The following is a 71,761-nucleotide window of genomic DNA, read 5'->3' as shown; positions in this document are numbered from 1 at the left end:
GGCTGCAAGACACATGGCAGACATGCCCTATTGCCCTTCTACAACCCTAAAAGTCTGGCCTCTTGGCCAAAGGGTGGTCTTTGGCCCTGCTGGCAGGCCCTGTTGTCAGGCCAGGGGTTGGGGACCCCCAGTTCTAGATCTCCCTGCCAAGGGTCTCCGGCAGCTGAATGAAACTGTGTGGGCTGTCTCCCTGCTGCTGGAAGGTGAAGACGCCCATGCTGGGGAGGCTGCGAGGGGCCCCATTTCCCAGTGGGGTCAGTCTCTGTGACTGGTGGGAAGTGAGTTGGGATCCAGGAAGCTTGGATCAGAGCAGGCCTCTGAGCCAGTGTTTTTCTCAGACCCCCAAAGGCCCCCAGACCCCAGGAGACAGCTGCCCACGCCCCTGCAACCCTGCTCCCAGCTCTTTCACTAATGGGCTGGGAGGGCCTTGCTGATGGAAGAAAGAAAGTTCTGGAACATGTGAGCATAGGGGAAAGGATTTCAAGCCGAGAGGGGACATAGGAGCAGAGGCTTGGAGTCCCATTTTCCATGACAGCGTCCTGCTTTCCGGGGTGGAGAGCAGAAGCCTTTCCCGAGCCCCAATTCCCACGGGGTGGGGGGGCCCTGGGGAGGCAGGGTCCCGGAGCAGGCTGCAGCCGCCGGCACCCCCACGCCGTCCCGGGAGCTGGAGCCTGCCCACTGCAGCCCCGGGGTGGGGAGGGATTTCCATGGAGCTTATGGTGATTTATAATGGGAAACCTCCGCTTTCCCGGGACATTGTTCTCCCTGACAGAGGAGAGAAAGCGGACACTGAATCTCCTCTCATCAGAAGTAATGATGAAGCCGCGGCGCCCGGCCCGGCCCCAGCGCCCCGGCGACCGCAGCGCGCTCCATTGTGATCCCTCGCATTGTTCCCGCAAAACCGCGAGCCGCGCACAAGGCCCGCGGCCGCTCCCTCCCCGGCCGGCCCCATTGTCCGCGCCCGGGAAACGGGCTCTGTCAGCCTGAGTGATGCTCCCTCAATACTTTTCAGGAGCCCGTTTCAGGGCTTTGGCCCAGATAAAGCCGCCCTACGCTTTCTCAGGCCCCTCAGCCCGGATGAAAGCCGGCCCCACGCAGGCGGGCAGGAGGACGGATGGGAGGGTGGGTGGACGGGTGGACGGACGGGCGGACGGGCAGCCGCCGCCACCACCACCTGGCCCCCGGGGACAAGGCAGCCAGACTGGGCCAGGGACTTCACCACCTCCCCAAGCCAGCCCAGGTTTACAATGGGGGCGGAATCACTCTGGAACATTCCAGAATATGAAGGGGGACTGGGAAGGGGTGAGCTGGGGGGCCAGGGAGCCCCAAGCCGTGGTCAAGCAGCAGCAGCTCCTTTATTTGGCCTCACTCGAGAGGTTTGGCTGCAGGGGCCTGTCACCTGCCAGCCTCCAGCATGTCAAATCCAGAGCTATCAAGAGCAGATGAGGCTAGCAACCTGCTCCCTTCCACTCCCAAGCATTCATTCATTCATTTCCTCACGTGTTCATGCATTCCCACTTTGCCCACTGCTTTAAAGAGTATGGAAAAGGGGGTGTGGCTAACTGTGCCTCCCAAGGGGCCAATGTGATGGCAGGTGGGGGGGATGTCTGTCAGCAACTCGGGGCCCACCTGACACTTTGCCAACAGACAAGACCTGTGACACGGGGCCTCGTGCAAAGGACAATGCAGGGCCCCTGGTTCAAAAATGAGAATTTCTAGATGGCGACAGCAGAGCGTTCAACCAGGAGCGGGTCCCTCTGAGCGGGTCCTTTTGGGGAGCCCTTGCACCTGCACCTGCACCCTTCTTCACCCATGAAACCGGCTGCCCACAGTCCTCCATTCTCTCTGACGCCTGGGACCGGGAACCCCGTGCAAGTGCTGGGAAGTCGTGGGCTGCAGGAGAGCCCGATCTCCCTCTCACTCACCGGGTAAGGCTGGACTCCCACTTGACCCCTCTGGGAAATTGGGGGATCCCACCAGAGAGCCTCAAAGCTGCCCCCCACGCAGCCCGGGCATAACGTGCTTGCCTAGCCTGCCTCACAGATGGCAATATCTGTGCTTTATGACAGCTGACGGCTCTGCAGTCGCTCATCAGTCGCTGCATCCTCACTGACGGCTCACACAGGGAAGGGCCCAGCAATCGGCTCATCCAGCTGCTTTGTTGCACGAGTGGGGAAACCGAGGCCCGGAGAGGGCCAGCAGCTTCTCTGAGGCTGCACGGTAAGCCAGTTCCTTAACTCCCCCCCCAGTCGCCCTCCCTCGTTAGCAGGGCTGGGACAGGGCAGAGCTGGGCCAGCAACCCCAGGCCTGCCTCTCTCAGTGACTGAGACAGGAGCTAAACAGACCCTGGGGCAGTCGTGGTCCACGAAGCTGCGCAGGGCCCTGGGTCCCTGCGGCCCCCCAGCTGCGCACCCGGGGAGAAGCTGGTGGGGGAGTCAAGGTCAGTTTACTGATCGGCCAGGCCTGGTGGGGCCCGGTGAGAGGATGTTCGACTGTAGGGCCTGTCCCCGGGGACCTGGAGCTCCATGTCTGTGCATTATGGGGCCCACGCCTTGGCACCAGCCCCTCACAGCCTCGGGGGACTTGGCACCCTGTCCTGGTGGGTCTGCATTTGGACACGCAGCAGTAAGACGGGATCACTTGGGTGGGTGTGTGAGCTGAGAGAGGCAGAGGCAATAGGCCAGAGGCACCCGGGCAGGTGGGGAGCCCCCACCCCAAACTGGAACCTTCTCTGCCAGTTCCTTTTGTCCCTGGGGTGCACTGAGTGCAAATGCCCCACATAGCCGTGTCCTTTGTAATGGGGCTCTGCAGCTCCTCCCCTCAAGAAGGGGAGCCCATCTCCCCAGCTTTGAAGCCAGACATTCCCCTGACCCGCTGAGACCTATGGAATATGGTGGAAGTGGGTGGTCTCTTAGTTTCCTACTTAGTTTGGGCCATAACTAAGTGTTGACTCAAAACCACAGAAATTCATTGTCTCACAGCTCTAGAGGGCAGAGGCCAAGGGGCTGGCAGGGCCTGCTCCGTCTGACACCTGTAGGGGAGTCTCCTCCTCATAGGTTCGTCACTCCATCTCCCCTCTGTCTGTCCTGCCCCTCTCCCCTTCTTATGAGGACACCAGACATTTTGGATTAAAGGCCGACCCTGCTCCAGTCTGGTCTCATCTTAGCTAATTATATCTCTAACAGCCCTGTTTCCAAGTAAGGTCACATTTACCCATCTGAGGGTCAGGACTTGAACATCTTTTTGGGGGACACGATGCAACCCCTAAGAGATGAAGTGCCAATTCTGTGTCTGGGTCTCCAGGGGACTTGCAGGCTGCAAGTCCAGCACACCCTGGCACCCTGCGGGAATGGAAGTTTGCAGAGCAGAGCCGAGCCAGCCCACATGTCCCAGCTGGAGCCTGCAAAGGTGAGAGCTGCCACCTGAGCCCCTACGGATGGTGGGCCTGTGAGGGGGCCCAGCCCACCCCAGAGAAACCACCATGCTGAGCCCAGCCCCAACTGCCAAGCCACAGAGTCAGTCCTTGGTTTAAGCCCTGCATTCGGGGGTGATTTGTTACACAGCTGTTGATTACGGCTATAGGGCCAGACAGCGGAGGGTGCCACTGTTCACGGGGGCCGTCTTTCCCAAGTGTCCTGGTCCAGGAGCCTGTCCGACTTCACCAGCCTGCAAGGCAGAGGTGGTAAGATGCACCAGGAGGACAGATCCCTGTCTGACCGCACCATTCACTTATTCATTCATTCATTCTCCAAGATTTGTGCAGGGGAGAACCAGCCAGCAGAGCAGGGATCTTGCTTCATGTAGCTCCTAGGCTAATGGTGGAGAAAGACAAAGAAGCACACAAGAGCTACACGGCGTGCTCCCTGCTGGGACCAGGGAAACACATGGACACTGGGCAGGCAGAGAAAGCACCGCCAGGAAGAAATGGTGCAGAACCTGGGAGCATATCCCTGCCAGCCTCTCCCCGGACCAACTGCTCCCCAAGGAACCCGCTAATTACCTTTTCCCTGTTGTCTTCTGGCCCCACAGGATTGGAAGGGCCTGGAAGGCAGACTAGGGGTGCACTTCCCCTGCATCCCGCAGGGCAGACAGGGCACAGGGTAGCCCCTGGTGCAGGCTAGCCCACTGCCCCTCTGGTACTCAGAGAACACTTGTGGATTGGACTGGGTGAGACTGAAGAGGGTTGAACTGAATTGAAATCAACCAAGTTAACCAAATAACTAACCCTCAGCTATCTCACTTGGTGGGTCACCGCCTCAGCCCCAGCAAGGTTTCCAGGATGGAGACCTTGTTTTACTCCCTCTGCACCTCCGCCCCAGGGTGAGCACTGGGCTAGTAAAGTTCGACTGACATGAGTTATCCATCTTTGTAAAATTGCCTTTCTTCTCAGTTATGGAACACGAATTGCCCCCCCCCCACCATGTCCTTCATCCCTTTATTCCTCAAATTTGGGGGGAAACCTCCTATGGACCAGAAACTTTGCTGGATCCTGAGGGTAAGAAGCTAAATAGGATACAGTTTCAGATGTTCCAGAGCTCATCCTTTAGTAGAAAGGCCCGGCACATACATATTTAAGGTTGGTGTATACAGAGGAAAAAGCAGGAGTTACAGTAAAAGTACAAAGGTGCATTCAGGGCCCAAATGAGGGGCGTCCCAGGTGGGGCCATGGGGTCCAGGAGGGCTGCAGGGTGAGAGATTCTGGGGCAGGATGGATAAGCGGGACTTAGCCAGGGAAGGACAAGGCCGGGAAGTCGTGCTGGAGGGTGTGGGGCTGGGAAAGAGAGTGTGAGGACAGCACGGCCAGGGGCTGCCCATGGGAGTAGCGGGAGATGGGGTCTCCATCCCAGACCACCGGGGGCCTTCCTGCCCTGCTGAGGAGTTTGTTGAAGGCAAACAGGAAAACCTGAAGGATATTGTGGTGGATGGCACCGTGGTTTCCAATTCTTTCCCGCTCCTTATACCCACCCTTTGCCATGCAACTCTGCGGTCCCTCCTTGCCCTGCTGAGGTTAGGGTCTGCCATGTGATTGTCTTCAGAAGTGGAAGGAGCAGAGATTTGAGGTGTCCTTGTGCAGCACACTGTCGGCAGCATGGGAACATGCCCCAGTAACCCCTGGTCCAAGAAAGGTGAGGGACCTCAAACAGACCTGAACCCACCCACATCTTGGCACCAAGGCCAGCTAAGCCTAGTTTAGACTGGGCCCATCCACAGATGCATGAGTGAGAAATAAAGGCTTATTTGGTATGCTGCGGGTGACTGAGCTTGTACCTCGACTTACCAGGCCTGGGCCAGGGGACCTGATATCACCCCCTGGGGAGGGTAGTGGGTACGGGCGTTAGTGCCCTCTGCAGGCCCCCCCGAGCCTGGGGAGCGAGGTCAAGGCAGCTCCCTTTTCCTCACCCAAAATGTCACGGGCAGGGGAGGCTTGCCGGAGGGAACCGCCTTTCTCCCAACCGCCCTTTCCCCACTTCCTTATCTTACCCGCACACTCCCTTGTGCCAAGGCCACTCCTGCCACCACCAGCGCGCATGCACTGTGGCCAGAACAACTCCCGCCCGCTGCAACGGCTCCTGCGTCCTCTCAGAACCAATCCTAGCCCCTCTCCCTTCAGTATTGCCATTTAAGGCTGCTTCACCTCCTTTCCAGCCCTACCCTTCTTACCAGCCTATATAACCTGTAATCACCCCTGAATAAATCTCTTTGGCGCATACTCCTACTGCATGAAGAGTGTCTTGTCCTTATCGCCGCCCTCCACACCTTGCACGCCTCCCGCCGAGGACCTGGCCAAGTCCTCCGCCTCGCCCTCGCCTCCGGGAAAGAGCCCCCGCCGCCGGTACCCTTTAAGCAGCCCCGAGAGCTGAGGGCTCCGTTACCGGCCGCCACTCCCCCCAGAAGCAGTAACCGCGACCGCAGTATGCCACTGCTTTTGGGGTATTTTGTTATGCAGCATTGTTGTGGCAGCAGCTGACTGATACATGAGGGTCAAAGAGTATAGAGAAAAGAAAATAAATTTCAAAAGATATCTAAATGACAACTGGCAGGACCTAATGGCTGGGTGTGGAGGGGGAGAGAAAGGAGTCCTTGATTTGAGCTTGCAGGAGGAGGGTGGCACCTGCCACTCAGCCAAGGGTGCTGCAGGAACTCGGACAAATGGGCCAGGAGGAGGCAGCTTGGGCAGGTCGAGTCCCATCTCCTAGGGAATACTGGATGTGGAGGCCTGTCGATCAGAGGAGGGGGAGCCCTGGGTGAGGGGGAGCCCTGGGTAAGGGGGACAGTGGGTCCACCTGGTTGCCCGGTGCGGGTTCTGAAGGGTGATGGGGAGAGGGGAGGGGACTGAAGACTGAAGTCATCAGCTGATGGCAAGGCTGGTGGAAGTGACAGAGCCTGGAAGCTGTATCGGCAGAGCCTCTGGAGATTCAGGGGGGACAGGGGCACGACTCAGAGCAGGCAGAAAGACCACCGTGCCCCAACAGAGCCCCGAGACTGTCCATCATTTTTATTGAGGGGTAGCAGAAAGCTCTGGTGCTCTGTGCTGCGGCAGAGAATATCGGTACCTGCCGTGTGTCCCGGGGTCCGCTGCTCCTAGACCCGCTGAGGGTTCCCACAGACAGCGCCTGTCCCCCTGCCTGAGGCCTTCACTGGCTGCTTGCTCGATGGCCCAGAAGTCACAGGGATGTGACATCCACCGGGGCAGCCCTCAGCTGGTGGCAGGTGCTTTCTGATCGCCTGAGGCGTGCTCCACAGTCTCCCCGAGGTCCCCAGTGGAAATGAGCCCCGGTTGGCCTTAGCGCTAACAGCTCACAAACATTCTCTTCATCCTCCTCTTCTTTCCAGTTGCACGATCCCACTCTCATCCAGCTCTGGGATCACATCCAAATAAAGGACTTGGACTCAAACGCTTGCCCCAGGGTCTGCTGCTGGGGAAATCCACTGGGACACAGTAGCTGCAAGCAGCAAGCCCGGAAGAGAGCCGCAGCGGGCTCCGGGGTCGGCAAGGACAGAGCTTGAGGATCAGGAGCTGATTCCTGTGTCAACTCTTGAGCCTGACATTTGCCAGCCTTGTGAGCCGTACAAGTCTCCGGATCAGAGATCTGGGGATAGTGGCCCCTGCCTGTCAAGGAGGGGGCAAGGAATCATTGAGATGACAACTGTCCCCATGCCTGGCACGTCAGGTATTCAAATGGCCTGACTGTGACCGCCACAGCCCAAACCTGCAAACACGCTTCTCCAGGTGGTTTCAGACAAGAGTCGGCCAAAATGCCTCCCCCTGCCCTTCCCTGAGGACTGGGGTTTGGGTGGACTCTGCCGGCCCCTGTCCATCCCAGGGTGCCCACCCAGGCCCTGGCGCTGGCAGACAACGGACGCTTGCTGGTGGGTGGCCAGAAGCGTGTGCCCCGGAGGGAGCCCACCCCCACGGCCATCCCCAGATCTAATCAATTATCCTGCTCCCTCTGAGACCCCGATGGCGGCCCCCCGAGCGAGCAGGGGCTGCTGCAGCCCCGTCTGCACCCCACGCTTCCCCCGCCGCGGCCTCTCCCCCATCCCCCTCCCCCAGACCCCCAGGGTGGGCCTGTTGGGTTGAGGTCCATGTCTGATGCCGATTCTCCATGCGGAGGGTCATGGGCCTGTCAGATTGGGTCACCCAAATCAAGGGTGATGGTAAAACCTGTCCCTCCAAATTAGGCCAGAGCCGGGGACCCTGCTGACGGCCGTTCGGCTGCTCACAGCAGACAAAGGCTCCAAACAGGTCCCTCTGGGGTCATTAATATGGATTGAGGCCATTGTTTTCTCAAATTAGGCCACGGGCCTGCTCCCTGGGGACACGCAGCGCTGGCTCCAACAAGCCAGCGGGTCCTACGTTCCACCAGGAACCCGCGAGGCGAGGCCGTCGGGCCGATAATGAAGAGGTTGACCGTGCCCAAGCTTGAGGCACTGGTGAGGGGCACGGCCAGGGCTGGGTGGGCTTCCCAGCTCATCAGGAGAATGTGCCGGAGAAGTGAAAACATCCCACCGAGTTGCTGGGTGGACCAAGTAAGAATTCCTGACACAGTTGGAGGGTTTTGCTCTCTGCACAGCATCTTAGATTCACAGTGTCTTTTGCTCCTTTCACACACCAGAGGTGGGTCCAGTGGGCACACTCGTCCCAATTTATAGGGCAGGAAACCCAGGTTCCAGAAGCTTCCATGGACTCTTGCAAGGCCGTATACCGGTTTGTGAGCCCAGAATCCAGGAGCCACTTGCCAGGGTCAGAGCTCCCTTGGTTTGCACTGTGCCCACATCGCTGTGGGACCCACTGCCAATGTCAAAGAACAAACATGACTCCCGTTATGTCACACATGCACGTAACCATGGCAACAGTAACAGGATAAACATGTGTGGCTTTCGACTTTTACAAAACATGACACCAGCCCCAGAGCTTGGCGAGGAGCAGCTCAGAGATGGCTTCCCCAGTGGACCAGAGCTGCCCTGGGTCCAGAACCCTGCTCACATGGTCAAGGCACTTTACAGTTTACACTGCATCTTCCCCTCCATTATTTCACTGGAGCTTTGCAACAGGGGATTTTCATATTAAGTTTGTTGAGTTGTGCACAGTCCCACCATGTATTAGAGGTACCTTGCAGCCAGAGGCAGTGTCTGGGCACCCCTGCCCCCCACCCACATGCTGCTGTCTCTGTCCCAGGGGAGGGGAGGCTGAGACAGCCAGGAATGCCCCATCCTTGGAAACCCCTCCTAACGCAGCCGGCCCACCAGGCCCGAGACCCAGGCCACTTGAACTTCACATCCTGCCAGTGTGTAGCTAATGGTAGAAGTCAGGGTTGAAAGGAAGAAGACACCAACCTGCCCTCCTCTGACTCATGTGGCCAGGAGCCCCCAAAACCAGAGGAATGAAACAGGGGTCCAGACAGCCACCTCTGTCTGATGCCAAGAAATTTACGGGGCATGGTTTGGGGATGGCAGGGCCGGCTACGGGATTTGCAGGGCCCAGTGCAAAAAGAAAATGTGGAGCCCCTCATGCAAAAAATGATTAAGAACTTCAAGACTGCAGCCGCAGAGCCTTCAACCAATTGCTGGGTCCTTCCAAGCTTGGGGGCACGTCTGCGAAGCCAGCCCCAAGGGACGGGGCAAGTAAAGGGTCTCATGACACCATTTGACGAGCACCTGCTTCACGCCGGGGGCTTCCCGCGCACTGAGGGGACAACCCTGAACAAAACAGCGCGATTTCAACAGCGCGATTTCTTTCTTCTCTCATCCTACTGGGGGGCTGGGGCTGACCACAGATAAATAGCGACTGCCCTGAAGGAAATGGGGGTGCAGTGGGGAGAAGGAGCAGCGGGGCCAAGGCCCTGAGGCTGGGAAGTTGCAGCCGGTTTCAGGACAGTGCCTCAGGCACGTTTCTCCGGGACCCCTCCCTACACAGGCACCTTTCTGGGGGTGTCTCTGCATACCCACCCGAACTCCCAGGCCAAGCCCGGAGCCTCTGCAGCCCTGTGGGGGTCCCCCTCACTCTCCAAGTGCGACCTCCTCTCTCCTCTCACACATCCATCTGGTTTAGGCTGGGTTGGGATTTTCCCTTCCCAAATGGATACATTTTAACATTTCAAAATGAAATTTCAAAAGCAATCAGATGGAAATCATAGCTTTCCTATGAAATTTCCATATTCATACACTATGTAACAATATGAAGTTATGAAACAATACAGCGCTATGATTTGAAAAACCAAGTGGGGAGTGCAGGTTTGGGAAAGAGAAAGCAAGAGATTCTGCAGAAACCTTAACCTCAATATCCCCTGGGTAGGACTGTTGGCGATTATTACTCCCCTCTTAATATTTTTTAAATATTTCCTGGTTATTTTTGCCATACACGGGTATTACTTTTCTGGCCAGAGAGTGCCCCGCGTTCATTTGGATAAGTCTCCCCTGCCCAGTGTGGCCTCGTTTCCCCCCGTCCCAACCTGGCTGCCCTGTGCCCCATGGCTGAGCCCTTTGACCACCCAGCTTGCACACTCGGCCTCTGCTTGCACACTGCCCCCCTCCCACTCCCAGCGCACCCCCCAGCTCAGCCAGGCTCTGGCACCTCCAGGCCCTTGCTGCCCATCTCTGCAGGGCCCATCAGAAGCTGCCTCTTCCCTCAAGAGGCCTGGCTGGGAGCGACCCACCTCCCCCGGCCCCCACATGGCAGCCTCCTCTGGCCTCTGGCCTGAACTGTGTCCGAGCTCCAGGGGTACCTGTCTCGGCTTGGGGAGCACAGCCCACAGCGGATTCCTCTCTCTGACTGCTGGCCTGAAACACAGTGGGGCCTTCATCAATCCCACCAGGCTGGGCTGCAAAGAGCAGTTTGGAGGCCCATTTGCGTTTCAACCAATGGCTTTAGCTGGCAGCCGCGGGCCCCCAGACAAAAGGCGTCCCTCTGCCTCTCTCCCCCTCCTGCTTTCTCCCAGGAGTATGCAGGGAGGGGGTGTGTGGGCAAGGGCTGTCCCACCAGGCCAGTCAGGACACTGGGGGGCAGGGGGGACATGGCTGGTGTGTCCCAGGCCACACAGCGAGCCCAGGCCGGAGCCTGGCAGCAGGTTCCCACTGCAGCTCTGGGCCTTCTGCAGGCCTGACCCCACTCGTGTCCCAGAACCCCACCGTCTTCCCAGGGGAGTTCCCAGGAGTCTGTGCTGGCCTGGAGAGAGCCCAGGGCCCCTGAGTGTGCAGCCGCGGCTCCCAGGGGCACCCCAAGCCCTGGCTAGAGCCAAGATCATCCCCCTGGCACAACGGTAAAAACTTCTTTGGACAGATCTGCAGGGGTCATCTCTGACCCCCTGTTTCTTCTTCTCTGAATCTCGGAAAAATTGAGACATCCTCCCTCTGTGACATGTCCACCCTCAGGTGTCAAGATGAGGCTAGGTCCCTACTCTCGACCCCGCTTTGCTGCCAAACAGCTAAAAAGGAGCACATAACCAGCCGCTCCTGACTTGATTCCTTGTCCCTACCATGAACCATTTCCCAAAGTGTCTGGGTCACAGCAGTGATGGCTCCTGTTTGACCTGGGCCCTGAGCTGTATGACGTGGCACCTCAGAGGCACCCACAGGCAGGGGTCCCCTCGCTGCATTTGACAGGGAGGCTTAGAGCGGCCAGGGGTCGTCACCCCAGGCAGGTAGTCTGTAGGATCCAGCTGTCCACCCCATGCTGCAAAGCCTTGTGGGGTGAAACTTGTGAGGGGTCCCCCTCCATTTGGCTTGGGGGGCCCCCACTAGGAGCTCTGGGGTCACCTGGAACTCTTGCATGGGAGGTTGGGGAGCTGAAAGGTCCAAGTTCAGCCACAAGGATGAGCGGTGGGAACCCAGGATCCCCCAGCTCTCCTGCCCCAACCCTTGTTGACTGAGTAGTCACCCTGAGGGGGCTCCTCCAACAGTCCAGGCCAGTGCCACACACCCTGGCCAAGTGCCTGCTCTGAACCAGGCCCTGGTGGGCCACCGGGCCCACGGATGTAGGAGGCGCCTCGGGCCATCGGGGAGTGTGGAGCCTGGTGGCAGTGGCAGGATTTTGGGCTCCCAATCCTAGGAGGGCAGCAGAGTGCAGTGGATGTGCAGGGCGAGAGGGGAGAGAGCCCTGCACGGTGGGGGCGTGGCAGCCCTGAACACCTGACAGCAGGGGGTGGGGGACGGGACGGGACACAGATGGAGGCCAGGGGCCACCTGTGGGAGATCCCTGCAGTGGAAGGGGCTAGACCAGGCACCATCCACACCAGGTGAGGTCTCTACCAGCTCTGAGATGTCGAGATCTTTAGAAGGATGGAGGGAGGTTGGATGGATAGAGAGACAGACAGACAGACATGGAAGGATGGAGGAAGGAAGGGAGGGAGGGAGGGAGGGTATGGATGATCAGGTAGCTATATGGAAGGATGAATGGATATATGAATGGAAGCGTAGCTATATGGAAAGATGGATGGATGGATGATGGATGGAAGGATGGAAAGATGAAAGGAAGAATGAGGTGAAAGGAAAGGTGGATGTTTGGATGGATGCCTAGATGGATGGATAGATGGATAAAAGGTTTGGGTGGGTGGATAGAAATGTAGAAGAGAGAGTGTGGATGGATGGATGGATGGACAGATGGACAGATGGATGAACGGACGGACGGATGGAAATATGGATGGATGGACAGTCAGACACATTGATTGATTGATTGATATAGTTTAAGGTCTCAGCACTGTCAGAAGAGGCAAGCTGATTGGTGCCTGGTTCACAGTATATTCTCATAGACTTTTGTTGAATGAATAAATCCCTGTGTCTGCCAAATTGTATCTGCAACAACAAACACATGATCGAGCCCGTGCTCAGTGCTTTAGGCAGGACCCCCAGGTCATGTCTGGGGAAATATCGCCGGCCAAGGCCTTCCCCAGCTGCTGTCGGAAGGGACCTGAAGCAGCACCCTCCCAGGAACGCCACCAGCCTGGGCCTCTGCTTAACAAAGAATCCCCCTCTCCGTGGGAAGGTCCCGGCTCTCACTTTCCGGGAGCAACTGGGAGCTGAAGGCGAGAACGGCCGGGACTTCTGCACCTTGGCTCCAGGGGCACGCGGGTTCCGGGGCGGGAGGAGCGGGACCAAGGCGGCTTGGGCTGGTGCACAGCGGGCGGGCACCACCGCACCCCATTTTGTGCATATTAGAGAGAAATCCAAGCGTGAGGGTCTGCAATTGTTCCGTTTGTTTACAGCGTTTGTTCGAGCATATTTCTGGCAAGGAAGCTGACAATGAACGAAGGCCCAGCCCGGCCCGGCTGGCGGGGCAGCAGGTGAAGACAGCTGCTGCGGTGGGTGCCCCCGGGTGGGCCGGGCCGGAAACCGGGGTTCTGTCTGAGGCACTTCAAAGAGGGGCCTTTGTCCGGGTTGGCTGAGCAGGGGGCCCCATGGGGCAGGTGGGGCTGGGCCTGGGCATGCCCGACTCACTGGGTGACCCCACACCAGCGGCTCCCAATCTCTGGGCCTCAGTTTCCCAATTGCTCCATGAAGGGTCCCTAGAGATCCATGTGTGTACTACCACAGACCCTCCTTTTGGCTGTGGGGGAGCAGGACAGCCCCTGTAATGGGCTGAGTAGCGTTCCCCAAAAACACACATGTGACTCCTGACCCCGAGCCCCGTGAAGGGAACTTATTTGGACACAGAATCTTTGAAGATGAGTGGGTGGGTCCTGACCCTACGGGGTCCATAAGAAGAAGGAAATGTGGACGCAGAGACAGACAGACACAGAGGAGAATGACGACGGAGGCCGAGGCTGGAGCAGTACGGTCACAAGCCAAGGGACACCTGGACAACCAGCAGCCACCAGGAGCTGGAAGGGGCAGGAGGAGTTCTAGGGTTCAGAGGGAGCATGCCCTACAGGCACCTCAATTTCAGACTTCTGGCCTGCAGGATGTGAGATGTTAAATTTCTGTTGTTCCCAGCCCCCAGCGTGCGGGATTTTTATGGCAGCTAGGACACACAACAGTCCCCAAGGCCTCAAAACAAAGAGTCCCCGGTTGGCCCCTGCCCTGGACTGTGGCCCCCAGACTGGCCTCCCTGTTCCGGTGAGTCAGGGACACCTGGCCACAGGGACCCCAAGGCTCAGGGAAGCAGGGCATCGGGCCCCCCATCAATGCAGAATGATCCCAGGTGCCTGACAGCCCCAAGGGCCTCTTCTCCTCCCTTGGACCCAGACCCCCAAGTTCCTCCTTCCTGCTGAGTTCCAGCATGTTCTGCTCTCTGCACACACTGTGGAGTGAATGAATGAATGAACCAATTGATTGAATAATATATTAATGGATTGAGAGATCAAAGAATGATCTGTCCCCTTGTACAACTCAGGTATGAGCTGCTGTCACCTGCCCATTGTTGCCCTCTCTCCTAAGGCTCCTGACATTTTGATAAAGGCCTCAGAGACCTTCCCAGGACCTCTAACAGGGTGGCAGGTCCAGGCAGTGGGAAAGGCCTGGGATTTCTGTAAAGGGAAGGAGGCACCCTCGGATCCCCGCAGGTAGGCCAGCCTGAGTGGCCTGGGCCCGTGTGGCCCTCTGGGCAGAGCTGGGAAGGGTTTGGCCAGGAGTGGTGTCCCAGGGCTCCTGCAGGCTCCTCCATCTGTGCGTTACCTCATCTTCCACCTACAGGGTCAATCCCTCCTAGATCCAGGGTCCATCTCGAAGGTCACCTCTGCCATGAAGCTGTCTGCAGAGCCAGAAAGTTTGCTCCCTCCTTTGTTCTCTCAGAGTGTGAGAAGTTTCTATTGAGTGATCTGTAAGTGTCTGTACCTGAGCGGGAGCCCCTTGAGAAAAGGGGACTGTGCACCAATCCCTGATTTCCCTCCCTGAGCCTGGGCCGAGCGTGGGACCCAGGGTGCAGGAGGAAGCATGGAGGGGCAACGGAGCCTTCCTGGACAATCTTGGAGCCAGGGACTCGGCATCCTGGACCCCACTTTACCCCCAAGGAAGGAGGTGGTCTGGTGCCCAGTTAACTGATGAAGAGACAGAGGGTCAGAGAAGTGAAGGGCTTCTCCCAAGGACACAGAACACAATGGAGTCAGGAATCGGACCCAAATCCACAAGTTTCCCTCTGTTGAGGTCAGCCAGATGAAAGAATGAATGAGCCACGGGGTTTGTAAGTTCTTAGAGTTGCGGCTGGTGATGCCATGACCTGGCTGAACTTAAATAACATTCGTTCAACAAATATTTATTCCAGACACCAGAGTAGCCAGGGGGCACGGCCCCACCCCAGGTGCCCGATGGAAGCGGGCCAGGCCACAGCTGAGGTGGGACACCTTGGAGGGAACTGCGGGCTGGAAGGGCAGGGAGGGTGGGAGGCATTTGCCGCAGCCTCTGACCAGCTGCAGAACCCCCCCACCCAGGGAAGACGGGGACGGAGATGGGGGCTGGCCAGGCGGGCACCCAGCCCTGGGTGACACAGCAGCTATTTACCAGACTGACCGACGCCAACTGCTGGGCTGCCCCGCTGACCCCTCTGTGGCCGGGGCCAATGTTTGAGGTCAGAGGCAGCACGGCCTCTGAGAACAGCCTGCGGATGCCCTCCGAGAGCTGGCTGCTGCGCCCTGCCTGCCAGGGGAGGACGGGACAGTGGGCAGGGGCTGCCTTCTCTGGCCTCTGCTTGAGGCCTTCGTGGCAGGTGGGAGCTCCCCAGATGGGAGGGGGACCCTGCATTGGGAGGTGGGCTGAGGTCCTCGAGGTGTGGGAGCCACACAGGCAGGTGCACAGCGATGGGCCTCCCCATGACTGACGGGGAAACCAAGGCACAGAGAGCAGGGCACAGGCCACGCCTCCAGGGGCAAGGTCTTGCCCTTGCCCCTAGTGGACTGTCCCCAATGCCCACGAGCCAGGGGCCCGGAGAGCAGGTGATTTGGGTGACAGCACAGCTTTGGGAAGAAATTGGGGCCCATGCACTCCCCCCAATACACACATCCCGTCTCAGGCCAGGTGAGCCGAGAGCTGGGCACGGCCTGGCTGCGGAGCCTCATCCATGGCCTCCGAGGTTGCCAAGTGCAGCCACCATGCCCACCTGCCCACCAGTGCCCACGGTCTTGGCAGGCTCCACATCACCCACACCTCCTCCCATCCTGCTCAATCTTGTCGCGCCTGTTCTAGAACCAGGTGAGCCCAAGAGGAGGCTGCGCTTCAGCCTGGAGGGGCTCAAGGACCTGGGAGCCCAGTGCAGCACCTGGCCTTCCCTGGGGCAATCCAGGAAGGCTTCCTGGGGGAGGTGCACCCTGTACTGCGGTCACAGGGTGAGGAGGAGACAGCCAGTGGCCTGCAGGGGTGGGGCGCAGAGGGGCTGCCCACAGCCCCATCCAGGGCAGTCCGCAAGCCCCCTCTGTCCCGAGGGAACAGTTTCCCAACTCCCAGCCGGCTCGGGGACCCCTGCCTGTGTCACATCCCTGGCTCCCTGGCCCTGCCCTGTAGCCCCGGGCACCAGGCTGGCAGAAGAGCGTGTCAGCGCCAGCCGCCCCATTCCCGAGGTCCCCTCCCGGCCCTGGCGGTGGCCCGGGAAGCCGCGCTGGGGGGTCTGGCTCTGCCCCGCCGCCTCGGGCTCCCTGGCGCTTTCATCCCGGGTGACGTGCCCACAGGCGGCCTCCGGCTTGGCAGCGCTGGGGGCCCGGGCCGGCCAAGGCTTTCAAGTGCGCTCCCAGGGGGCCCTGGCCGCCGCCACCTCCTCCGCGAGCTGGATATTTTGGGGGACGTCCCCTAAATGAAAACAGGGCAGGAATGCAGGCGGCTGAGTGTGTATCCCTGAGGCTTGGGTGCGGCCCTTGCAGGGAGAGAAAGGGGTGGGGGGTGGGGGGAGAGGGGAGAGCCCTGCAGCCACCAGAGGCAACCAGGCCAGGGATGGGGGGCGGGGGGCTCCTTGGGGCTATCGTGGAGACCCAAATCCCACCTCCACCATCGTCCCTCCAGCGAAGCTTCCCACCCCCCGCGCCTCGGATTCTCATCTGCGAAATGGGGAGATGATGTTTCGATGGGGAGGACCAGAATGAGGACCGACTGCGCAGCCTGGGCCCGAGGGTAGGTGGGTTTCAGCCTTGCCCTGGTGGAGACCCCGTGGGTGCAACTGGGTTTCCAGCCCCCGGTGGTCGCCTCTTGCTGCCCCCCTGCTCCCCTCTCACGGCACTTGTGGGTCATGACATAGCCACAGCATCCTAAGGGGTCCCACATGGCTCAGGAGGGGCCGGGGAAGAAACCCAGGGTGCACAGGGAGTCTCTTCGGAAGCCCTCCCACCCCCAAGGAGCTCGGGGACCCGCACACCCCGCCCCCGCAGGGTCCACCTGGCCACCAGCCGTTCTTTGTGCCCTTCCCCCTCCCAGGTCCATCCCAGGGTCGAGAAGGAAGCCACCACCTTACAAGTCACCGTTCTGCAGATGGGGAAACTGAGGGTCGGATGGGGAGGGGCTCCCCCCATTGCCCCCCAGCCTCTCCGTCAGGGCTCAGCCTCTACCAGCCTCAGCATGGGGTCTCCTTGCTTCCTGGCTGCCCTGCCCTGTCCATGACGGCTAGCCTAGCCATGCCCCCTCCCCACTCACAACCTGTCCTGGACCCCCCTCGAGGGCAGGAGGCAGGGGCTTCCTTCCCGTGGACGGCCTCGCTGGGGCCGCGGCGCTGGCTGTGGTCCATGAGCCAATCAAGCATCACAGCGTGGCACAGCCCGGTGTCCGCCCGTCCGCAGAGGATGCGCCCGAGGGCCGGCCCAGCGCACTCACGTGTTCCTCCCAGCCCCCCACCCCCCGGCCTGGCTTGTGTCCACCCAGGAGTGTCCGGGGTGGGGTCACATCCCAGGGCCCTTCGCCGACTTGCCCAAGGTCGCTTGGCCAGGGGGCGATGGAGCTGTCTTGGCCCCACCTCCGTGCCCTTGGGGCCGCAGCAGCCCCGCCAGGGAGCTGACCCCAGCCCCTCCAGCCCCAGCTGGACATGGGAGGGTATGGAGAAGGGCCTTTGCCCAGCACCGCGGGGCTCAGGAGGCGTCACCAGGAGAGCGGCGTCCCCGCGTCCTGTACACCCCTGGGCTGCCAGGGCGGGCGCTCAGCAAGCCGGCCTGGAGGGGCCTGTCGGGAGCCAGCACCACAGTGACCCGTCGCGCCCGAGCTGGGAATGCGCGCTGAGGGCTGCGAGCACAGCAGGGAGCACAGTGGGCCAGTCCTGGGAGGGCGGCGGCCAGGTATGCGATCTGAGCGCATGACATCCGGCAGCTACAGCGGGGGAACACGAGAAGTGAGCAGGTGGGCAATGGGGGAGAGGGGGTGACCCTGCAAAACTGGGGCAGGGGCAGCAGGGTGGAGTTGGAGAGGGGGTCAGGGGCCTCGGTCTTCACCTCCCCACCATGGCTGACAATTCCAGCAGCTCGGGGGAGGGGATGCCATGACACGGCCTGAGCCAAGCTGCCCGCCTAGAGCTTGAGCCAGCAGTCTTCATCGCCAAGCACCCAGTGCAGTGTGGAGAGCAGGACAGGCAGCCCAGAGAGAGGGGCGCCCCCCAGGGCCTCCCCACCGCAGACCGGACCGAGGCCCTCGGGGGGCTCGCCTCCCCTCGTGGAGCCCCCTTCTTCCCCTGTGAAATGAAGAGCCCCCGGACATTGATGGCGCCGAGGTCAGGCCCTGCAGGCCCCCTGGAAGGATGGGCAGGTGCCAGGGCGGGTGCCCGGCTGGGCAGCACGGGCTCGAGGTGGCCGGCCCCCCGCAGGCAGCAGAGGGGCCTCGGCAGCGGCAGAGGAGGCCGCCTGGCGCCCTGCAGCATGCATTCAGCAGACCCGAAATAGCCCCGGGAGCTTTCCCACAGGCCTGGAGGGGGTATTTTTAGCCCTGGAGCCTGATGCATTAAGAATAGCCGGGGGCAGTGAGAAAGTGCTCGGGCCCTGGGGGGCTGTGGCTGCAGAGGCCCCCGTGAGCCCTGGCGGATGGGTGCTCTGGGGGGCCGACCACCACGAGGACATGCTGCAGTCACCCTGCAGGGCTGGGGAAAAGTTGGCCTGCACATCTTCAAAATCCGACTTTTCTGTGGGGAGTCTGCAGCCCCCTAGAGATGAGGAACGAAAGAGAGGGTGTCCTCGTCAAAAACCCGAGGCGCCCTGGGCCCCCCAATTTGGTGACCCAGCGGGTGGAAGGCTGGAGGTGGGCTTCCACTCCCACCCACGCTGAGCGGGTGCAGAGGGTGTTTCCAGGGGCAGAGCTGTCGCCACAAGCGGGTTACGTCACGATCCCCGGGGGCTCCAGCCCAGAGCGTGGCTGTGCCGTTCCCAAGGTCACCCGGCCGGGCCGATGGGCCTTCCCAGGACCTGCAGCCACACAGGCCAGCTCCCGCTCCCGCTCCCCGGGTGTGTTGGGTTACTTCTGCCCCTGAGAAGAGGCCCGGTCCCAGCCGGGGACAGAAAAGGGCCTGGAGTTGTCTGTGGATCCCCCTTCGCAGCTCATCGCAGGCTCCCAGAGATTCGGTCCGGCCCTCAGGGGTGGAGTCAAGCTGCCCTGCCCCCACCCCTCAGCCCCCTTCACACAAGGTTCTCACCGACAGCCCTACTGAGCGCTCTTTTGTCCCAGAAGTGAAACCTCTCTCGGGCTAAGGCATGGGGCATCGGGTGTTGAGAGCAGACAGTCGGCCATCCACAAAGACTGAGAAGCCGAGGGCATGTCTAGATGCACGGGTCAGCCTTTCACCTGGCTCCTCCTCAGCTCTAAAGCCTTCCATGGCTCCCCAGTACCAGGAGCAGCTGGAAATGCTTTTAGCTGATGGATTCTTAATTCCTCCTGGATGAAAGCTCACCTGGAAGCACAGAGAAACTGAGGCAGATCATAGAGAGATCCCAAGTGTGGGTGAGGCCCTGAGGCCAGCTCCAAAGCCACCTCCCACACAGGGCAGCACCTGGAGGTGCTTTGAGGTGCACATCCTGCAAAAGAATCCAGACACCTGGGCCAGACATTTGAGGCCTATAGTGGGTGAAAGGCTGAGCTCCGGAGCCAGGCCTCCCGCGTTGAAGCCAGAGTCTTCCTCAGTCCAGTGGGCTTCAATTGCTGCACCTGCAAAACGGGGACCACGGGGGCAGCTGCCAAGCAGGGTCTTGGGGAGGGCGGGATGCTGGAGGTCTGCTCGGGCCCGGGAGCACATCCAGCACTTGGTCAGGACAGTGATGGTTGCCTTGTACCCCAACCTTACCCTGTGGGGCTTGAGTACAGACCTCTCCCTGTGACCCCACACTCCCTTCTCCTCTCTTTCCCTGCAGCTTTGCCCGAGCCGGGGCTGCCCCTGGAATCCGTTCACGTTTCAATGCGTTATCTTCATCCCATGCCTTCCAAGCACCTGCTGGGAGCCAGCTGCTTGGGACAGGAAGACATTTAAGATCCCCAGCCTGACCCCAAGGAGGAGGAGCCTGAGAGAAGCCCCCTGCCCTCCCTCCTCCTGGAAGACAGTGGAGAAGAGCCGCTGGGCCCAGAAGGTTCGGGAATTGCTCAAGGAGCAGCAGGGGCCAGGGCGCCTCACCAAGGCAGGGGAGTACAAGAGGACATCGCAGGGCCCAGGTGGGTGCTCCAGGGAGGGGTGGCACACAACAGCCTCCGAGACAGTGAGACCAAGCAAGGAAGGGACAGCAAGAAGGGCGAGCTCATCCAGGCCCCGGCATGCATGTGTGCTCCTCCACACGCCGCTTCTTCCAGAAGGTTCCTGACGCCACCAGGAAGGCGGATGGGGCAGTAGGGGGTGTGGGACTCGCAGTGTAAGAAAAAACTTTGGAACTGTTTTCATTTTTTAGTTTTTCAACCAGATATTAACTTTTAAGAGCTATCATCAACAAGAAGGATAATAACAAGACTTGGCAGGGACAGGGGACATCGGGGCCCTCCCACATTGTGGCTGGAGATGCAGAACGGTGCCGCTGCTTTGAAAATCAGTCGAGAGTTTCTTCCACAGGTTAAACAGCTGGTTACTGTGTGGCCCCGCAAGTCCACTCCTACGTGCACCCCCAGGAGGCCCAAACACACAACTGTCCATGCGGCGTTATTCCTGAGAGCCCAAAGGAGCCACAGCCCAGCGTTCATCAGCTGAAGACGGGGCCTATCGTCACAGAGAATGTTATTCAAACGTTGGAAGGAATGAAGCACTGATCCATGCTATAGTGTAGGTGAGTCTTGAAAATGTCATGTAGGAGAAAGGAACCAGTGACAAAACATCACATATTTTGTGATTCCAGTTATACAAAATGTCCGGAATAGCCAAATTCATAGAGACAGAAAGTGGATAGGTGATTGGGGGTGGGGGCAGGGAGAGCAGGATGGGAAATTGACTGCTAAAAAGTACAGGGTTTCTTTTGGGGTGATGAAAACGTTCTAAAATTGTGGTAATGGTTGCACAACTCTTGTGAATAGCCTAAAATCCACTGAATCCTACCCTAGAAATGGGTGCCGTGTATGCTATGCAAATCACATCTCCAGAAAGATGCTAAAACTTGATTATCAAAACAGAGATCAATCAAATGATTTTAGTGCACCTAGGAAAGAAGAAAAGGAGGGAGGAAAGAAAAGATTTGCCTTCCCCATCCTCACCAGGCCCTGCCGCTAACAGGCTTTTGATTCTTGCCTTTAGCCCTGCTGAGGGGGAAACTGTCCCCAAATTTACTGATGGGTCACCAGAGGCAGAGGGTCAGGGGAGGTGGTGAGAGTGACCCAGCTGGGAAGTGATGGTGCAGGCTGCGAAGGGCAGGCCCTTGACCACTGCACTGCCCAGTCTTAGGGCCTTAGGATGCCCCCGTGGTCCAGGCGCTGACCTCCTACCCTTCGCCTCCTGTCCCTTCACTCTGGAAGGCTCTCACCACACTCGACTCCCATCACACATACACACTCAGTGCACTCACGTTGGACCCCAACTCCTCTGCCTCCCCAGGGGACCCTGGGCCACCACAGGCCCCTGCTCCTGAGTCCCCACACAACACCCAGTGACAATAAGAACCCAAGCACTCATCTGACAGGGCTGTTGGGGGATTAGATGGTCACCACTATGAAGTGCTGGGAACCCACGAGGCCGGTCAACACAGCCACCGAAGGCCACTCCCTCCTGAGGCTCTGCTTGACCTTGGACTCTTGAGAAGCATCTTACTTGTCCCAACTTCTGCACAGCGCAGTGAACACTTGCTGAATGGAAGGAAGGAAGGAAGGAAGACGGATGGATGGATGGATGGATGGAGAAAGGTAGATGGATGGACGGATAGACAGATGGGTGAATGGATGGATGGTGGATGGATGGATGGACAGATGGATGAATGGACAGATGGATGGATGGGTGGGTGGATGGATAAAAGGTAGGTGGATAGATGGGTAGGTAGATGGATGGATGGACAGAATGATGGATGGGTGGAAGATGGACGGATGGGTGGTGGATGGATGGATGGATGGATGGATGGATGGGTCAGTGGATGGATGTGTAGGTGGGTGGATGGATGGATGGAGAGACAGATGAGTGGGTGGATGGATGGGTGGGTGGATAGATGGATGAGTGGACAGACGGGTATGTGGATGGCTAAAAGGAAGGTGGATGGATGGATAAATGGATGGACAGATAAAAGCTGGAAGAGTGGATGAATGGATGAATGGCTCCAAAAGTTTCCTTATTAGTGGAGCTGGCCCAGGGAAAGTTGTGGGGCAAGAGGGAAAGAGGGGATTCTGAGCTCCTGTGATTTCCAGAGATGCCCCAGCTCCATATTCATCCCTTCCTCCTCCCTGTGCCCAGCTCTGCCTCACTCACTCACTTGCACACACTCTACACATCTTCACCAAGCACTCACTATTGATAGCCTGACTGGGGCCATGTCAGTAAACCAAACAGAGAAACTCCCTGCCCTTGTGGCACCCCTCTGGTTAGGGGGAGGAGGGGAGACAGAAAAGAAAATAAGAAATGAGTAAATGCTAGGGGAGGCTAGAAAGTGATGTGTTAAAGGGTCGAGGGTTCAGGCAGATGTCGGGAAAGGAGGCCCAGTCAGAGGGAGCAGCCCGTGCCAAGGCCTGAGGCAGGCGCGTGTCCAGCGTGTTTGAGGACCAGTGGGGAGCCCATGGGGCAAGAGCAGCCGGGGCTGGGGAGGACGGGGCAGGTCAGCTTGAGCCTCCCCGGCCAGTGGAAGGACCTTGGTTTTCTCCGGGTGAGCCAGAAGGACCTCAGAGCCTGGTCTCACATTGGCAAAGGCCGCCTGGCTGCTGGCTGAGAACAGACCGGAAAGGGCAAGGGTAGGAGCTGGGAGACCAAGGCAGAGATGCGTGTGGCCCCTCAGGTGAGACGGGTGACTGCGGGGTGGTGGGCTGTCCTTAAAGGGTGGGGCTGGCAGGATTTCCTGACAATGTGGGGTGTGTAAGAAAGCGGGGTGCTGCAGTTGGCAGAAGATGGCTCTCCCTGGACCCTAACCCTAACCCTAACCCTAACCCTAACCCTGGGCCCTAAACCCCAGAACTGTTGACTGTGAGATCTTCTGCAGCAAAACCCCTTGGCCTGTGAGAGGGAGCTCAGGTCTTGCCGTGGGAAGATGACCCTGGACTTTGCAGGTTTCACCCGATGCAATCCCAGAGGCCGTTAGAAGAGGGAGGCCGAGGGTCAGGGTCGGAGAAGGGGATGTGGTGATGGCAGCAGAGGCTGGAGGGATGCGCTTACTGGCTTTGAAGATGGAGGGAGAGGCCACGAGCCAAGAAATGCGGGCAACCTCCAGCAGCTGGAAAAGGCCCTGGAGCCTCCAGAGGGAACACAGCCCTACTGACACCTCGATTTTAGCCCAGGGAGACCCAAGTCAGAATTCTAACCTCCAGATCTGCAAGACAGGAAAGGTGTGTGGTTTTAAAGCCCTGAGCTCGTGGTCCCTTTTTGCAGCAGCCAAGGGAAACTGATGCAGGAGTAGAAGCTTGGCGATCATTTCTGCACCAGGATGGCCCCTTTCAGCCTCCGAATGCTGCATCCACGCCCAGGGAGGCTGGATGTTGACACAGAAGACCATGCAAGCACAGCACGCCCCTGCACCCCCGCTCGTTATAAAACAGAGAAAAATGGCCAAGTGGTAGCATGAAGAGACCTGGCTTCAAAGAACCCGCACCCCAAGCAATCAGCTCACCTTGCAAAAAGCAATTTGGTTCGGGCAAAATATCTCTCACCACACTGATGTCTCTCTTGTGAATTGCATTGCTTTCGAAGGCTCAGGGTGTGGTTTGTCGAGTTGTTCTACTTTCAGGGCTGTTAGCACGTTAAGATGGGAGCTTCTCCTAGTTTGGCAGTTGCACTATTTCTGTAGCATCAGAATAAAGGGCGTTTTAGCAAACTCTGGTTGCGCACGGGAACCTTTTCCCTTCAGCAGCTTGAGGAACACTGTTGTTAGTGATGGAATCCGTGGGCAAGTCCAAGCAGATGCTTGGCACATACTCAGGCTCACTTTTCAGACGCTGTCTTGGGGGCATGTGAGGATGTCCTTGAACCATCAGGGGTTCCCAGAGTCGAATAGGTAAGAGCTCCCGGCAGCGTGAGGCCCAGGGGATGGGGAGAGGTTTCTAAGAAGGCAGGGAGTGCAGCAGCAGGGGGACAGGGCCAGCTCGGGACAGCTCAAGGAGCCTTTCCTTGGCACCCTGTCCCCCTCCCCCCACCCCATGAGGCCCTTGCAGAATCCAGGGAAACCTGTAGGGGTGGGTGTCTGCTCTGGGGAGGTGGCAGAGACCCCTAGAGTCCTAGGATGCTGGAATGTAGCTGCTCTTCTTCTATCCATCACAGAGGCGGTCCCTTTTCCATCAAGACCTTGTCACCTGTCCCCGAGCTACCCTGGTGGGCAGAGTGAGACCCCGTCATCCCTGTGCCTGCCCCCACCCCCGGTGCCCACAGAGGCCTGGCTTGGAGCAGCTGTCTGAGGTCACCCCCAGCCCTGTCCTGCTTTGCCCTCTGACCCCTGCCCAGTGGGGTCAGAGACGGTGCAGCTCAGCATGGAGCCGAGGTCCCGCCGGGCCCCGCAGCCCCCTCGCCCCCGGAAGGCCCATCTCCTGCGCATTATCAGTGCCCATCTGAGTTAGCCGAGCATGAAAACAGGAAGCGCTGGGACAAGATCTTTCACCTTCCTTCGATTGTCATCGTCCGATTGTTCTCCGGGTGGCGACGCCATCCGGCAGCCTCACCGAGGTTCCTCTCCGGTCTGGGCTGGGACAGGCCCACCCCCCACAGAGGAGGCTAGGGGGCCGGGGGCCCGGGGACCCCACCTTTCTGCAGGGACAGGACCCAGCCCCGTCCACAGGCCGTGCGGCTGCCAGGGGCACAGAAAAGACCTTGGGGGCAGCCTCACGTTTCAGGGCAAACCCGAGGGACTTTCCAAGGCCGGCAGGGGCAGCTGGCCCTGCCGTGGAAACGGCCACTTGACCAGTCCCAACCTGCAGAGTGACAGAACCTATATGGGTGGTGGAGCAGCACCGAGCAGAGTCTGAAGTCCTGGGCTCAAGTCCCCACTCTCGGCAGCCAGGGGACCCTGCCTGGGGCCTCAGTTTCTTGCAGGCAAAACAGGGGTGAGACCACCCGGGTTCCAGGCGTCCGCGAGAGCCAGTGAGCAAAGCATCCCCTGCAGACCCACCTGCAGGAAATGACAAGGCAGCGCACAGGGCCAAAACCTCAGGTGGCTCGGTCGGGAAAGTTTGCCCAACCCCCTGTCATCTCTGTGAAGGTTTTGCAATGTATTACTGGACCCACAGATTCGCTGTGACCTCTGGGGCTGCAAGCAGCTGCACCTCGGACAGGAAGTTAGAAGGGAGGTGGGGCTGGGGCGCAGAGACGCCCCTAGGAGCCCCAGAAGGGGGAAGAAATGTCCCTCACCTCATGGGGCCTCAGTGGACAGGCACGCACGTGCATGCAGACAATGCACAAGTGCGGGCACACACACGGGCACGCGCACACACACACACAGGTGCACACACACGCCAACCCACACATGCACACAGCCTGCTCAGGACTATCTGTGGGGAATGGGGGTGTCCTTGCCTCCTGCAGAATCTGCTGGACCAGCTGCACCTGCACAGGCTGCCCTCCAAGGTCCTAATGACACCCAGATGCTTCCGAAGTTGGATATTGTGCCTCCACCTGAGCATCATCTCCTGGGGCCTCCACACCTGCACCTGCCCCAGGCCACCAGGGGCTCCGAGAACATCCAGAGTGAACACACAGCTGATCCTGGGACACGAATGTCCATGAAGGAAATAGGCTGCAGCCCCCTGTCCTCACCTTTCTTCACCTGCCACAGGGGCTAAGAGGCCCTGTCCTGGGGAAGATGTGGGCTCAGAGGAGGACAGAGGCTGGACAGAGCTTGGTGGCACGAACGCCTGAGGCTGACAGCTGTGTCTGGGTGACGATGCTCAGGGACAGTAAACCTCAGAGGGTGATGGGACCCCTTGCTGTCGCCTCTCAGGGCTCTGACACTGTGTAGCAAACTGATCGACTGTTAGTGCCCAGGACATCCCAAGCCCCCGCTGCACCAGTTGACTTTTTCTGGGAAGAAACAGCTGTGCTGCTGCTGGGTGGAGGTGGTGGGCTGGTCCAGGATCCTTCAGCTGCAAGTGACAGAAAGCTGAGGCCAAAAGGAGAGAGTTAATTGTCTCCCATAAACCAAAAATCAAGAGGATGAACAGCTTCAGGCATGGCTGGCTCCAGGAACCACCACTGGAAATTGGTGTGTCTCCCCCCACCACCCAGCCCCACTTTGCTCCATACTGGTGTCGTCTCAGGCAGACCTTGTGGGTCATTGCCACACATCATTCGCTGAAATAGTCACGAGCCTGCCCATATCGAACAGAGAGGATGTGGGCCTCCCCACTGGATACGTGGTGTCTCAAGAAGTAACAACCGTTTTAAAACCAGCCTGAGGTTCAAATAGGAGCCCTCCAGTGGTTCTCACCTGGGGCGATCTTTCCCCCGAGGAGCCATTTGGCCGTGTCTGGAGACGTGTTTGGTTGTCACAACCAGGGAGGGGAAGGTGCTCGTGGCATCTGCAGGACAAGACTGCAGAGGTAGCGAGACATCCCACAGTGTCCCACAAAGAGTGACCCAGCCCCAAATGTCAGCCATGGGGACGTCCTGGGATACCTGCCAGGTGTGCAGACCTGCCAGGTGTGCCGAGGGGTTTTGGGTTTTCTGCGCTCAGCCCTGACACCGGGATGCAGATGGACAGCTGAGGACAGAAGCTCTTCGGGAGTGGCTGTGGCCCGAGCCCTGGACGGGGAGGCTGGGACCCGGCTTCTGTCCCCACTCTGCTCTTGGCAAACAGTGTGACCTCAGCCAAGTCACTTGTCACTTGTGGCCCGTTTCCTTATCTGAGGCAGGAATGGGGAGCTGGGTGACATCTGAAGTGCCCCAGCTCTGCCAATCTGGGAGCCATGAAATCACTCAAAGCCCTCAGACAGTGCCCATGCCCACACCCCCTGACGCAGCATCCTCTCCACAGGACGGCCTGGGTGAAGGTGCACTGCCCACTTTACGGGGTGGCCTGGGCTGGCTTTATTTCCCTGCTGTCCTCTCCGCCCCCTGCCTGGCTCACCACTGAAATGCCAACCGAATGGACGGCTGCAGAGGCAGCCCCAACCCGCAGCCTTCCGGGGCCTGTGCTCCGAGCAGCCGCCTGGGAGTCACGGGCCAGGCGGACGTGGTCCCATTTTTGGAATTCTTTGGGAGTGAGAGCAGCTTCGCTTGTCAACAGAGCTCCGTTCACAGGGCCAGCCGAGCAGAGAGGACGAGCCATTGTCCGGGACCCGGCTGGGGGCCGTAGGAATGTGCCAGAATGCAGACCGGCTGGGCACAGAGCGGAGCCTTTGTGTGCAAACACTGGGCAGCCCAGCACCCCATAAATAATGACGACCTCACTTCTGGGGGCTGGACCCGGCTTCAGATCTCGGGATTCCGCCATGTGACGGGGTGGGGGCCCGGGACATGTCCCCGGAAGGGAGACCCCAGGCAGGCCCTCCACGTAGAGGCTGTGGCCTCACAGGGAATGTCCGTCAGTATGGGGCGTTTATTGGCAGGTCAGTTTGAGGATTTGGGGCCAACCGACAGCCCCTCTGTCCCAAAGTGTGTCCTCAGCTCGCTTCGCGGCACCTGAAATGCACCATCAGGGCGTGAGCCGGAAACACTAAAGGGCTGTGATGGAGACACAAATGTAGACTCTACTGGGGAGCAAAAGGCACTGGCCAGGACACCCCAGGGTCGTGATGCCTGCGCCGCCGGCTGCTCCAGATGGTTCCACAGTCCTGTCGCCTCTCTGACCTCATTCTCTCCACCCTCACAAGTGGGCCAGGAGACCCCCATGCCCCCTCGCCCCGCTCACCGCTGGTGGTCCGAGGTGCTTCCGCTGCTGAGGACAGGCTTCCCGCCCGCTGGAGGACACCTGCCTGTCCACCCGCCTCTGCTCTGGTCACTTCCTGTCCCCAGCCACCCAGACCTGGGCCATGGCCCTCCTCCGGGCTCACAGCACCGGGCACTTGTCCCCCCGCGTGGAAACCCTTGTCTCCCTGCCTGTCTCTCCAGCTGGACTGTGAGCGAGCAGAGGGCAAAGGAGAGTCCTGGGTCCTCCGTATCCCAGGATCTCACACGGAGCCTGGCGCTCAGTGTCTGCTCAGCGAGGGAGGGGAGGAGGGAGGAAAGAAGGAAAAAAGAAAGAAAGGAGGAAAAAGGAAGAACAGATGAATAGAAGAATGAGTAGATGAAAATGGATGAATGAATAGAAGAATGGATGGATGGATGGATGAATGGATGGATGGATGAACTAAAGGATAAATGGACAGATGGATGAATGGGTGGGCAGATGGATGGATAGAAGGAAGGAAAGGAGAAAGGATGGATGGATGTACTAAAGGATGAATGGATTGATGGTTGGGTGGGTGGATGGATAGATGGATGAATGGAAGGAGGGAAGCAAGGAAGGAAAAAAGGAAGGATAGATGGATGGACTGATGGATAGATGGAAGGAAGCAAGGGAGGAAAGAAGAAAGGATGGATGGATAGACTAAAGGATGGATGGATGGATGGAAGGAAGGAAGGAAGGAAAGGAGAAAGGATGGACAGATGGACTAAAGGATGGATGGATGATGGATGAAAGCAAGGAAGGAAAGAGGGAAATATGGAAGGAAGGAAGGGAGGGAGGGAGGGAGGAAGGAATCAAGGAAGGAAGGAAGGATGGATGGATGGATGGGCTAAAGTTTAGATGGAAGGAAGCAAGGAAGGAAAGAAGAAAGGATGGATGCATGGACTAAAGGATGAATGAATGGATGAGTGGATGGGTGGAAGGATGGAAGGAAGGAAGGAAGGAAGGAAGGACAGGCTAAAGGATAGCTGGAAGGAAGCAAAGAAGGAAAGAAGAAAGGATGGATAGATGGACTAAAGGATGGATGGATGAATGGATGGGTGGAAGGATGGATGGACTGACGGTTGCCTTTGTTGGGTTCATGGGGGTAGGGGGTGGAAGTTGTTCATACTCCACTCGGGTTGTCTTCTCTCCCATGAAAAACGAGGTGATCTCTGGGATTGGTCCCTGCCAAACTCAAGGCGCTGGTGTTCCCCTGAATCGAGTTACCCTGGGGAGGTGAGGGTCATTGTAAAGACCCAGCTTGCCCCCAGATGATGCCGTCAACACTGGCAACTGGCACTGCTTGACAAACAGGATGGGTCGTGTTCCTGCGTACCCTGAAATCCCCTCCGCAGTGCGGAAAGCACCAGAATCCTGGGGATTTTTCTAGACTGGATTTTATTTGGCCAGTGAGAAGGGATCATGATGATATACAAGTGATCAGAGGAGAATTTCCAACGTGGCAGGCACCTATCAAATTGAGAACTCCTTCCCAGCCTCTGCTCAGCCATCGACACGACCACTTGCCTTGGCTGCCTAGCCCCACGGGCCAGAGAGGCACGGCTCCCCCAAATAGGGCCCTGCTCTACTATCGAGGGCAGCACTTTCCATGAAACAACACCTGTGCCAAGAGGCGTCAACATCCAGCCATCCCTGGCCTGTCACTCTAGAGAACCACTTCAGAAACATTCATACTTTACTCAAAACAACACAACCCTTCGTAGGTCCCCAGGGCTGCCGGCCTGACCTCTCATCTCAGTGTACCCTGGCATCCTCACCCCAGCTCACGGGGCTTCTCCTGGCCCAGACTCCGGAGTCTGGGGGGAGATGGGGGCTTTGTGCCCCTCCTCTGCCACTATCAAAACACAATAAGCAGGAACAACGGATGCTATTTAGTGTCGATGTCAAGTCTACGAAACAGCATGAACAATAGAATCCTGGTTTTCTAGTTCCATAGCCAAGTGCACAGACCCAGAGAAGAGTGCATGGGGGGCAGGCCTCTTAGCCAACCCCACCGAGCTGCCCTGCCCTAAGCTGACCCTACACAGCCAGCTCGTGCATCCACCCACACGCTCTGCTCCCTCTACAAACATCCCGACAGATGCCCACCGCTGAACGCACACACATGGCAGGCGGCACGCCATGGTCACGTGCAAACCTGCCAGTGCCGCCACACTTACCCTGACGATCATGCAAGTCCATGGATTTCATTAACTCTTACATAAACTGGTGAAATCTAAGTGCAAAACTAGAGTTGTGCATTCCACAAAAACTAAGCTGGATTCTTTATAGGAAATCGCTGATACAGATCTAAGTCGCTTAGAAAGAAGCTTTTAACTTAGTAATGGGTGAGGCAGCTCTAAAAGAGGACAGTAAACATTCATAGAGTTCTAGAAAAATCCTGAACTCCAACTGTGTGTCACAAGCATCTTTAACTTTTTGACACCTTAAAGAAATGTGAATTGACAATTGTATGCTGTTATGAAAGTGGTTTATGCTTTGAAGAGAGGGTGGGTCACCACGCAGCAACTTATCTCAAAGAGAAGACCCCCACCCATGTCAAATGAGTGTGCATGTGTGCGATTTTACATTAGAATAAAACGGTGACAGTGGCCTGTGTCCCTTTATAATTACCCCTTCTTTAAATGGCGTTTGCCTCCCCCCAGCCTCTGCCAGGCCAGGCCGCCATGCTGGGAGAGGCAGCTTTTTCTCCCCAAAATCTTAACAAGAGGCACTTCCAGGTGACAAGATTGCAGGTGGTTTTTATTTGTATTTATTTATTTATTGTTATTATTAATTATTATTTGCATTTTCCAAATTTTCTCCAATAGACATGTACCCCTTTTACAGTCAGAAAGGAAAAACCTAACTATGATTTTAATTGGTACCCACTTGGGACAAGACCAGGGGTTCTCGACCTCAGAGCTATTGACATTTTGGGCCAGAACATTCCTTGTGCATTGTAGGATATTTGGCAGCATCGCAGCCTCCAGCCACTGGTTGCCAGTAGCACCTGCTCTCTCCTACTTGTGACAACCAAACTGCTCCCAGATACTGCCACATGTCCTCTGGGGGGCAAAATCACCCTGGTTGAGAACCATGAGTCCTGATAAATGATTTTCTAGAACCCCACAAGCCAGTCACAGGGGCAAAGGCTCAAGCTGGCAGAGTTCCCCGGAAGGTCTGCCCCACTTCCCTGGAGGTTTGCACCCCGCTTCTGCACCCCAGGCGGGGAGCCCCAGCCTCCTTGCTGCCTCCAGCCACGTCCTCACGCAAACATTAGGCAGGCAGAACTCAAAATGCGTCCAGTTGCTTGGACATCTTGGCTCCACGGAGCTAACCCCTGGATAATCAGAAGTGTACGTTCAAACTTGGTCTGTCGATGTCGTTCTGCTCTGGGCACTGCCCGGAGGTGGCCCGGGCTCATTCTCCCTGAGAAGGTGTCCCCAAGGCGGCTGGGGCTCAGGGCTGGCCACAGCAGGACCCGACAGGAGCTCGGCCTCTTGGATACAACTTTCTTCTTACGACTCCATTTTCTTCTCTCCATTCTTGGAAAGTCTGTGCCTTTTTCTGAGCCTGTGAGAATCCAGCAGAAGGTAGAAGCAGAGACAGGGACCCCCGCCCACCAGCCACCCCCGACCCCCGGGCGCTGACCATGACTGGGGTGGACACTGCGGCCTCCTCCCAGATCTTCAGATGAGCTCCGGTGGGGTCAGCACTAGTGCTGGATGCCCCTGGAGTCTCACTAGGGACTCGGACCCTTCCGTCTCCCAGAAAGGGGGCGGGCTTGGGCCACCCGGTTGGTTTGTCCACCAGGGGTCCCTTCCCTCCATAGCCCAGGGATCCAGGGTGGCTGACCCTGGAAATCTCTCCTATCGGGGTCCAGTCCTTCTGAACCCAGGGGAGGCCAGAGATGGAGGCGGGTGGGTGAGGCATCAAGGTGAGGCACAGGAGAGAAGGTTCTGGGACCTCTGGTGGTCCTTCCCCATAGGGTGTTTGCAGGGAGACGAGGAGAGCAGACCCCATTTCAAGGGCCTGATGCTCAGCCGAGTGTGGGCTTTCCCCGGGAGCAGCTCCCCCAGGAGCCACGAGGCACGGTGCACATTTATCCCCACTTCCTCCCACCTTTTGTAAAGATAGCAGTTTTACTGGGATGTAAGTCATGTGCCACTTAACTCAGCCACTTAAAGTGTACGACTCGGTGGTCACTAGTATGTTTACAGAGTTGTGCCACCATCACTACTAATTTTAGCACATTTTCATCACACCAAAAAAAAAAAAAGAAGCCCACATTCATTAGCAGTGGCTCCCACCCCTGCCCCAGCAGACGGCGGCCAGTCTACTTTCTGGGCGATTCTGAACACTTCATGCAAATGGCCACATACAATACCTGGTCTTTTCTGAGGGCCTCTTTCACTCAGCATAATGTTTTCAGGGTCCATCCACCTTGTAGAATGGATCAGAACTTCCTCCTTCTCAACTGCCAAGTGACGTCCCTTTATATGGAAATACCACATTTGTTTATCCCTTCCGCCTTGATAGAGATTTGGGTTGTTTCCACATTTGGGCCATTAAGAAAATGTTGCTATGAACAATCAGATACAAGTTCTTGCATGGACTGATGTTTTCGTTTCTCTTGGCTGTATTCACAGGAGTGGAATGGCTGGTCACGTGGTAACTCCGTGTTTAACTTTTTTTTTTTTTCCCAGCTAGAAATCATTTTTCCTTTTAATTGAGTACTTCGTTCACACCATCTTCTCTCTTGGCTCTTTGATTCCAATGGTCCCCACTTCTCGAGAACGTTGCATCTGAACTGGCTGAGACTTAACCAGGCGCCCCAAACCCGGGCTTTCGGAATAACTGGGAATGTGATAACCAACCTCTCCCTTCACTTAGAAAGAGACTGTGAACCAGAGAGTAGAAAGGTAGAAAACCTGGAGTTCAATGTTAAAGTGGAAACCCAAATGTATCAGGAATGATGTAGTATAATAACCTCAAAGTATCTCCTCCTACCCTCAAACTCAAGATGGGTTTTGGGAAATAAGAATCCGATAATCCAGCCTCTTCTATTAGGAACCGCCCCACTCTAGCATTTTTAAAGGAAGGATTTTTGTTTCTCGTTATTTCCCGAAGGGATATGAAATGTAAAAGGGGTATAATCGGTCAGAATAAATCAACCCATTCACAAGAAATACTCCTGTGTAAAGATTTTTGGTTGCTGAGAACATTCAGCACATTATTTCAAAGTGGCAAAATTCCGGGCAATCCGAGAAAAGAGAAATCAAAAGTGGCAGCTACATTTGCTGATAGGTTTAGATGGGACACACATGCATAAAACCCTCATCTTTTTCAGTGTGTTTGACAAGGGGCCAAGAGCTCGATCATCAAAATGCGTTATTTTGTACACTGCGGTACACAGAGCAGCAGAAGGAAAGACTTTCTCGGAGAGCAGCCGAAAGGCATTTGCGGAAGGGACGTCTCGATCTGAAATGGAAGTTTGGGAGTCCAGGGCCTCATGGCCTTCGTTAGCTTGACCCCAACTCTGCCGTGATTGAGATGGTCCCAGGGGAGCTGTTTCTCCTGGCTTCTTGTCTGCCTCTTCCTCCAGCTCCTCCTGGGGAGAGAGGGCTGGGTATTTCCACCTGTATCCCTGCATGGCCCGAAACTGGCCAAAGTGTACAGAATTTAGACATCTTCCATGCTGTGGTGCAAGCAGCAAACGGCTCCCCACAGGGGCCACTGGCCATCCCCCAAGGCCTGGGCAGTTCCCGCTAATGTCTCCACAGATCAGGGGGTTGTAGGCCTCCAGCTCGGCCTCACCTGGAGTTTTCTGCTCTTCTTTGGTCACAAACATAGTTGGATCCTTCCCTTCCCACCAGCAGTCGACCATCCCCCAGCCTGGGGCTCAGCTCCACATTTAGCATTTGAGGGAATTGCCAAACTGTTTTCCAAAATGGCAACAACATTTTACACTCCTACCAGCAAAGAAATGAGGGTTCCAATTTCTCTACTGCCTGCCAACACTTGTATTTTCTGTCTTTTTTTTAGCCCTCCGAGTTGATGTGGTTTCAATTGCATGTTCCTGATGACTAACCATATTGACCATCTCTTCGGGTGCTTATTGGTCATTTGTATATTTTCTTTGGACAAATGTGCTCAAGTTCTTTGACCCTTTAAAGGGATTTTTTTTTTAATTAGAGCATTGTAGGTTTATAGAAAGACAATGCAAGAAGTACAAACTTAGCATAACCCCCCCCCCCAAACATGTAGTTTTCCCTGCTATTATTTTATGTTAGTTTGGTGACTTTGTAACAACTGATGAAACATTATTATAATAATTGTATCATTAACTACAGTCCAAAGTTTACATTAGGGTTCACTCTTGGTATTGTACAGCTCTATTCTGGTAACAGATACACAACCTCACATTAATCATTTTAGCCCCTTTCATGTACACAATTCTGTGGCGTTAAATACATTTACCATGATGTGCTCCTATCACCACCATCCATCCCCAAAGAGAAACCCTCTATCAATTGAGCACTAACCACTCCCATTGCCCACCCCCACCCAGCCCCCAGTAACCTGTATCCTAATTTCGGATTCTATGAATTTGCATATTTTAATTATTTCATATAAGTGAGATCATATAATATTTGTCCTTTTATGTCTGGCTTATTTCACGCAACATGCTGTATTCAAGATTTGTCCATGGTGTTGCATGCACCATTACTTCACTTCTTTTTACAGCTGAATAGTATTCTATTTTATGTATATACCACATTTTGTTTATCCACTCATCTGTTGATGGTCACTTGGATTCCTTCCATCTTTGGGAAGTTGTGAATAAATGCTTCAGTGAACATTGGTGTGAAAATATCTATTTGAGTCCCTGCTTTTAATTCTTTGGGGCATATACCTAGAAGTGGGGTTGCCGGGTCATATGGTAGTTCTGTGTGTAACTTTCTGAGGAGCCATAAAACTGTCTCCCACAGCAGCTGCACCATTTTACGTTCCCACCAACGATGTGCAGGGGTGCCTATTTCTCTACATCCTCGCCAGCTCTTATTTTCTATTTTTTTAATAGTAGTTATTCTAGTGGCTGCCAAATGATATCTCATTTTGGTTTAGATTTGCATTTCCCTAATATACAATGATGTTTAGCATCTTTTCATGTGCTAATTGGCTGTTTGTATATCTTCTTTGGAGAAATGTCTTTTCAAGTTCTTTGCCTATTTTTGAATGGGCCATTTGTCTTTTTTTTGCTGAATTGTAAGAGCAGAAACGCTATAAACCACACAACCACCACCAAGGGGCAGATGTTCAGTGTACAGCATTTCTGTCTACACAGAAAGTCTCCTTACACCCTTACACACACACACACACACACACACACAAACACACAAATCACCAGGGCACCTAGTTCCATTTGAATTTTAGGTAAATAACAAGTACATTTTTTTAGGATAAGTATGCCTCCTGCAATATTTGAGCCATATATTGGGACATGCTTGTATTTGTTTCATAGGCTGCTGTAACAAGTCATAAACTGGAAGGTCGAGGCTGTGGAGCTGGGAGGGGGCAGAGTTAGGGCTAAGCCCAGGTCTCCCAAGCCCAGGGTCTTCCCCATGACCAGAAAAACCAGAAATACACTCACAGTTGGCACCTCAGTCAAGCCTGGAAAGTACCCCTGTCTGTGAGCTGGCAGCTGGTGCTCAGAGCCCGGAAGGCAGCCGAAGCCCCCTGCTCATTTAACAACCATTTACTAGCATCTCCTGTGTGCCAGGCTCTCTTGCAGGCACTAGAGATTTAGGAATTTTTTAGAAGTCCCAAATCTCTGCCCATCAGGCACTGACATTTTACTGAGCAGAGCTACACACACATAAATACAGACAGACATAAAGACAGAAGTAAAATAGCCTGTGAGGTGGCAATCAATGCTATGGAGAAAAACACAGCAAAAGCAGGGGATGGGAGAGCTGGGATGGAAGGTTCAGTGTTAAACATGGTGTGTTGCTGAGAAGGTGAGGGTGGAGCTGGGAAGGAGGGCAGGAAGGAGGCAGGAAAGGAGCCAGACAGGTAAGTATGTGTGGAGGGGGAAGGCGGGGGGACTCCAGGGACCACACAGGAAAGCATGGAGGGGGCAGTTTCCAGGGAGCCAGGCAGCACGTGCAAAGCCCCGGGGCACCGTGTGCCTGTTGGTTTCAGAGAGCAGCAAGGAGCCCAACGTGATAACCGGGACCTGGGGGGAGCCTGGGCCTGTTTGAAGGACCGGCTTGCTGTGAGCAGGTAGGGGAGCTGTCAGAGGGGTCTGCAGGGAGAAGCCCGGGCCTCTGTGTGGAGACCAGAAGGAGGAGGACAATGACCGAGCCCCGTGGTAATCCAGAGAGGGTGGGAGCAGAAGACAAGGGTCCAGGTGTGAAGGTGGAGCCGCGGGGCTCTCTGCTAGGACGTGAGCCTGCAGGATGGGCGGGAGCAGAGCACCACTCCTGGATTTTCACTGCAGAGCACTTGGAGGGGCAGATTGCAAGAGAGCAGGGAGCTGGGCACCCAGTGGGAGAAGCAAATGGGTAAATGGATCCACGTGTCTGTGGTTCAGAGGAGAGGAACAGTCACACCAAGGGCCCTGGAATTTGGGATTTAATTACAGACCCAGCAAAAGAAAAGAAATAAAAAGCTGATTAGAAACTAATTAGCACTTTTTAATCATACAAGGTAGTGGCTCTCAGCACACTGAAAGCATCACAGCCCTGGAAGCTTCTGGAAGGGCTTCCAGCACTGCCGCAGCAAACCTCTCCTATGTCCAGAGAGGGGACATTCAGTGTCCGGGGCCAGAGTGAGCAAACCTAGAGCAAAGGCTGGAACCCACAGCTCCCAGCTCGGCCCTCCTGCCTCCCGCCAAACGATCTCACAAAACAATTCAGATGCTGCAGGGAGCTTTGGGGTCTATCCTATTTCTCATGGGAAAGAAATCAAAAATCCATGGAGTGTGATGGAAATATATAAGTAAAACATGTTGCCCATCACTCTGAATGTTTTGTGGTAAACTTCAGTGGAAGTGACTGCAAAATGATGTCGTTATTCCATAATCTGAGCCAAGCTCCCGAGGCTGGACTTATTTATGTCCCAAGTGGCTGGTGGGGAGGGGGAATCTGTGAAGTCCCAAATCCCTGCCCATCAGGTGCTGACATTTTACTGAGCAGAGATACACACACATAAATACAGACACGTCCCAGGGAGCCCGAGCATGGAGGCGTCTCACAATGGCCATCAGGTTATTTTCAACCACCCGGTGCTCCGAGTGGGAAAGCCGAATGCAGTGGGTCATGCATCTATTTGGAAACGTCATCCCCATCTCACTGAGCAGGGATGTGATGCAGACCTGGCTGTACAATGGGGTCCCAAACCCCATACAAGCAACCCATGGTGGTGGGAAGCGGTCAATGCTACACTATGCTTCTGACCAGCCGAAGCCTCATGATGCCTGGTGGACCTCACTGGAAACCCAGGACATTGTACAATTATCATCCCAACTTTTCCAATCTTCCAAGGGCCTTTCTGCCCCACCCGCCTCATTAGGAGAGTGTCTTAGTTTGCCAGGCTGCTGCGACAAATGCCTCACAGTGGGCTGGCTGAAACAGCAGGAATTTGCTGGCTCACGGTTTTGAGGCCAGAAGTCCCAATCACGATGTTGGCAAGACCTGCTTTCCCCTGCAGATGCACCTGCTGGTGCTGGCTGCCAGCAGTCCTTGGGGTTCCTTGGCTTGAATTCCCCGTTTCCCGGCACGTGGCGATGTCCTCTGTTTGCTCCTCCAGGTTCCTGCTGACTTCCGGCGTATCCTGGTGGCCCTCTCCTTAGGAGGCCACCAGCAGTCTGGATCCAGACCTCATTTGTTTGAGCCACACCTTAAAAATAACATCTTTAAAAGGTCCTATTTACAGCAGGTTCATTCCCCCAGGAACATGGAGTAAGATGAACATGTATTTGTGGGTGCCGGCTCAAACGGGATATGTAACGCTTAAATTAAGCAAGTGACTCACCCATTCAATTGGCAGGTGGCAACGGGAAGATGCTGGGCCTGCTCTGACTCCACAGCCAGGTCCTTGGCCCCTGGTTGTCCTGACTCCACAGCAGAGACGGAAGCCAATGACCAGAAGGACGTCGGCAGTCTGGGTGCTGACTGTCACCCAGCAAGCCGCCCAGAGGCCAGCCTGCCCTGCCCCGTGCAGGGTGACAAGTTGGCAAGGATGGGGGCCTGGGGACCCTGCCTTCAGTGGGTTCTCTGCAGAACAGGTTTTGAGGCCACACCTGCCTCTGCTGATTTCATGGTTACAAGTGAAGGTGCCTCACCCAGCAGGAGAAAGGAGGGGTCCTCAAAGTGGTGTGACCTGGTGCCCGAGGTGCCGGCTCTTTTTAATGCTGTCATTTTGGCTTTGGCTGAATCATCCAAAGTGGGGTCTGTTTAGCCTGCCTGGCAATCTCTCAAGCACCCTGAGGCTCCCAGAAGCTGGTGCCATCCACGACCTGGGAGAGGGCTCAGAAACCCCTAGCGTCACCCTGAAGCTGCAGGGATGGATCTGGGGGCCTCGGAGAAGCAGGGATGGGAGGGGGCTTGGCGGAGGCTTGGTCCCAAGCAGGAGACGTCCTCGAGCTTAGATGCCACCAGGGACAGGTTCTCACCCCCTTGGGCCCCTCTGCCTTTGGGTGAAGCTGTTCTCTTAACAGAGCTGCTGCTGGTGGGAACACACAATGGTACAGTCGCTTTGGGGGGCAGCCTGGCAGTTTTCGAAGAAGCCAACTAAAATAGTCCAGCCATTCAACCCAGCCATCACGTTCCTAGAATTTACCCAAAGGACCTAAAATCTCATGCCTGCACAAACACTTGCACACATATGCTGATAGCAGCTTTATTCACAATTGCCAAAATTTGGAAGCAACCAAGACGTCCTCCAACAGATGAATGGATAAACAAACTGTGGCACATCCTATGCAATGGAATATTCTTCAGCGACAAAAAGAAATGAGCTCTCAAGTCCAGAAAAACCATGGAGGAAGCTGAAATGCATATTCCTGAGTGAAAGAAGCCAGGCTGAATAGGCTCCTTACTGTAGGATTCCAGCTACAGGACATTCTGGAAGAGACAGTAAAGAGATCAGTGCTGCCTGGGGCTCAAGGGGAGGGAGTGGGGAAAGGGTGAGCAGGTGGGGCTCGGGGCATGTTTAGGGCGGTAAAACTGTTCTTTATGATGTGGTTAAAGGGTGCAGGACCCTATGTGTTGCTCAAAACCCACAGACCCGCACAACACACAGAGCAACCCCAGATGCCAACCACCTATCTCAGTTAAGAAAAGTGTGTTGCCGTCAGTTCACCAATTGTAAGGCCTGTGCCACACTCGTGCAAGTGTTCAAAATAGAGGAAATGCTGTACGTGGGAGGCGTGTATGGGAATTCTCTGTACTTTCTAGAAAGTTTTTCTGTAAACCTAAAAACGGCCCTAAAAATAGTTTATAACAAAAACAAACAAAAAGTCAATGCGTTTCTTTCAACGCTGAGGAGCCATCTGGAACTCTGGGACACACAACATCTGATCATGATCTGGAGACTCCGACCCACCCGGCAGAAGGAAAGAGAGTGGCTTCGGGCTGGGCCAGGCCCCAGCCACCCCCCTCCACCTTCCTGGTGCCCGAGGAGGGGCTGCCACCTGCCTGCAGGTCGTCAGAGGTCCTGGGCGGGTGGTCCGGGACAGGGAGCCCCTCGCCCTCCCCCCTGGTGGCCTCTCAGCTCCCCGAAGGCTCCTGGCCTCCAGGGTCCCATCTCGCACCCACTCGGCCCCTTGCAGTTGGTCCCCAGCCCCGATGCCAACCTCACTGATGCCCTCACCACGCCATCTGGCAGCAGCCTGCACCCAGGTGCCGCCAGGACCCCAGGCCCGAGGGGCTTACCTCAGTCCACCTCAAGCCCGTGTCCAGCTGTGGACAAGGAAGGGTGGCCTCGCACATGATGCTACTCAGAGCTGGGACGGAGAGGTTCCAGCCTGGGCCAGGGAGCACGGAAGCCAGGGTGACACTGCCTGGCTGCGGGGGTGCTTCCGGGAGCTGGGTCCTGGTCCTGACGTCCCTCCCACCCTCCCACCCTCCTCCCTGCAGAAAAGCACCCACCAGCTCCTCCCTGACCCCTCCCGGGCCTCTCCTGCTCACTGACAGCCCCTCCTTGCTGTCCCCAGCTAGACCCCCTCCCTGATCCCCAGGCCTGCGTGCTGGAAGCCGGGCCTCACCTGTGTATACCTGCAGGGGGCCATGGGGAGGGGGTGTGCCTTCCCTAGAAGGTGTTTTGGGGGTGAGAAGAAGCTGAGAGGGATGGAGGGGTGCTGAGGGGGTGGGGAGTGCCAAGGGTGTTGGGGGTACTGCAGGGTGAGGGGGTGGGGGGTGCTAAGGGAACAGAGATGTCGTGTTTGCAGAGCACATGCTGACTACGCGAGTGAGCTTTGTCTAAAATGGGACAAGGCAAAGCAGGATTTGTCAAGACCTGGTTGCTGGTGATTTTCACCTGACATAACACATCCCCCATCTTCTCTCTCCAGAGCAGGCTCAGTCTCCCAGAAAGGAAGGAGAGCTTTCCTCCGAGGAGACAGACCTGCCTGAGCTCCAGCCGCGGCCCCATCATTCCATCAGCATCTTCCGATGGGGAGAGCAGACGGTTCAGCACCTCCCGCCTGGGGCCACCGGGGGACCAGGGCCCCAGGGAAATGGCCCCAGCAGGGCCCGCGGAGACCCCGGCGGCTGCCACCCCACACCCCCCGCAGCTCTGGCTGGTGCTCGGGGACAGTACTGAGGCTGTGGGGATCTGAGGTGACCCCCCTCTGCACTCAAAATGGGAGCTCTGGGGACGCAAAGCCCACTCCCGCACAGGCTGCCGTCCATCGGGGACAGTCCACTGGGGAACGGATTTCCTGCCTCGGACCGAGTCGCTCCCTGGCTCTGGCCTTCTTCCCCTTCCCAGGGGTCACTTGAGAGGGTGGTGGTCCCCAGCCTCTCTCCCTCAGTCTTCCCTCCAGCCTGAGCACCCGGGTTTCTCTGCAGCCCCAGGGTGTGTCTCCACTGGCCCCAGACGGCTACCAACCCAGAGAACATCAATCCCCAGGACTTTGGGCAACCCCATGATGTTCTAGAACAATCTGAGGCCTGCAGGTGCTGGGTGGAGTGGACGCCTGTCTGAGGGCCTGCTGATGTAGTTCAACCAGGTGGTGGTGAGCAAGGGGCAGCCTCACCTCCAGCAAAATCTACAGAGAAGCAACTTCTGGAAGCATCCAGAGACTCTGGAAGGGGGGTCTGGCTCTCCCCACTCGCCTTGCTGGTCCCCAAGCCCCCAGTCCCACTTTTGTGCATCACTAAGTCCTGGATCCAAGTCCACAGTAGAAAGGGGATTCAGCTCCCGGGCAGATAAATAAAACAGGGGAAAAGGAACAAACGCTGGCTCCAAATGTCGGCTCAGTCGGCGGCCCCAAAGCACACTCCGTCTGGGAGGGCAGCGGTGTTCACAGCTGGAATCTCAGGGTGGCGAGGGCTTGGGTGGGGGGTGCTGCGGGGGCAGGAGCCATCAGGGGAGGGGCACTGGCCCCCAGGAGTCAGCTCCCGCAACCTTCCTACAGCCATCTCGAGGCTCCAAGGCCTCAAGTCCCGCCAAGCAGAGAACCAGACAGGGGTTTAGAGAAGTTGTGTCTTTTCCTGGGGACACAGAGCCAGTGGCCAAGGAGACAGATCTAGAAATGGGGTCTCTAACCCCAGAGCACCCCTGTACCTTAGGCCAAGCCTGGGGGCACCCCCACCACCCTGGTGACACCTGGAGACTCAACCACCTGCTCCCTTGAGTTCCGGCAGCTTCTATGGAGGATCCACCACACGGGAGACCTGTGCAGATGCCCCAAGCTGACCAAGACTCAGCCAGGGCCTTCTGGGATCCAGTTTATCCAAAACCCGAGTTAAGGCGCCTCTCAGAGTCCTGCTGACCTAGAGGCAGCAGATCCGCCCTCTGCAAATCAGGTCAGATCAACCAATGGTTTAGTTGGGGGGACGTGGGAGGCACATCTGAGCTTCCCACTTCACCACGCAGCCCAGGAAGTTTCCTCGCACAGATGGCCCTGCACCAGCCACCCTGGGCGCGAGTGTCGGGAAGCTTCCTCCAAGCCGAGGCAGGGGAGCCAGGTCCTGAGGACACTGGGCGAGCGCAGCCCTGGGCCAGGGACCAGCTGGGCTCTGCAGCTGCTGGAGGCAGATGTAACCCACACTCCTGGCTGCTTCAGGGCCATCTTTCTGGAAAGCATGCCTGTTCCTGTCACCAACCTGCTTAAAAGTCTTCAACAGCATCCTACAGCCTGCAGAGAATTAGGAGAGCAAGGAATAGACACCACGCTGAGTGAAAGAAGCCAGTCACAGAAGTCCACATATTATATGGTTCCATTTACACAGAAGTCCAGAAAGGGACATCTGTAGAGAACGGAAATAGATTAGTGGTTGCCTAAGGTTTGCTGGGGAGAGGAGGGCATGGGGAGGGGGGTGATAGCTAAAGGGTATGGGGTTTCTTCTTGAGGCAATGCAAATATTCTAGAACTGGCTGTGGTGATGGCTGAACGTAGCTGTGACCACGCTGCAAACTACTGAATTGTACACCTGCAATGGGTGGATTATAGGGAACATGAATCATATTCCAGTAAATTTGCCTTAAAAAGTAATGGTTATATGCTCGATCCTCAGAGCCCAGAGGGAGGTTCGAATCCCCTCCTGCCCTTGCTGGTTGTCCGGACCTCTCCCCTCAGCCCACGATCATGGCACCCGATTCCTGGAGGGGCGTGGCTGGGAATGTGGGGGCACGAGGCTGGGCAGGTGAGTGAATACCTGGCATTCGGCCCCAACCAACTTGCCAGTCCATCCCGCAGCAGGGGCATGACCATAGCTTGGAGACTCAACTTCTAGAAAGCCCTCCGAACTAGGCTGCCCTGAATGGGACCGTGTGGCCTCACAAATCCAAAGTCTACTCCAGCCTTCTCAGTGAGCCCGGATGCACATGTCAGGAGCCCAGGAGGAAAGTCCAGCACCTTCCACTCTCACGCTTCATGTCCAGCTCGTGCACACACACTGTCCGTTCCACCTCCTCTGCATCTCCCAAAGCTGCCCTCTCCTGTCCATCTGCCTGGCCGTCATCCCAGGCCCCACTGCCATCACTTCCCAGACGAAGCCAATAGCCTCCCACCTGCCTCATTCTCAGCCCTTCCTGCAGCCAAGTGACCCTGTCCAAGGCAAACCTGACCCTGTCCCCCCCCACCCCACCCCCCACTGTGTTAGTCATGGTTTTCTAGGGAAACAGAACCAACAGGAGATATCTGTAAATAGCATGAGATATTATAAAGGTGTTTCGTGCAACTATGGGGATCCACGAGTCCAAATTCTGTAGGGCAGGCACATCGATAAGGTCTTCAATGAATTCCCCAGGAGAGGCTGACTGACCAAAGTAGAGATGAAAGTTCACTCTTCTGTCTGCTAAAGCTATCAACTCCCCGCTAAAAACCATCCATCGGTTAGATTAAACATCTCTCACTGTGGAAGACCCTCGCCTTGGCCAACTGCAGATGTAATCAGCCACAGATGCAATCTATGTGCTGATGATTTAAGTCCACACAATGTCCTCACAGCAACAGATAGGCCAGTGCTTGCTTGACCAGACAGTTGGGCACCATCACCTGGCCAAGTTGACACATGAACCCATCTACCACACCCAGCAAACCCTTTAGAGGTTCCTGTGGGTCAACCAGCACAGCCCGCGGGTCTTGCCTGTGTGCTCAGGCCCCATTGACAGCCCCTTCACCAGCCCCGGCTCCTGGGCTCTGGCCACACCAGGGCTGCCTCAGTAGGCCGGGCTTCCTGCTGCCACAAGGCCTTTGCACATCTAACCCATCTCCACCCATCCTCCAGAGCTCACCTAAATCATCCATTGCTCTGGGAGGCCTGTGGCTGTCACCTCGCTGGATGTGCAAATCCCTGCCATGCCACCTGCATCTCCTTGGCCAAACTCCTCGCCAGGATCATTTTGCATTTATTTGTGTCTCTCCTGTGAGGACATGAATTCCATGCTGGCAGAGACTGTGCTCCGGTTTGCTAATGCTGCCATTATGCAAAGTACCAGAAATGGATTGGCTCTTATACAGGGGGTTTATTCACTTACAAATTTACAGTCTTAAGGCCATAAAAGTGTCCAAACTAAGGCATCAAGAAGAGGATACCTTCACTGAAGAACAGCCAATGGTGTCTGGAACACCTCTGTCCGCTGGGAAGGCACATGGCTGGCGTCTGCTGGTCCTTTGCTCCAGGGTTCTGGTTTCAAAATGGCTTTCTCCAAAATGTCTCTGGGTTTCTCTTAGCTTAGCATTCCAAACGTCCTTCTGTCTGCATTTCCAAGCATCTCCAAGCATCTGTGTGTCCTGGCTTAGCATATCCTGGGGCATTGTCATCTCTCTGCTCTCTGTGTGGGCTCCCTTTAAAGGACTCCAGTAAACTAATCAAGACCTACCCTGAATGGGCGGGGTCAAATCTCCATGGAAGCATTCAACCAAGAGGTCACATCCTAATCAAAAAGATTGATAACTCTGCCCCCACAAGATTGCATTAAATAATATGGCTTTTTCTGAGGGACTTAATATATATAAACCAGCACAGACGTTATCTGGTTTTTGTCACCATGGCTCCTCCAGCCGCCCAGTACAGTGCCAACTCTTGCAGAACCATCTGCACCCTCTCCTCCAGACCTCATCATACACACCATCAGGCCGTAAACTTGCTGAGTGACTTCGGGCAAGTCACTTTCTAATTGCAGCCTCTTTTTCCCCTGGAAGAAATGAGGCCTTTGGACCACATGGCCTCTAAGTTCCCTGCAAGATCTAAAATTTTGAGTTTGTTCCCCTTATGTTTTTGTGCTCAGTGTAGCTGATGGGAGGTTGAACATCCATTGGATTCTCATTTTCTCACAGGTGATTATTTCATGTTTGGAAGTGTTTAGGATTTTCCTTCTATCCCCAGTGTCCTGAAATTTCACCCAAATGAGTCTTTGAATGTGAATCCTTTTCCCATTTGTTTTCAGAGTCTTTTTCCCTTTTGGTAACTATCCTTCTTGACACTGAGTAGACCCTTTGAACCCAAAGGCTCGTATCTTACCCTTGCTCGAGAAAATATCTTCTGTGACTCCTTCCATCATCACCTTCCTTCACTCGTTTATTTATTTTTGGACGTTCCATAAGCAGATGTTGGAACATCTGGATCTATTTTCCGCGGTGCATTGCCCTCTCCCCTATTTCATATCTCTTTGTCCTTTTGTGCTGGGTCCTGAGAGCATTCTTCAGTTTGAACTTCCAGCTCATGAATTTATTTTTCAGCTGTATCTGTTTTGCTATTCAAGCTGTGAACGTTGGATGGTTTTTTTTCTTTTTGACAATCCAATATTTAATTCCCAAGCTCTCTAACTACTTCTTTTTTTGAATGCAATGTCCTCCTGCATCCCCCTGAAGCTAGCAATATTTATGTGTGTGCATATTTAAAATCTCGCTCCGCTTCCTTGTTAACTTTATTTCTACAGGTGCTAGTTTTCCTGTTGGCTGGGTTTGGTGCCCTGTTATTCAAATGTCTGGCGATCCCTGGTTGCCAGGTCACATTGTAACTGGGACTGCTCTGATCTTGACACTTACCCCTCATGATGGTGGGGGTTCCCCAATCATCCCTGGTCTGTAACCCCGGGCACCGCCTCTCTGGAGCCAGCAGTTTCCCCTTCTGATTTTGACAGAGCCCGTGTCCTACTGGGCGCAGCCAAGGACAAATGAGGCAACACAGGCAAAAGGAGTTAGTACACAGTTGGCGATCAATTAATGCACATTCCCCTTTTCTGTTGTTCTCAAAGCCCAAGTTACAGATGGGCAGTGCAGGTCAGAGCCTCAGACAGGATCCCAGGTTCCAGGATGCCCAGAGGGGAGCCCTTTACCAAATGGACAGCCCTGGCAGGGGGTCTGGACAGTGGCTGTTGGCTGTGTGCTGGACGCCACCCTCGAGCAGAGACTGAAGACGGAAGCAGCCACTAGTCTCCAGGAACAGTGGAGGCCTCCTGCAGCCTGCCTGTGTGTGGCAGCTGGGGGATTTGTGTGGGACAGACCCCACCCCAAGCTCCAAGGCTGGGTTCTGCTTGTTCTAAGCCAGTCATGATCATCTCAACCCCCTTGCCAGAGTATTTCTCATCCTTAAGGGATAAAAAATAACTCAGCTCTTTGATGCACGGCATTCCCCTGGCCACAGTGACTGGTCCAGGTAAATCCAATAAAAGCAAGGTTCAGGACTTCTGCTCAACTAAAACTCATGTCTTCCTCTGACCAGTGAGGGATGCAGATGAAAAGCCTGGAACACCTGCAGCTATTTTGTTGCCATGGGAAACTCAGCCTGATGACCATACCAGTACACAGAGGCAGACAGAACAAAAGAACTGCTTAAGGGTCGAGCCAGAGCCTGGGATAAACAGCTTCCAAAGCCCACCTACCACCAAAATTTCCAGCTGGGCAAGCCACTTTGAGATGGGCTTTCTGGTGCCTGCAACATAAGAGCCCAAACGGATGGAGAACCCCATCATGAGTTTGCTGACAGTTCCGCTGTGGATTTAAGACTGGGCCTGATGAAGTGTGATGAATCCTCTCTACCAGATCCCAAGAATTGATCTTGGAAAACTTTTTGTTCTTCTGGGTCTGCTGGATGGTCTGAAACTACCCATAGCTTCTTAGTGATCTTCCATAAACTATCAGCTGAGCAGGAAACCTGGGCCTAGAGAGGATGTGTGGATTTGCTCAAAGTCACCCAGCTTGTCTTTGCCAAATCCAGGACTTGAACCCAGGCCTTCGGGATCCCAGGCCAGACGGTACTCCTCTGCAGAAATCCAGCCAGCTGGACGGCCCAGCCTGGCCAAGGGAGCTGAACGATACTTTGCAAAATATGCTTGTTTCCAAAGGCAAGTCTTTGCTGAGAATTTGAAGCTGCATGCAGCCTTCCTCTGGTGGTGTTGCTGGCCTGGAGAGTGGAGGGATCTTAGGAAATGCTCTGCAGATGTCACAGGGGCACCCCACACTGGAAGGAGATCAGAAACCAGCCTCCCAAGACCACAGGCCACCTCCCCACTTGAAAAGGACCCTGTATCAATTTCACTTTTTTTTTTCCCCTTCTTGGTTCCTCCCTAATGAGATGATGTTAGAGTTTAAAATAAATAAATGGGTGGCTGGGTAAATAGATAAATAGAGAGATGAAACATGGGTTTCTTCCAGGAATGCTAGCTGTCCTTCGCTCCCAGGGGCCCGGGAAGGCATGAGTGTGGTATGATAGCCACCGATCTTGCCAAGGCTCTGGGGGTGTGGGGTGAAAACAAAAACACCAGCCACTGCTTCTGGATACCTACCAGCTGCCAGCCCCATTCTCTGCTTGCTAGCTTGTTTACTCTTCCCCAGAACCCACCATCAGTTTCCCAGGCTGCCCTAAACAAGTAACAGGAACTGGGGGCTTTAAACAGCAGAAATTGTTCTCTCCCTGTTCTGGAACCCAGAAGTCTGACATCAGGGTGTGGACAGGGCCGTGCTCCCTCTGAAGACTCCAGGGCAGGCTCCTTCCTGCCTCCTCCAGCTTCTGGGGCCTCCAGGTGCTCCTTGGCTTGTGGCCACAGTGCTCCAGCATCTGCCTCCACATCTCCGTCTTCTCTTCCCATAAAGGCACTGACCTCGGGGTGGAACCCACCCTAATGCAGCAGACCCCATCTGAACCTGACATGTGCAAAGCCCCTATCTCCAAATCAGGCCCCATCTGAGGTTCCAAGGAGATGTGAATTTGGGGGACACTCTTCAACCCAGCGTCCCCATAGGTAGAATGAGCCCCATGCTCAGGCCAGACGACGGAGTGGGAAAAGCGAGGCGATTTGACCGTGTTCCCAAGCAATCGGGTGACAGAGAGGAACTTGAGCTCAGGACATCCCTGCTGGCGGGCAAGCCTCGGGGGGCTTAGAGACCCCCAAACGCCAGTGAGAAGCCCCAGGTGGACAATTCTCTCCACCATGAAGTGTGGTCCAGGGCAAGGACTCGAGAGGCAGGAGAGCTCGGGAAAGGCCGGCGACGCCAGGGGCTTCGGGGGAGACAGTGCCGGAGCTGGCCGCGGAGGAGGGTCTCTGCTCCTGAGAAGCGCGAGGCCCGTCTCGCCGGGCCCACCCCCACCTCTCAAAATGTCCATCAGATGTGGCATCGGGCTGTGCCCAGGGGCACAGGGCGGCCCTCAGGCTGCTGGAACACGTCCCTGCGCCCACAGTGGCTGGCGTGTGGCCGTGCCCCGAGGAGCCCCGAATGTCTCCATGACCCAGCAACTGAAGGGTGAGCATCTGCCCTGGGGCTGGGGGCTCCTGGACCTGCTTCAGTGGTTGGTGGTGTGCCCCATGGCTGTAAAGAATTGTGAGTATAAAAACCGCCCCCTCCAATTAGAAGAGCTGCCCAGGTCCTGGCGTGGCCACTGGGTCCTCAGGGATCCGCCTCCCGGGTCCTCTCCGCCCTGCTCCACTCCAGCCTAGGGCTCCCGGCTGTCCCTCAGGAATGCCAGGCACCCACTGCTCTAGCTGCCGGACCACACCTCTGCCTCCCTCTCCAACCCGGATGTGCGCCCCAGGCGGGCTGCACCTTGTGCTCTGCCACATCCCCGTGCCTAGCAGAGGGCCTGGGATGTGCGAGGCCGGCAGCGGTGCTGAACAGAGCGGGATGGATGGGTGAGTGAATGAATGAGTGAATGAATGAATTAATGAAATTTTCACCTGGCCTCTCCTGAGCACCACTATGGACGCAGCTCTGTGCTCCAGGCTTTGGGCAGCCAGAGGGGCTACAATGTGGGCCCCCTGCCCTCCATGAGCTCACAAGGATGGGTGAGATTGCGATGGGGGAGGCAGAGGGGAAAGGGCCAGTGGAAGTAGAAAGATGGGATCCCTGAGCAGATGCATTGGATGGGGGGCGGAGGTTCCCGGGAAAAGACCCGGGCTGGCCTTGGGATCTTGCTTCACCCAAATGTTCCTGAACAGCAGGGTCAGGGAGCCAAAGCTGCCAGTGGTCCTTCCTGAATTTAAAAACACCCCCAGGTGGTGTGGTTGGGGGGGGTGGTGGTTTGCTTTTTTGTTGTGCTCTGTATTTCCAAAATTTCCAGTAAATGTGCTATATTTTTATAATCAGAAAAAGCGACAATTGCTATTCAATGCTTTTAAAATAAAAAAACAAGACAGAGAGGAATGATCACTTGTGTTAATAAATCCATATGGCAACATGGATGAACCTTGAAGACATAATGCTGAGTGAAATAAGTCAGATACAAAAGGAGAGATATTGTATGTTACCACTAGCATGAACTCCCTGAACGATGTAAAATCAGTGTCTTATAATATAGAATATAGGGGACCTAGAGATAGACAGAAGCTAGTGAGGGGGGAATCATCACTTAATAAGTACAGACATGATAATGACGGTGAACTTAAAGGTGTGGGAATGGACAGGGATGATGATAGTTTGTTAATGTGACTGTAAGTGTCAGTGCCACATTGAAAGTGAACATGATTGAAAGGGGTTGTTTATAAGCATATATCACACAGATCAGCACTACAAATATAAACAGGTGCTTGCATGATCTACTTCTAAGGTATGACACTGGTACGAAGAGTTAACAACAGAGTGGTATATGGAAAAACTACCCATTGCATATTATAGACTATATTTAATAAGAATACTACACTAATACTAGGGATGAATAATTAGGGGCCAATTAAAGTTTTGGGGTGTTTGGGGCTATGATAATTGTTTAAAATTGAGAGTGATGGCGATTGTACAACTAAGTGAAGATAATGTGAGACATTTATTGTTTATCTTGGATAGAATGTACGCTATGTAAAATTAGGTACCCACTACTTAATAAGTCAAGCCCTCAATCTTGAGACTTGCTCTTTTGAAACTTAGGGCTGTAAATGGGAGGCTAAGCCTTCCTATAATTTGGCATAAGAGTCACCTCCGGAGAACCCTTTTGTTGCTCAGATGTGGCCTTTCTCTCTCTAAGCCCAACTCGGCAAATAAATTCATTAAACTCCTCGCTACAAGGGACATGGCTCCCAGGGGAGTGAGTCTTCCTGACAACGTGGAACACAGCTCCCAGGAACGAGCCTGGCCCTGGCATCGAGGGATTGAAAATGCCTTCTTGACCAAAAGAGGGAAAAGAAAGGTCACAAAATAAGGTTACAGCAGCTAAGAAATCTCAAACAGAGTTGAGAGGTTATCCAGAGGTTTCTTTTATGCAAGCTCCACCTAGCATCCCAAATGGCCACAGTATGCCCTGCCTTAACCAACAGTAATCCCAAATACCTAGTTCATTATCTGAGATTCTATGAAAGTTTCACTCACTAAGTTCAGCTCTCAGAAACTTAAATCCTCCAGAGTGTTCCTATTCCAGACAAGTCCTAAACCCCAGAGAACAACAATCAGATGCAGCCCCCTTCCCCATATGGTCAACACCCCTTTGCAATAAGAACAAATTAGTGTGGTCACCACCTAGACACCCCTAAGGATCAAGAAGTGATTAATGAGAGGAAGGGATAGCAACAGACAAGATAGGATTTAACAAAGAGTTACGAATACTGAATCTTTATATAAATATTATTTTTTAGTTACTAGGGTATTAGAATAGCTGGAAAAAAATAACAGAAATGGTGGAACTGTAACCCATAACATTCTTTGAAATTTTCTATCTACCTGTTAAATCGTATTTTGAAAGGTATCACTGTTATGTATACATGTTAAAGTTCACAATTTTAAAAATGCATTAAAATGTTTTTAAATTAAAAATAAATAAATAAAAATAAAGAAATAAATCGATATGATGGGATAACAGGCGGTTATGAAAATGGTCTTTATGAAGTGATTTTGGTGGCATGGAAAATACTCCAATTAAGTGAATACTCCTTGTTCTAGTTTGCTAATGCTGCCGGAATGCAAAACACCAGAAATGGATTGGCTTTTATAAAAGGGCATTTATTTGGTTACAAAGTTACAGTCTTAAGGCCATAAAGTGTCCATCAGCAATTGGGTACCTTCACTGGAGGATGGCCAATGGTGTCTGGAAAACCTCTGTTAGCTGGGAAGGCACGTGGCTGGTGTCTGCTCCAAAGCTCTCGTTTCAAAATGGCTTTCTCCCAGGACATTCCTTTCTAGGCTGCAGTTCCTCAAAAATGTCACTCTTAGTTGCTCTTGGGGCATTTGTCTTCTCTCAGCTTCTCTGGAGCAAAAGTCTGCTTTCAATGGCCATTTCCAAAATGTTTCTGTAAACTGCAGTTCCTGTCTCAGCTCCTGTGCATTCTTCAAAGTGTCCCTCTTGGCTGTAGCAGGCTCGCTCCTTCTGTCTGAGCTTATATAGTGCTCCAGTGAACTAATCAAGGCCCACGCTGAATGGGTGGGGCCACACCTCCATGGAAATTATCCAATCAGGGTCATCACCCACAGTTGGGTGGGGCGCATCTCCACGGAAACACTCGAGGAATTGCAATCTAATTAACACTGATAGGTCTGCCTGCACAAGATGACATCAAAGGTAATGGTGTTTGGGGGGACACAATACATTCAAACCAGCACACTCCAGTTCACGGATTTATGCTCTTCGTGACAGAATGTGTGAATGGTGTGCTTATATGTACACAACACACGTGTACACACATGCGTGCACCTGAGCCGGCCTCGGGAGAAGGGCGCTGACTCCGGGTGGTGGGTGGTCTGATGCAGGAAGGGGTCGGGCGTAAGCTTCCGGGTCCAAGGGGCCAAGGGGGGCCCAGCAGCGGCCACTCAGCACAGCACACACGCTGTTCTGGTTTCCTGGGGTCACCTCCCCAAAACCCCCCCGGCACACACGCCCTCCCGTCAAAGTCTGCTCTGGGGGACGCAAATGAAGCCAAGGGACGTTCCAAAGCCCCCAGGGAAGGATGCGAGAGCCGGTGTCCTGGAGTCCGGGTGCCCCAGGGATGACGTAGCAGGGAGAGGGCTTGGTGGGGTGGTCCCAGAGACCCCCGGGAGCAGTGGGGGGCCGGCGCCCCGAAGGAGTAGGTCCTTAAAAGTACGTAGGGCTGTGGATGTCTCCAAATTGCAAAGAAGGCACCATGTAATTGTTAAATCTCATCCCAGTGGGATAAAGGAGAAGTCCTTTTTCCCCTTTTTAAAATATCGCCGTTCCATTTTAGATGAAAAAATAAAACTACTTCTGCTAAAACCTGCCGCCATGTGAGCCATAGGGTTGGTGGGAAGGCAACTGGCATCGAACCCTGCAGGGAACCACGAACCCGCTCCCTTGCTCTACCCGCCCCCACTTAGTTGCTTCCGGGGGCTCCAGAGAGCAGGAGGAGAGAAAGCAAGGAGACCCCCGGGGCCTCGGCAGGGATCAGCGGTCAGGGGGCAGCTGTCCGCTCAGGGGGTGCAGTCCAGGAGTCCACGGCCAATAGAGGTGGCAGAGCCAGCTGTGGCCCCCTGGGACCCCCTGGGACCCTCCTGGGCTGCACCCAGGGGCAGCCTGTCCTGTCACCTCTCTCTGCACACACCTGGGCTCCTGCAGCCATGGGGGGTCTCCTGGTGGGGAGGACACAGGGCCCACCTCGTCAGCCCCAGGTGCCTGCCCAGTGGGGGTCCCACCTCATGAGCCAGCATCCTGGGTGCCCCCCCACTGCCCCCCACCCCCAGGCAGATCATCACTTGGATTCTGGGGGCTTTCATGCCAGAACCAGCCATAGTCTGTCCTCACAGGTACATCAGCAAGGGCCTTCTATTTACTTATTTAGTTGTGTGCTTATATCAATTTGCCAATTAATAAATTTAATTTTTGAATATGTGATGAGCTGGGTTGTTCCATGGTCAAATCCATCACACTTTTGAAAGATTTTTTTCTATCATTTTTTATTAAGATTTTTTCGCATACCATACAATCATCCAAAGTGTATAATCCATTGATCACATTACCATCACATGGCTGTTCATTCATCACCCTGATCAATTTTTTTTTAACATTGGAAAGATATTTCTTGTGTCTGCTGTGGAGGGTGAAACAGAGAAGTGATTCTCAAACTCTTAATTTTTTTTTATTAGCTGAGTCATCTTTTAAAGGAACCCAACAAGGACCCCTGATATGATAGTTATAAAGGGAATGGGGGGCTGGGTGGGTCCCCTCAGCCCCCCACCCCATGGCAGTGTGTGGGGCACCTTCACAGAGTGCACCGGATTGAAGTGGGATGGGGTCCGGCTCCCGGGGATAAGCGGGCAGCTCTGATAAGCACCCATGACACAGGGCCAGCGGCCGATAAGGTGGTGGCGTGTCCCTCAGCTCAGGTGACCGGCTCGCGTTTGAACAGGGCGGCCAGTGCTGTGGGCCAGGTCCTGTGGGAATGCCACTCAATCCTGGAAAGGGTTGGCCAAAGGGAGGCTTTTGTCACACTCCGGGGAGCCAGAGAGGGACGGCCAGGCAGGAAGGGCTTTGTCGGTGTTTGGCTGGCACTGAACGGGGTGACGGATCCTGGTGTGCGGAGGGAGCACAAGTGCCCAGGTGTGTGCAGAGGGAGGACGGGCCACCCCTGGGTGCAGCCCAGGAGGGTCCCAGGGGGGTCCCAGGGGGCCACAGCTGCCTCTGCCACCGCCATTGGCCGTGGATTCCTGGACTGCACCCCCTGAGTGGACAGCTGCCCCCTGACCGCTGATCCCTGCCGAGGCCCCGGGGGTCTCCTTGCCTTCTCTCCTCCTGCTCTCTGGAGCCCCCGGAAGCAACCAAGTGGGGGCGGGTAGAGCAAGGGAGCGGGTTCGTGGTTCCCTGCAGGGTTCGATGCCAGTTGCCTTCCCACCAACCTTATGGCTCACATGGCGGCAGGTTTTAGCAGAAGTAGTTTTATTTTTTCATCTAAAATGGTACAGCGATATTTTAAAAAGGGGAAAAAGGACTTCTCCTTTATCCCACTGGGATGAGATTTAACAATTACATGGTGCCTTCTTTGCAATTTGGAGACATCCACAGCCCTACGTACTTTTAAGGACCTACTCCTTCGGGGTGCCGGCCCCCCACTGCTCCCGGGGGTCTCTGGGACCACCCCACCAAGCCCTCTCCCTGCTACATCATCTCTGGGGCCCCCTCCATCTCAGGACACCCACCCCAAGACTGGAGAGCCCTTCCCACCATACGTGACTTCCCTGTCTCAGAAGGGAAGAAGTTTCTGCTTGCACGTCACCTGACCGAAATCTCAGAGGAATTGAAAACCAGAGTAACCTCCCCTCCGCACCCCCACACCACCGTGTTTAAAATAGACACTAAACCGATGAAAACTTGACAAGAAAGTGATGCCAGCTTCTTTTCCTTTTCTCCCTCAGCTTCCTCCAAGCACCCGGCTCTCTCCTGGGGTCCCACCGCTGCTCTCCCCCGAAAGGACAAAGGTCCTGGGAGCACGAGGGGCCAGCTGCTCTGCCAGCCTGGGGCCCCGCAGAGTTGGGTGAGGCAGGAACCGGAACCTCGGGGCTGGCCTGGCAGGAGGGCCTGGCTGCCCAGCTCTGCCCGGTGCCAGGCAGCAACGTGGGAATTCCCTGGGGGCAGTTTGCTGTGGGAAGCGGCTGCTGGGTGCAGGGCTGCTGTATCATCCCCCAGGGGTGCCAGGGATCGTGGGCAAAGCACCCAGCCTCCAAGTAGGAAAAACACAGTGCGTGTGATGCAATGCTTTGCAGAGATTGGAGAAAAGCCTTTGGGACCCACCCCAAACAAAACTACTGACCCACACCCCACCTGCCCGGCACCCGCACAAATACACACGTGCAGTGTGCTTGGAGCTGATTTGGCTGGTGCCTTCTGCAGCCCAAGGGGAGGAAGGGGTTGGGAGCTGGACTTAGTGTCTTGGAAACCTTGCTTGTCCCGGCCACCATCCAGCAAGGACGGTGGCAAACATCTCAGGCTTCTGCTGGGCCAGAACGCAGCAGAACAGAGCAATGGTATAATTTGGCAGTCGGGGAGCCCGGCGGAGCCAAATCCTGCCCTCGGCTCTGCACAGAGCTCCCACTGAAATCACAGAGGGGAAAATACTTGTCATATTTTTAACATCCTCCCACGACATCGGGAACAAGGTAGCTTGTTCCAACGTACAAAACACAGGCAGGCTGGGGGTGCGTTTAGAGACCTCCGTCACCTTCAAGCACTCCCTGGGGGGCTACAGTTGATGGCTGGGGACCCCCAGCACCCATAATGAGTGATAGGAAAGGCAGATTTGCCAGGGCCTTGTCTTGGGCCAGAACATTCCGCCTTTAGACTCATGGAGTAATCGCTTCGGAGAGGACCAACGGGATCAAGCCTTCCTTGTACAAGCAAGGAAACTGAGGCACGGAGAGGCAAAGTGACTGGGGGTAAAGCGGGTTTCTGACGCCTGGTCCCCAGGCCACAGTGCCCACCTGAAACACCCTGGGAGAGTCCTCTGTGCAAGGGGAGCAAGGCAGAGGAGGGGGCTTCCTGGAGGAGGTGGGAAGGGACACGCTGTCTCCAAACACGATGGCGGGAGGGGGGAAGAGGGTGGGGGCACCTCTGAGCAGAAAACCATGGGTTGTGACTGGTTTTTCATGTGTGGTGCTTTTGGGGCCACCCTCCAAGAGCAGAAGGCTAAATGGGGCCGGGCCACGGCTGCTCTCCCCTGGTGCTGGCACCATCCTCTAGAGTCCCCACGCGGCACCACCATCTCCTTGCGCAGTGCAGGCACCGGGCTGCTAACATTCTAGACTTTTCCTTCCAGTTGCTGCCCTGTGGCTGAGACAGCTCACCACAGCAGGGGAGGGGAGATTTGGCCACCCTGAGACCTTCTTGAAATTCCAGGGTTCCGAACTTCAAGCTGAGCGCAGTCCTTCTGGTGCTCAAGTTCATTGAATCCTGGCAAAATTCAACTTCCTGTTTATAAGGGGGAAAGGCAGGGAAGAGAGCAAGGAAAACCTATGAAGAGACCCCACAGGCATCTTCGACACCAGTGGGTGCTGACGAATTAGGTATAAATGAACCAGAAACACGAGGATTGAATTTCCCTTAATAAACCCGGGTTTAATAATTAAAGGAAAATAACTTGGCAAGTGCATTTGGGGTTTTGCTGAACCCAAAACATTTGCAAAGATGTCTGACTCATCCCAACCCTGGGCGGGACCAATCCCTTTTTAAGGCGCAGACGCTCACTGCCTTAAACAACTGGAGCCCATGTGCCTCCAAAGAGGAGCCTTTCCCTCCCCCTAAATCTCTAGGAACCGAGGTTGGGGGATGTTCTCCCAAGTCCCCCACCCATTGCCTCTACTGGGAACGGCATCTGCATTCTTGGTCTGAAAACAGAAGCAGCAGCCACGGGGAGGCCCGCTCCTGGGGAACTTTCGAAAGCACTATTTCGGATGATTCAGTTACTTTCAAGACGGGAAGGCTTTGACTTTGATCAAAAGAAAAAAAAATCCCCCCAAAACAGTGCAATCATTGTGCCACAGAAGCTACTACTAGTTGCAGGAGATTTCCAAGAAGGCCTGGAGGACACGAGCCAAAAGATCGCCAGTGGCTTCCAGGAAACTCGCCGCCAGAGTCTGGGCGGGCTGGGGGCAGGACTTATCTGTTTCTGGAGCAAAGGCGACTCGGACTCGGGGTACCCGGGCTGGAGCCGCAGGGACCTCACTGGCCTCGCCCCCTGTGTGCCCATCTGGACCTCACGCTGGGCCGGGCCGCTCATGGCCTCACGTCAGGGTGTCGGCTTGGTGGGTGTGCGAGCGCTGTGCGTGCTTCTAGGTCTTAGCTCGGAGCCCCCTCACCCCCGGGCTGCCAGGGGTGGTCCCGCCGAACTTCGGCCACGTTCTGTAAGGCAGGGGAGCCCCAGGACCCCAGCCCTGCACCCCGGCTTCCACCGCCTCCTTTCACAGCCGTGTTCCGAGGGCCTGCGGTGCGCCGGAGGTACCGCGACGGCTGAGACACAGCTGCGGCCTCGGGGGCTCTCGAGGGGGCGGCCAGCAGGTGGAATTATCCGATGTCAGAAGCCGATGTGTGATCAGCTCTTCTCCCACGTGCCAAATGTCTTTTGAGCAGGTTTTGGGAGCTAAGACCCGGTTCTCGTCTCTGTGGAACTGGCTTTCTGGTGAAGCAGGTGGATGGTGAAAACCATAAACACCCAGGGGAACACCACATAGTGAAGTAAAGCTGGGAGGGGGCCCGAGAGTGTTGGGGATGAGGGGATGTTTTTGTCTGCAGGTAGCCCAGGAAGTCTCTTTGAGGAGGTGACAGCTGCACAGGGAGGCCTGCATCCATGGGGGAGAGGGAGGGATGATGCAAATGGCTTGCATCAGAAGTGTGCCCGGCTTCCCCCAGGACAGCCAGGAGGCCAGCACGGAGGCGGCAGAGGGACCCGGAGGAGGGAGGGCAGCCAGCAGCACCACAGCGCGGAGCAGGCCCATCTCTCCTGGCCACGCAGAGAACCTGGGGGCTTATTCTGCAGGATTTGGGGTGCCTCTGGAGAGTGTTACATGGGAAATGATCTCATTGGAGTGTGTGCCAGCTCATTCTGGCCGCAGTGGGGAGAGTGGCTGGAGGGGCGAGGGGTCCTGCTTCACCCCCAGGAGCCTGGGCAGGGTGAAAGGGGCAAGGGCTGCGGTATTGGCACTCGGGCCCTCATCTTAGTTGGGAGAAAGACCTCTGGCCCCTCCGCTCTCCTCTATAAGGTAGGGGGGTACCTGCCTGTCAGCATCATCGTGGACTGAACCTTGCGCCCCACCACTGGGAAGGCATCCTGCACCCCATCAAGCAAGACTGGGGCTTGTCCCAGCCCAGGTTCTCTGGGGTCTCGCTGCCCAAAATGCAGTCAGGCCACCCGCAGCTTCCAGATCACCTGGAAGCTTGTTGGAAATGCCAGGCCGGGACCCCCGAGCCAGAATCTGCATTGTAACCAGATCCCTGGAAGGTCCCTGGAGGTCTGCTCTGGAAAGCAGAGCCTGAGGCGAGGCTTTAAAGATGGGTCCTTTATTTGGGAGGTGCAAGCCTAGCATGCTGGGAGGAAGAAAAGGGAACAGAACAAGGCAAGATGCATGGGGGCATGAGGGGGGCCGGGATGAAAGGACAGCAGCCTGGGCAGGTGGGTTTGCTCACACGGGGCCTTCTCCAGAAGGGCTGCAAGGCAGGGAAGCACGGCCCAAAGTGGTCCATGAGAGACCTGAAGGAGGGGAAAGTATCAGCCTGGCTCACGGCGGCCATACTCCCCTGTTCAAAGCTTGCCCCCTGGTAGCACAACTTCATGGACGTGATTCATTCCACTGAATGGCCGGCTTGAGGCAGGTGGAGACAGGGAAGTCTATGCTGTATGTATGTTTCCACAATTTTGAAAAAAAAGAAAGACGAGACAATGACAATTCAGTGCAATCCATGATCCTGCACTGGATCTAATGATGAAGAAAAGGCTCAAAAAACATGTGAAAAACCTGGAATATAGACTCTAAGCTTTAGAGCAATGTTAGAGTTTTTGAACTTGGTGGTTGCATAAGTGAATATCCTTGTTCTTAGGAAATGTGTGTGGCAGTATTAGGTGTTCAAGGAGACTGATGTGTACAACCTGCACTCACGTGTTAGGAAGTAGACAGAGAGATGGACAGGTGATGAATTGGGGTGGGGGGGTGGGGGGTGGTGCCTCATCGGACCCCTCATGGGGAGCCCGGGAGAGAGGAAGGGAGTCAGAGAAAGTGCACGACAGAGCTCATGCTTGATGATTTTCTTCTTATCACTGTTCTCTCCCCCAAATGCTGTGGCTTCATAGTGGGTTGGGGAGGTTCTAAGAAAGCGTCTTGCAGTATTCCCAGCGGGTTCCACAAAGAAGAGATCCACCCTAAGCGAGAACAAGGGAAGAAAAGAACTGTCTGCAATTGAGACAAAGTGCTCCACGAGCTTCTTGTCAAAGGATTGCAGCTCAGGGCTCATCCCCAAAGCAAGGGAAGGGAGAGGCGCCTGAGAGGGCTGGCGCGGAGGGTAGTGGGATCCCGGAGGCTATGAAGGGAATCGACAGATGAACTGGGGGTGAACAGGGAATTTGGGTTCCGGAGCCCTTGCTTAAGACCCCAATCTGCCACTGTCTCCCTTAGCTAACTTGGAGCAAGCCACTTAGCCTCGTGGGGCTTCAGTTTTCTTGTCTGTCCAATGGAAACAATACAGAGTCGTTAGGATGGACTAAAGGAGATGATGTCCCTGAAAATACTCTGCAAGATCCCGAGTGCTTTCTACTTGCTACTGTTGTTATCTAGAAGGAGTTTTATACTTGGAACCAATCTATGATTACAGCCTCCTTTTTAAAAACTGGCATACATGCAAATGGCTCACCCTGTCATATGGCGCCAACCCACCAAGGCCAATTTAACATTTGCACAGCGCCGAGGTGCTTTCCTGCCTGGGATCTGGAACCAGGACGGTGTGGGGTGAAGGCAGCTGCTCCCACATGAGACTGGTCGGGGAGCAGGTTCATAGACCTGCTCGTAGATTCCCTAGATTCTTGCTCTCTTCTTTTCCAGGTTTTCCTGCCACCCTGGGAGTGAAAGTTACTTTGAGGTGGGCATTACCATGCTCCGGAGCAGAGCTGCCCACTGAAATAATTATAGGGTAAGCCACAGGTATAATTCAAAATTTTCTATTAGCCATATTAAGAAGATTTTGAAAAGAAACAGGTAAAATAAATTTGAAGATATTTTATGTAATACAATGTATTCAAAATATCATTTCACCATGTAATCAATATACAAAATTATTAAAGAGATATTTTGCCTTCGTTTTTTTTGTACTGTCTTTGAAACTCAAAGTATATTTTGTACTTGCAGCCCAGCACAATTCAGCCAAGCTGCAACACTAACAGTAGCTGTTTTTGGAGCCACCCTCTAGCTGACCTCCCTGGGCTGGTAACTCCTGCCTGGGTGAATTGACCGCCCCCCCCCCCATGTGTCATTTGAACAAATCATCCCGTATACGATAACTACTGCCTGTGCAGAAACACATTAAAGCATATTATAAAGATTCACAGCACGCAGTATGGATGACAAAGTACTTTTCCACGCATGGACCTGCTCCGGTATACGTTATAGATTCACCAGAGGGTAGCTAATCCCAGAAGGGAGTGGTCAGCTGGGGGCCAGGAACGGTCTCCCAGCTTGATGATGATGAATAGTTTGGATTGGAAGTGCTGTGATTGGAACTACAACACTGTAAAATAAAATAGAATAATCCCCGATGGAAAGCAAACAAGTAAAGTCACTTTCAAACAATTTGATAGCTGTGTATTCTGAAACCCTCCTGCTACAAAAGTTTTTAAAATGCCAAAGATGTACATTTATCTCCTTTCATTGGTGCTCCAGTTTGCTAATGCTGTCATTTTGCAAAACACCAGAAATGGATTAGCTTTTATAAAGGGGGGTTATTTGATTACAAAGTTACAGTCTTAAGGCCATAAAGTGTCCAGCAACAGGGTACCTTCACTGGAGGATGGCCAATGGGGTCCAGAAACCTCTGTTACTCAGAAGGCATGCAGCTGGCAGCCACTTGCTCCCAGGTTGCATTTCAAAATGGCGTTCTCCAAAATGTAGCCCTTGGGGCGTTTTGTCCTCTCTTAGCTGCGGCTCCTCTTCAAAATGTCACTCTCACTTGCTCTGAGGTCCTTCTGTCTGTGAACTCCTTTATAAGACTCCAGTGATCCAATTAACACCCACCCTGAATGGGCAGGGTAACACCTCCATGGAAATTATCCAATCAAACCTTTCACTCATGGTTGAATGAGTCACATCTCCATGGAAACACTCAATTAATAGGTTCCAGCCTAATCAACACTAAGATATCTGCCCCCACAAGATTGCCTCAAAGAACATGGTGTTTTGGGGGACATAATACATCCAAACCAGCACAATTGGTAAAGGAAAAATCTCTGAGCCTGAGAGGTGAGGGATGGGCAAACCCTCAGTGGCCCTGACAGCATCCACCGTCACAGTGACCCAGGCTGTGCAGTGTTCATGAGAAAAAGCTTCAGGCTCATGCAAAGTGGAAAGTCAGGCTGGAGACCCTCAAAGGGCCACAGGAAAAGAGGGAGATGGCAAGGAAACATTTGTCTCAGCCTTGGCTCTAGTTCCTGCAATTAAATTCCAAGGAAATGAACCCACAATTAAATATCAAAAATATATAAAGCAAAAATACACAGTGCAGTGGGATGAACACAAAACAATGAACTCAGACCCACAAAGATTTCTTCAAATATTGGAATTACCAGATGTAGAACATAAAGAGTGAATCAAGAATATGAGTGTGTGTCTGAATAAATAATAGAGTGAATCAGGAATACAAGTATGGAAGAGGAGCCTATAACATTTTTTTTTAATGTTTAATGACTAGCTATATTTGAAAATAAAAAACAAAAACTAAAGGCCAACAGGATGTTTATAAATGGCAAAATAATCAATGAAATTAAAACTGCAATGGAAGCAACCTAATTGTCCATCAACTGAGGAATGGATAAACAAAATGTGGTCTATCCCTACCATGGAATATTATTCAGCCATAAAGAGGAATGAAGTTCTGATACTTGCTACAATATGGATGAACCGTGAATATATCATGTTGAGTGAAATAAGCCAGACACAAAAGGACAAATATTGAATGACCTCACTTATATTAAAAAAACTAGAAAATGCAAATTCATAGAGTCATAAATTAGAATACAGATTACCAGGGACAGGGGTGGAGGTGGTGGGGGGAGTTAATGCTTAATGGGTTTGGAGTTGCTGTTTGGGGTGATGAGAAACTTTTGGTAATGGATGGTGGTGATGGTGGCATAACATTGTGATGGCAAATAACACCACTGAGCTGCATACTTGAAAGTGGTTAAACGGGAAAGGCTGTGACATATATACATTACTACAATAAAAATTAAACACACACACATACAATGATAGGGGTCAGTCAAAAGGACATGGGGAAGGGGGCAACTGAAAGTGCTCACAATGGCCGAAGTTGGAACAATTTGAGCAGCAAAATTAATCAAGTAGATTAGATTATAACTCAAAGTATAGGAAAAAATCTGTGAACCCATACTCCCATAAATAAATGACTGAATAAATAAATAAATGGGGAGAAGGGACAAATCTCCCATGCAGAAGAATTCCAAATAATTTATGTAGATACTCTCCCTTAAGAAGGCAGGGGGGGTAACTCCCCATTCCTTACCTGTGGGCTATGCCCAGTGACTTCCTTCCAAAGAGGGAAAAACAGAGTAACTTTGCAGTGGGGAAACCTGACAAACCCCACCTGGGCCAGGTGAGCCAGGTCAACATCAACAGGTAAGTCATGTGGACTGCAGGTGCCCTTGACTTGAAGTGGTAAGAAGGGCAGTTGATTCCTGTTGTCTTCCTCCTGAAACCTACACCCTCAGAGCAGTCTTGAGAAAACAGTCAGGCCAATGTCAATTGAGGGACATGCCACAAATCATTTGACCAGTGCTCCTTCAAACTCACCAGGTCATCAAAAACAGGAAAAGTCTGAGAAACTGTCACAACCAAGGGGACATGATGACGAAATGTAATGTAGGACATCAGCTAAAAACTGAGGAACCCTGAACCAAGCATGGACTTTAGTTTAAAATGCTGTACTAGTGTTGGTACATCAACTGAGCAAAAATACCATAGAAATATAGGTTGTTAATTATAGGGGAAACTGGGTACACAGGACCTTGGAATTCTCTTTACTATCTTCCCAAATATTCTGTAAATCTAAATTATTCCAAAATAAAAAATCTATTTAAAAATTAAAAACTAAAAAAAATTTTTTAAATGACAATTGAGCTGACTGTAGGTTTCCATTGCCAGCAGTGTAGCCAGTTGGGTACCCTTCACAATGCTCACAATTAAAATGGTGAAATTGCTAGGTTTTAAAAGCAATCCTTTAATGAAGTGCTGAGCTGGCACAAAAAGAAGGAATCCACAGAGGCCAAAAATGAAGTGACGGCACTAGGAGAGGTAAGCGAGCAACGAGGCTCTTGGTTTTCTCCCTGAGGACTGCTTCCAAATCCTAGAGACATCGTGGCTGCATAGAGAGCAAATCTGGGTTCTGCCTAAATTGAGAAGTTTGGCAGAAGACCTCCTCATGGAACTGAGACCCCCACAGGGCTACGTGCTCAGTAGGAGGTTGACAAGAATTAAAACCTCTGTGCCTACTCTGACAGCAAGGAAAGTACCCTGACTCATTCATGGTGCTGGATGGCAGTGAGGGGAAATAGAGCCTAGGAATTCATATCTATAAGCCAGCTGGCACACAGTGCTACATTTCAAACTCACACCACCTGGGTGGCCCCAAGTTTCTCCCACACCTTCGATTTAAATGAGCATAGTTCAGGATTGACAGGGCACCTGGGTGATGGGCAATAACAAATACAAACTTATTTTGGAGGGATGCAACTTCAAACCCAGTCTCAAAAAATTCCACAGATAAAGTCTTCTGGAAAATTAGCAGCTCACAGTCAAATGACAAAATATTAGAAATAAGGCACCATGAATAGAGCCAGAAAAAACAACAGGCGGCAGAATCAAACACAATAGAGACTTCAAAATTGAAATTATCAAGCATGGAAAATCATATAAGCATGTTTACTATGTTTAAAGAAATTAAAGAGAAGCTTTGAAAATGATCAAATTAGAAAATCTATAAATAAAAATCAAGCATATTTGAAAAAACTATATGGCATTCTTAGAAATAAAAATTATTATTACTAAAATTAAAAATCCATTGGATGTGGATTTTTTTTTTTTTGCTCTGAAGTCATCTTTGCCCATTGGGCAAAGATGACTTCAGAGCAAAGAAAATCTCCAGAGATAAAAAAGGGCAAAACATAATGATCAAAAGGATCAATCTGTCACTACAACCTAACAACTTTAGGACAGAGTTTCAAAATACATGAAGCAAAACTGACATAACTGAAAAGAGAATAGATAAAGCCACAACTAGAATCAGAGGCTTTAACACTCCTCTTTCAATAGTAAATAGAACTAATAGAAAGTCAGCAAGGCTAGAGAAGAACTGGTGAACTCCATTAAGAGTTGGATCTAATTGACATTAATAGACCATCCTATCCAATGAATAATACACAATATTTTCAAATGCACATGGAACATCCACCAAGACAGATCATATCTTGGATCATAAAACAAACCTTAACAAAATTAAATGAACTAAAATTGTACAAAGTATATTCTCTGATGATAATTATGTTATCAAATGGAGTTTCTGCAAATTAATACCAGAAAGAGAAAAATATCCAAATAATTGGAAATTAAACAACATGCTTCAAAATAATCTGTGACTCAAACAGGAGGTTTCAAGGGAAATTAGAAAATATTTTGAACTGAACAAAATGAAAATACAGCATACCAAAATGTGTGGGATGCAATTAGAGAAGCACTTAGAGGGAAATGTATAGCACTAAATGCTTATACATGAAAAAAAGAGAAAGGTCTCAAATCAGTAATCTAGACCATTGTCTTAAAAAGCTAGAAAAGGAAGAGCAGAATAAACCCAAAGCAAGCAGAGGAAGAAAATAATAAAGATTGGAGTAGAAATCAATGAAATTGAAAACAGAAATACTACAAAGAAAAATCAATAAAACCAGAAAGTGGTTCTTTGTAAATATCAATAAAATTGATAAATCTTTAGTGAGACTGACAAAAAGAGAGAGAAGGCACAAATAATCAATATGAGGAACGAAAGAGGGGCTAACACTACAGATCCAACAGACATGAACTGTCTAACAAAGCAATACTAAGAAAAACCCCACACACAGAAACTCCACTTCTTAGATGGGAGGAATGAACTCCTGAAAAAACACAAACTAACAAAACTCACTCAAGATGAAATAGATAGCCTGAAGGGTCTTATAACTCTTAAGAAAACCAACTACACAGTTTTTGTTGTTGTTGTTGTTTTTTAAGTTCAAACAATAAACCTCCAGACCCAGATGGTTTAACTGGTGAATTATACCAGCCATTTAAAGACAAAATAACACCAATTGTACACAACCTATTCCAGAAAATAGAAGCAGAGGGAATACTTCCCAACATATTTTATGACACTAGCATTGCTCTGATTCCCAAGTTATATAAAGGCTGTACAAAAAAGGAAAATTATACACCAATATTCTACGTAAACACAGACACAACAAAATATTAGCAAATTAAACCCAACAAAATACAAAAGGAAAAATATGCCATGACCCAGTGGGGTTTATCCTGGGAATACAAGGCTGGTTCAATATTCAAAAATCAACCAATGTAATCCATCACATCAACAGTCAAAAAAGAAAAAACTCAACAATCATTTCAACTTATGCAGAAAAAGCATTTGACAAAATTCAGTGCTCACTCATGATCAAACTCTTGGCAAACTATGTATAGAAGGAAACTTCTTCAATCTGATAAAGGGCATCTACAAAAAGCCTACAGTGAGCATCATATTTAATGGTGAAAGACTAAGTACTTTCCCCCCAAAGACTGGGACAAAGGAAGGAGGTCCACTCTCACACTCCTAGTAAACATTATAGTAGAAATCTTAGCCAGCGCAATAAGACAAGAAAAAGAAATAAAGGCATACAGACCAGAAAGAAATAAAGCTGTTCCTACTCCCAGACAACATGATTATCTATATAGAATGTCCCAAGAAATCTACAAGAGAATTCCTAGAGCTAATAAGTGATTTTAACAAGAACGTAAGATACAAGGTCACCACATGGAAATCAATTGTACTTCCATATACTAGCAATGTACAATTGGAAACCAAAAATTTTAAAACAATATGATTTGTAATAATTAAAAAAAATTGGAAACAGTTATGCATATATATATATATACATATAACAAAACATGTACAAGATCTACATGCTGAAGATTACAAAATGCTGATGAAAGAAATTTTAAAAGACCCAAATAAATGGAGAGACATGCTGTGTTCTTGGACTGGAAATCAATACAGTAGAGACAACAATTCTCCCCAATTGATCTATAGATTAAATGCATTTTAAACAAACTACCATCATCGTATTTTACACATAGGCAAACAGGTTCTAAAATTTATATGGAAAAGAAAGGAACTAAAATAGCTAAAACAGTTTTTTAAAATAGAATAAAATTGGAGGAATCACACAACCCAATTTTAAGACATAGTATAAAACTATAGTAATCAAGACAATATTGTATTGGCTAAAGATTTGGACACATTAGGTAAATTGAACAAAACAGAGAGCTCAGAAATAATTCCACACAAACAGGACCGATTGGTTTTTAACAAAGGTATGAAAGCAATCCAATGGAGAAAGGATAATTACTTCAGCAAATGATGCTAGAACAATTAAACAGACGTGAAAAATAATAAACCTCAACCCAAAATTTGTACCTTATACAAATTAACCCAACAGGGATTATAGATCAAAATGTAATATATAAAACTGTAAAAACTTTTATAAGAAAATTTATGGAAAATGTATGTGACCTGGGGTTAGGCAAAGAGTTCTTAGTCATGACAACAAAAGCATAATTCATAAAAGAAAAAATTGATAAATAGCACTTCATTAAAATTAAAAACCTTTGCTCTGAGAATGACAATGTAATGGGAATAAAAAGACGAGCTATAGATTGAGAGAAAATATTTTCAAATCACATATCTGACAAAGGACTTGTATCCAGAATATATAAAGAGCTCTCAAACTCAGCAGTATGAAAATAAACAACTCAGTTTTTTAAAAATGTACAAAAGACTTGAATAGATACTTTGCCAAAGAGGATATACAGATAACACATAAGCTCATGAAAAGATGTTGCGTTAACCATTAGGAAAATGCAAATTAAAACCATGATGAGACATCTCCCACGTGCATTAGAAAAACTAAAATTGAAAATACCCCCGATACTAAGTGCTGGGAAGGAAGTGTAGAAGTTGAAACTTTCAAACATTGTTGATGGGGATGCAAAATGATACAGCCACTAGGAAAAAAAAAATGGCAGTTTCTTAAAAAGTTAAATGTATTCATACCATTCAACCCAGCAATTTCATTCCTGGGTATTTACCCTAGAGGAAAGAAAACTTACATTAACACAGAAACTTATATGCAAATGTTTATGTTCTTAATTGCCCCAAACTGGAAACAACTAAAATGTGCCTCAATACGTGGATGGATAAACAGACTATGGTCCCTCCATACAATGGTCTACCACTAAGCAATAAAAAGGAACAATTCACAATGATTTAAATGAATCCCAAAGGTGTTATTCTGAGTAAAATAAGTAGTAAAGTGGTTATATACTATATGATTCCATTTATAGGAAATATAGAAAAGACACTATTACAGTGACAGAAAACAGATTGGGATGGGGGGAGGGGGTGGCTATAAAGGAATAGCACCAGGGAGTTTTGGGGGAAATGTAACTGTTTTCTATCCTGCTTTTGATGGCAGTTACATGAGTCTATACACGTGTTACCAAAAAAAAGCACAGAACTGTACATCCACCCCAAATAAAGTTAATTTTACTGTATGATACTTGTTTAAAAATTTTAATGGATGGGTATATGAAATAGCATATTAGACACAACTGCAAAAAGACTTAGTAAATTGGAAGATACTGCAAAGAATTGTCCGGAACACATCCCAGAAAAAGAAGGAGATGAAAATATGAAAGAGAACACCAGAGACCAGAGGGTTGTGTGAGAAGGACTAACATGCGTGTAATTGGAAGAGTTAAAGGAAGATAATTAGAAGGAATAGAGAAGATAAAATACTCAAAGACATAGTGGCTAAGAAAAAAAAAACAAGGAAGATAAATTAAAAATAAGCTCACAACTGACACATCACAGCAGTAAAACTTCAGCAGAGCAAATTTTAAAGTGATCTATCAAGAAAATGATCATCTACAAAGGAACAGTAATTGCATTAATTGCTATCATCTCAACAGCAAAAATGAAAGCTAGAAGTGATGTGAATAATGACATCTAAAGCCCAGAACCTGTGAATGTATTTCCTCAAATGCTAAAGGGGTCTTTCCGTGCTCCTCCTCCCCAGTACAGCCCACTGAGTGACAGGAGTGGGGCCGGGAGCAAGTATAAGATGCCACCCAACCTCCCTGCATCTAACAGGTGGGGAGACAAAAGCAAACCACAACACCTCCAAAACATTATGCAATCATCGTAATTAGCTTTTAAAAGATTACATGAACATGGAAAATATTCATGATGTTAAGTGGGAAAAAATTGTACATGTAATATAATTGTACATATACTATAATTGTACACAAACTATACTATACTTATGTATAATTATACTTCTTATATACATATACATATACTGTAATTACAATTCTAAATACAAAACCCAGTCTAGGATGCAAACTTGGCTGCCAGAGCTCTAAATTTGACTGGAAGACATGTTTCGTTTGGTTTCCACTGTGTTTTTAATTTTAATGATCGACCAACATTTAAATGTCTGGAAATTTTACACAGATATCCAGATTTCTAGCTTCTCTTGCAAAATATGACGATCGACCAACCCTGGACGAAATTGTCTCATGGCAAAAACTGATGGTAGCTGCATTAGGTTGCCCCTTGAAAGGGGTCTCACACTGTCCTGCAGCCCGGCCCCCAACTGTCTGTTCCCTGGGCTGTAATGTTTCAAGACCTCTGTGCCTTTGCACATGCTGATCCTTTGTCTGAAGTGCTTTGCCCAGCTTTCTCAGCTGGCAGACTCGAAGCCTTAGCAAAAGCCTCGCTGCTCCCAGGATTTCTTCCTGAACCTCCAGAGGGGACCGCATCTGCCCAGCCCGGTCTGTGGGGAGCTCCTGGAGGTGCCTTCCTCCGCGTGCCCCCCACCTTGGCCTGCGCCACCACTCCCAGAGCAGGGACTGTATTTTATTCTTCCTTGAAAGCCCCAACCTATGGCCCTGGGCAGGCACTGAGCTTAAAGGGACTAAAAAGGAGGACATAGGTGAAAATAAAATTAATCACATCCAATGATGGCATCAGGAGAGCTTGTGTTTTCTTCTTAGGAACATCCCTTCCATGCTGGTAAAATATTTCCAATTGGAAACAAATTGGAGACATCTCCATCATTTCACAGACACGAGGGAGAGAGTTTCGCCGGGAGACACAAGTTGCCACTTACTCCAAACACAAACACGGAGCAAGGGGTTGGCATCTGGGGGAAACTGCACTGCCTGGGAGGGGTCTCCAGGCATGACCACTCTCTCCCTGCGCATGGCAGCTCTCAGGGGTCCTGACTGAGGATGCTTTATTATGTTCACTTTGAGAAAGAGCATCAGCAAACAGCAGAGACTCCTGTTTTCTTTTCTAAATACTTTGGCAGAAAGTCACTATTTGCTTCCTGAAGGAAGATGGGGAGTACAGGGCATCTGGGGCAGAGGATTTGGGGATCTGGGAGCTTCTCAGCAAGGTGTGCGTGCCCAGGAGCCTGCTCTTGGGAACGTCTCCTGACACCGTCTGTCTGTCCAGGACAGAGGGCACCCTCCTCAGCCTGGGTGGCTTCTCCAAGCACTCACCCACCCTGGCACAGCCTTTATCCTGGAGAGGCTGCTTGCTTAGTGTCCCTCTCGGGCCAGGACTGAGTCTGTCTTGTTCAGAGACACGTCCACCAATGTTTGTTGAATGAATGAATGAATGAATGAATGGGACCAGAACACTGGGAGAGAGGGAGGGGGTCAAGGTTCTGGTGGAAGGTTCAGGACTAAGTCTGGGGTCCTGGCTCTGGAAACTGCCAAGGTGAGCCCCTCATGTCCCAGTGCCCTGGGTGGGCCTGTAAGAGTAGGAAGGCCCCACCCTGTCCACATCCCGCCCAGACCCACCGTGCCCGTGAGACTCCCTGTGGACAAGGGTCCAGGGCCACGCATGGCTCATGGTAGCTGCTCGCTTAATGTTGGCTCCAGACACCAGACACGAAGGGAATTCGGGGACCCAGAGACCCCCGTATGAGACCCTGTGTGAGACGTGGTCGGGGATGCTCCAAGAAGGAAGGGATTTGGGGCTGAGCCCACTGGAGAGCCCCACCTCACTTTTCCACAGGGGTTCTTTGGGTAGATGTTATCCAATCAGATTGGTTGCGTTGACGAGACCATGAGGTCTGGGGGGCAGCTCGATTCCACATGAGCCAGTTCCTCTTGGCTCTGTGCAGGGCACGAGCTGAGGGGTTTCTGAGTGCCGGGCTCTCATGTGTCGGGGCTGCTCTGCTCCCTCCTGTTCCAAGGAAGCCCATGCCACTTGTCCAGAAGCTTCTGCATAAAACAGGATCCCATAGACTGTGTCCCGGAGCTCACAAGGTCAGACGAAGGCTGGATCGCAGGAGGGGGCTTGGGGTGGAGTGCCCCTGGCCCTCAGCCCCTCCCTCCCCATGCCTTGCACACGCAGACCCCAATAAAAAAAAGTGGCAGCTGCCTTGGAGCATGCACCCACCAAGGCAGACTGAGTGCAAGCCCCTCCCACTTGCAGAGAAGCAAGACCCCATGTGGGGGCTGGAAATGCAGCCTCAGGGCCTATGAGGTGAGCACATGCACCCCAAGGAGAAGCCGTGCTAACCTGGGGGTCCTTGGAGACTCAGTCATGCCATAAAACCCTGTTTTACAGATTTCCTAATCTGTTTGTTTGGGCAAATCTCTCTGTCCTGGCCTCACCCTGCTTTTCCTACATACAGGAGAACCAAAACCCCGAGACCCAGTCATGCGGGAAAGCTCTCGTCACAGCCAGGTCTGAGGATTCTTTTTTTTAAAACAACTTTATTGAGATATAATCCACACACTATACAATTCACTCACTTAAAGTACAATTCGGTGGCTTTTAGTGTAAGCGGAGTTGGGTATCCCTCACCGCTATCATTTTAGAACATTTCATAATCCCCCCAAGAAACCCACCTCCCCTGTCATCCCTCTACCCTCTCCCCCTGCCACTCCCACATCCAGCCTCTGGAAGCCACTCACCTGCTTTCTGTCCCCAAGGATTTGCCTATTCTGGACATTTCATAAATGTGATCCTTCACATTAGGCTCCCTTCACTTCACCAAATGTTTTCAAGATTCATCTGTATTGGAGCATTAATCAGTACTTTATTTCTTTCGATTACCGAATATTATTTCTTGGTACAGGTACACTATATTTTGTTTATCCATTCTTCCACTGATGGACATTTGTGTTGTTTCCACTCTTTAGCTATTAGGAATAATACTACAATGGACACCTGTGTACCAGTTTTTGTGTGGACATCTGTTTTCTTCTCTCTTGGGTCGATAAATACCCAGGAGTAGAATTGCTGGGTCCTATGGTAACTCTGCTTAATTGTTGGAGGAACCGTCAGACTGTCTTCCTAAGCAACTGCATGTTTTACATTCGCACCAGCAATGAATGAGGGTTCCGACGATGCCACGTCCTAGTCAACACTTGTTATTATCTGTCTTTTTCATTTTAGCCATCCTAGTGGAAGTGAAGTGGTACCTTGCTGTGACTTGATTTGCATTTCCCTGACAGCTAATGAGACCTGTGGATTTGTAAAACAGCGTGCAGGTGAGCCGCCTGGCCCTCTGTGGGCCTGAGAAAGCCTGGCTGTGATTCCGAGAGTCTGACGAGGCCAAGGTGCCATGATGTGAAGGCAGCCTCCATTCCTTGTGTTGGTGGTGTCCCCACAGCCCTCAAGAACCTGAGGGTGTAATCCCACCTGCCCAGCCACTGTTGGGCCTTGTTCCAGAAGAAAGTTGTCCAGTCATCTGTTGGTTTGCCCGGCTCAGAGGTAGCTGTGCAGTCCGAGCACAAGCAGCCAGCTCGG

The sequence above is a fragment of the Choloepus didactylus genome, chromosome 6 (genome assembly GCF_015220235.1).
Source record: "Choloepus didactylus isolate mChoDid1 chromosome 6, mChoDid1.pri, whole genome shotgun sequence".
Lineage (NCBI taxonomy): Eukaryota > Metazoa > Chordata > Mammalia > Pilosa > Megalonychidae > Choloepus > Choloepus didactylus.
The sequence above is the reverse complement of the archived record's forward strand: the minus strand, read 5'-3'. Positions refer to the sequence as shown.